The sequence below is a fragment of the Aphelocoma coerulescens genome, unplaced genomic scaffold (assembly GCF_041296385.1).
Source record: "Aphelocoma coerulescens isolate FSJ_1873_10779 unplaced genomic scaffold, UR_Acoe_1.0 HiC_scaffold_113, whole genome shotgun sequence".
Lineage (NCBI taxonomy): Eukaryota > Metazoa > Chordata > Aves > Passeriformes > Corvidae > Aphelocoma > Aphelocoma coerulescens.
The window spans coordinates 698709-770314 of record NW_027183472.1 but is presented as its reverse complement, the minus strand read 5'-3'; positions in this window follow the sequence as shown (position 1 = coordinate 770314).

Genomic DNA, 71606 nt, shown 5'->3' with positions numbered 1-71606 from the left:
TCATTTAATTATTTCACAAACTCTTTTACAGACTTTTTTCTTCATAGTCTAATTGGACAAAGGATCAGCCCCCCCCCTTGGGGTGATTGGCTAAAATCCTAAACCATCCATTGTCAAAATATTTTTCTACTAGACCATAAACCAGACTTTTCAAGGTTGCAGGTGGCTTGGTTGTTTACATACTCTGCTACCTCTTCTGTGAGAGAGAAAAGTCTCTCACAGACTTAGAAAATAGCAAGAAAATCCTCGCTAGCAGCATTTTGGTATCTACAATTCCCCCTTTTTGTTTGATAAGATAACAACTCCACTATTAATCCTAAATAGAAATTTACATCAGTTATTAATTCTAAATATGTCCTTAAGGCTTTAACGATCTGACTCCATAACAAGAAATTTAAAGTTCAGTCTCTGCTTGTGGAAGGACCATCCCAGTCTCTGCTTGTAGAAGGACCATCTGCCTGATGGTCAACATCTTGGTCATCATCAGAAGAGTCTGATGGCTGATGATCTACATTCTGGTGGCCACTTGGATGGTTGGTGTTCTGGTCATCATTTGGAGGTTGCCTGTTCTGCCTCTGGTGCCGTAGGGCAGGGCGAACACATTTTGCAGCTAGCCACCGTACCCCAGTATCTGTAGAAACGCAAGCATAGCCACGACCCCAAACCATAAGTTCCCGCAGGCCTTCCCACTGGTTAGTGAGTAAATTCCACACCCAGACTTTTGCCCAGGGCAGTTGTCTCTTGCCTGCAGATTGCAATGAGAGAAAGTGATTCAGAAGAACAGGATTCTTTGAATTTTGTGGTACCGTAAGGTGATTAATTGTATACGAGCTTTTGCTAGTCGGCTTCAGTAACCAAATTCAAAGGTTCCTGTGAGAATCGTTGAAAAGCCATGATAACAGCCCTTAATTCAACTAACTAAGCAGAGTCTGACTCGGATTGGTGTGTTAATCAACCACTGCAAAGGCAGTGTAGGATACTGTGCACCTTTGCGCACAGTGACCCCTGCTAAAAATTTGTCCCGATCCGTATGCCCCAGGCTGCCAACACATCCCGTCCCCAAAGGTTAAGGGAAGTGGTAGTAACATAAGGCCTAATTGTAGCTGTGTGCCCCTCTGAGTCCTTCACCGTCACAGGCCGTTCGCTTCAATAGCTCTGTGTGGTTCATCCTCATCCTGTGATGGCCGATCCCACTGGGGGTAAAGGCCATGAGGGAGGCCACGCAGAGAAGGAGATGATAGTTACATCAGCACCAGTATCAATCAAACCTTGAAGCTGAGTCCAGGGCGGACGGGCGTTCGGCAGGATCAGGGTACACGTCATCTGTGGCCTTTGGTCAGAGATGTCTGCAGTCCAGAAGGCCTGCAGAAGTCCTGTAGATCCACTGCTGTTATCTTTGTGAGTTTGTTGTTCTATCCTGGGGACACAAGACTTAAAAGGCACTAATTTAGCAAGGCAGGTCTTTTCAGGAATAGTTACAGGGGGTTTTCAAATTCCCTATAAAACTGAGGACAAGGCTCCGAGGAGCGGATTCCCATCAATCCGACCTCATCCTCATCCTATCGCATTAAACCTGTTAGAAGCCAGACCTGAACAGCCCCTCTCTTCCTTTGTCTCTGAGCTAACGTGAGCCGACATCAACGGCTCCTGCCGTGTTTCCCTCTGCAAAGAAGCCAGCTAGCTAGCCCAGCAAGCTCTTTTCCTGATCCCGAAGTCGCTTCAGCGACGCGTGGAGGTAACGCAGCTGGACTGTCTCTGACCAGGGGCACGCCAGAGTCAGTGCCTCGAGCACCAAACGCTGCGTTATTGGACATTGAAGGTTCAGGCTAAGGAGAATCCAAAACGTGGACAGCATCTCCCTTCTGCTGGAAGCCTTGAAGTTCACCACTGCAGTCTGCAGCCTACACAGATCATGTGAGTATTGTAAAAGTTCTCCAAGGAAGAGCAAGAACGAGGCTAATGCATGCACACAAACGCTGATCAAAAGCACTTGATGCTCTTGGACAAAAATAGGGAACCTTCACTTTTGGAAAGACAAGGTGACTATGGTTGTCTCTACAGTACTAGTAGGAAAATATCCCTGAAGTTTTGCAAAACCTCTTTTCAGGGGTTTGTTAACTTCATCTTTGTTAAGAACTGGGGAACACAGGGAGACCTGTCACTTTTTTTGCAGAATGCCATAGAAACTGCTACACTCACTTCAACAACAGTCCAAGTAACCTTCTCTGCAAATACTGACCATTTGCAGTTCTGGTTGATACAAGCCCCCATTACCTAAGAAAGGAACAACTCGGCAAGCAGTTTGCATAGATGAACAACTTAGCACGACTGCGGCTGATGACATGCCCTGACCTTTTTTGCCTTCAGCTATGGGTGCCGTACCCTCCTACCCTCACACATGCCACTCAAAGATCCACCTGTGACAGCAACTGTGCCAAGCCGCCACCCTTCTTCAGCACCATCGCACCTACCACAAGGTAGCTGAATCAGAGGGAAAAGGAGGTCGCCAATGGAGGTGTTATAAACATATATTATATTGGCTTCTCGCAAAGTATAAAGTAGATATTATATAATGTTAGAAATGCTTTTTGCTGTGTGGATGTAGTTTTCTCTCTTTTTAGCAAGAATGTTAACAAGTGTGAGCACGTAAGATAACCTCCAAACGAACAGAGGATGAGGCCCGAAAAGCTGCTAATCAACACTTTGTCTAGGGAGCAAAAGGGCCCAAAGGCTACTCCGCCCGGAGAACAGGCGGCCAGGAGAGTCCAAGAGCCGTTATCACCACTCTGCCCGGAGAGACGAAGAGGCCCAAAGCTGCAATCAGCCCTGTCTGTCTGGAGAATTAAGAAATCCACCCTACCATCGACTCTTGCCTAGCGGGCCCAACCCCAAGAATCAAGAGAAATAAAACCACAAGGCAGAAGACTACGCATGCTCTAAAAAGGCGGAACCAAGGAGTGGCCATGCAGAACAGCTCCAGGAAAAGTTTTAATATGAATAAAGAACAGACAGTAAAAATGGTATAAAAAAGACTCACCTCTGGCATCAGGTGTGCTCTTGGCAGAGCACCAAGGCACCCGGCCATTACCCCGTTGCTTTATTTGATGTGTCTCTTATTGTCTTTATATTAAACCCTTTAAATTCTCACAGGAGAGTGAACCTCGTTTTTCACAATTAAGGGCTCGTCCCGGAGCTACACCTCGCCTCTGAAAAGCGTGGGAGGATTCAAGAAGCAAGGGTAAGGCGCCTCCCGCCCAAGTTGGCAGGACCTTTGCTTAGCATCCTCTGGCGTGATTTGGTGGCAGCAGGGCAACACCCGGAGGACAAGAAAGACACAAAAATAAAGCAAATGAAAGAGAGCGCTCTCGACAAAAATCCCACAGACACTGGAAAAGAAACAGGACTGGGAAGTATTGTCCAAAGAAAAAGGGGGTGGTTACGGGAGATGAGCGTGTGTGAATGAGACGTGGGCTGGTTGCCCCCAGATCTGCGAAGCGAGTGTGGCAGTCTCTGAGTGCTGCCGTTCCGTCTTGTTCACGAGAACAGCGGCCAGCGAGGAGACAAAGCGAGAGATAAGCGGAGTGAAAGAATCTCCGGGGGTGACTGGGACGGGGTCCCAGAGAAGGGGTTGCAAAGTGGGAGCTACCCCCCCATATGCTGGGTTGAGGAAAACTCCAAGAGCACCCAGGGCCTAAAAGTACCCCAAGAGAGGTTGGGGTTTGGATGCTAGCAATGCTGGGTTGAGGGAAATCCAAGAGCACCCAGAATCCTAAGGATTATATCATACCCATGGGTGGATACTAACAAGTGACTTGAAAGAGGTACCTTATTATTCTGTTGTGAGTAGGAATGAGTGAGTGAACAAATATTAAAAAAGAGTGAATGTGTGAATGAAAAACTGTGTAATTCGAAGTTAACTTTGTTTTTGGGGAAGGTGGGCTCTAATAAATTTTTTGGTGTTTTTTGTACTGTGAAAGGGTGGGTAGTATTTTACAGCAGTGAAGATTGGTGTTTTAAAGGAATGAATTAGTATTTCAAAGGGGGGGATAAATTGGTATTTTGAGTAATAGAGAACTCCTGGGAAAATGGGACAACAACCTAGTAAATTAAGTTCAAATTATAAAAGGGTGCCAGAGGATATACCCCGAGACAGTCCCCTCGGGGTCAAACTCGCAAACTGGGAAACTGATCCTTCTACAAAAGGAAAAGAGAAAGTAAAAATGATTCAATTCTGCATGAAAGAGTGGGTAAAAAAGGAAATCAGATCTGATCATGTGTACTGGCCAAAATACGGGTCTGATGAGGCATGGATTTGCCAGGCTCTAAATGTATTTGTAAATTCAAAAGAGCCATCTCACCCTGAGGAGAGAGAATATGCTTCTTGCTGGACAGGAATTACAAAACCTCTGGGAACCAAAGTCTTCAAAATATCAGAAACCGCAGAGGAAAAGCAAACAGAAGAGAAAAAAGGCTGAGACCCTTTAGAAGTATTGCCTCCGCCGCCAGCACCAGAAGCTGCCCTCCTCCCCCTGGCTCCGGGGCTTCCCCCGCCAGCCCCCCCTCCGCCCGCACCGGGGGCCTTTCCCCCGGCAGCCCTCCCGCCCCAATGGAGCTGGGGGGGAGCCCTGCCCCCGCCCATGCCGGGGATCCCACCCTTCCCATATATCTCGGGAATCCCAGCAGCCTCAATTGCATCAAGGGAAAGGTCACACGTCCCGGCTTCAGCCCCTACCTCTCCTGCCTTGAGAAACCCGGCTTTAGCCCCGGTGCCCGCCTCCTGTGCTCCGGAATATCTGGCTTCACTGCCATACCCCACCCCCACCCTCTGCACCACAGAATATTCAGCTTCAGCGCCAGACTTTGAATCTGCCCCTCCTCCCCAGGGGAGTTCGGTGCTTTCTTCCCAAATCAACCCTCTTCTTAACGAAGGAGCACCATACCAGAATACAGGAGGTGCCATTAAGGCTCCGAGGCAGCCCAACAAGCCCTCCATTGCTAAACAAACAGAGGGAAGCCGAGAAATTCATTTCTTTCCGTTAAGAGAAGTACCTACGGGAGGAGGGGGAAGCGGCTTTGTGAGTGCTCCTCTAACCTCTACAGAGGTTAGGAATTTCAAAAAAGAAATTAAAGGATTATTAGAAGACCCCATAGGTACAGCTGAAATGTTGGACCAGTTCTTAGGTCCCAACATTTTCACTTGGGAAGAAATGCAATCAATAATGAAAATAATATTCTCCCAAGAAGAAAGAGAAATGATTAGAATTGCTGGAATAAAAATTTGGGGAAAAGAAAACCAACAAGGTCCACCCGGGGATCAGAAAATGCCCATTACACCTCCTAACTGGAACCAAAATGATGAAGCTGGGAGGGGACATATGAATGATTATTGTAATTTGATAATCAAGGGAATAAAAGAGGGGGCACTCTGAGGACAAAATGTCAGAAAGGCCTTTGAGGGGCAGCAAGGGAAGGAAGAAACCCCGACTGAGTGGCTGGAGAGGCTCCGAAAGAATATGAAACAATATTCTGGGAGAGACCCGGAGTCCCTAGCAGGGCAAGCCCTGCTAAGAGTTAACTTTGTCACTCATGCCTGGCCAGATATTAGAAAAAAATTGGAAAAAATAGAAGATTGGTATGAGAAACCATTACAAGACCTAGTAAGGGAAGCTCAAAAGATATATATGTCCGGAGGGATGAAGAAAAAGCCAAAGTGGGAGCAAAGATCATGATAGCCACTATGCGAGAGAGTACCTTCCAAAAAAAATCTAAAGCCCTCAGGTAACACTCCTAAACATTCCAGATTCAGAAATGGTGGAAAAGAGAAAAATAAAACCTCAGCACAATCAAGATTCCAAGAACAACCCAGGGATGCCTGTTTCTATTGCAAGGAAGAAGGGCATTATCAAAGAGAATGCCCCCACCTGAGGAGGGATCTGAAAAGATTTCAAGAGACACGCACAGAAGAAAAATAGGGAAATCATGGGCTCTATTTTTGGGGGGATAAATACCATCTGGAGCCTTTGATAACTTTAAAAGTAGGCCCCGAAGAGGAAGTATTGGAATTTATAGTTGACACTGGGGCAGAAAAGACTTGTGTGATGAATATTCCAAAAGGGAGTAATGATATGGTAAAAGTAACAGGAGCAAAGGGGGAAGGATTTAAGGTCTCTGTCATTAAAGATGTGGTTATTGAAGGGGAAACAAAAATAGGGATAGGGGATGCTTTGTTAGCTCCTGAGGCTGGCAGCAATTTATTGGGAAGGGATTTACAAATCCAACTGGGGATTGGAGTCATACCAGAAGAAGGGAAAATGACGGCCAAAGTGTTTAAACTTAGCCAAGAAGATGAAAGCAAAATTAACAGAGAGGTTTGGGCTAGGGAAGGGAATAGGGGTGGACTAGATCTTGACCCCATAAGGGTCACAATTGAAAAAGAAGAAGGTCCCATTTGTGTACATCAGTACCCTATATCTTTAGAAGGGAGAAAAGGCTTAAAACCAGTGATAGAAGAATTAATAAAGGATGGGACACTAGAACCTTGTAAATCCCCTCATAATAGCCCTATTCTCCCAGTAAAGAAATCTGATGGAAATTATAAATTAGTGCAAGATTTAAGAGAAGTAAACAAAAGAACACGGGCCTGCTACCCTATGGTTCCTAATCCCTGCACTCTTTTAAGCAAAATTCCACCTCAACATCAGTGGTTTAGTGTGGTAGATCTTAAAAATGCCTTTTGGGCCTGCCCACTGGCAGAGGAAAGCCGAAATATTTTTGCCTTTGAATGGGAAGATCCAAACACAGGGAAAAAGAACCAGTTGAGGTGGACTAAACTGCCACAGGGCTATTGTGAGGCCCCAAATTTATTTGGGCAAGCCTTGGGAGAAATACTACAAACCTTCCCCACTCCCCCAGGAATACAATTTATCCAATATGGAGATGACCTTCTAATATCAGGAGAAGATGAAATGAAAGTTAAAGGAGCTACCATAAAGCTTCTAAATTTTCTTGGGGAAAAGGGACTAAAGGCATCAAAAAGGAAATTACAGTTTGTGGAATCAGAAGTAAAATATCTCGGCCACCTGATAAGCAAAGGTAGCTGACAACTAAGTCCTGAAACAATTACAGGGATTTTATCCCTCCCTCCTCCCTCTTCAAAAAAGGAGGTTAGGAGACTGCTGGGGCTACTGGGATATTGCAGATTATGGATTGAAAGATATACACAAGCAGTAAAATTTTTATATGAAAAATTAACAGGGGGAGACAATATACAATGGACCAAAGATGATGATGATAATAAATTAGAAAAACTGAAGTTGAAACTAGCCTCGGTACCAGCCCTAAGCTTACCCTCACTAGAAAAACCCTTTCATTTATATGTGAATGCAGAAAATGGAGTAGCTCATGGTGTATTAGTCCGGGAATGGGGAGGGGTGAGAAGACCAATAGCTTATTTAGCTAAACTATTGGACCCAGTAAGCCGTGGCTGGCCAGTATGCATTCAAGCCATAGCAGCTACCGCTATTTTGGTGGAGGAGAGCCGTAAGCTCACCTTTGGAAGTAAACTGATTGTATACACACCCCATGCGGTCCGAAATGTGCTAAATCAAAAAGCTGAAAAATGGTTAACAGACTCCAGGCTATTAAAATATGAAGCAATTCTGATTGACAGTAATGATCTAACTATAGAAGCAAGCAAAAGCCTCAATCCGGCCCAATTCCTGTATGGAGAACCAAAAGATGACCTGGCACATGATTGCTTAGAAATTACTCAATACCAAACAAAAGTTCGAGAAGATCTAGCTGAACAAGCCCTCTTAGAAGAGGAAAGAATATATGTGGATGGTTCATCCAGATGCTTGCAAGGAAAAAGAATGTCAAGATATGCCTTAGTCGATGGGATAAATATGCAGGCCATCGAAAAAGGAAAACTACCTTCAAATTGGTCGGCGCAGTCTTGTGAATTATACGCTCTAAAGAGAGCACTGGAGCATTTAGCACACAAAAAGGGGACCGTCTATACTGATTCAAAGTACATACCTTTGGAAAGATCTGGGAAGAAAGGGGTTTACTAAATTCAAAGGGGAAAGAACTGATACATGAAGGCCTGATTTCAGAAGTGTTGGAAGCATTAAAATTGCCTGAAGAAATAGCCGTAGTGCATATCAAAGGACACCAAGAAGGGATGACCCCAGAAATAAGAGGGAATAACCTAGCAGACCAAGAAGCCAAAGATGCAGCAGAAAATGGGACTGAACCAATTCTGTTAATCCTGACCCCAGAAAGGGGAGAATTGGAAATCCCCAAATTTAGTAAAGAAGAAGAAAAAGAATTATTTAAGATAGGGGGAGAACAAGATCAATCTGGAAAACGGAAACTTCCTGATGGGAGACAGTTACTTAATAAGCCACTCACTAAGAGAATATTAGAAGATATGCATCAAAAAACTCATTGGGGTACTCAAGCTAGCTTGTGTGATCATTTTCTAAAAAATTATGGGTGTATTGGAATCTTTGGGGTAGCAAAACAAATAACTGGGAACTGTAGAACTTGCCAAAGAGTGACTAGGAAAATAATGAGAAAAACAACATTAGGAGGCCGTGAGTTAGCTCTGCGACCATTCCAAAGTATCCAAGTAGATTTCACTAAACTTCCTCAAATACAGAGATGGAAGTTCCTATTAGTAATAGCAGACCACCTAACTTGTTGGGTAGAAGCAGTTCCTGCTACTAGAGCTACAGCTAACATAGTATGCAAAACCCTTCTGGAACAAATTATTCCCAGATATGGAATGGTTAATAAAATAAACTCAGATAGAAGAACACATTTTACATCCAAAGTCTTACAACAAATAACTCAAGCCTTGGGAATAAAATGGGAATTACATACCCCCTGGCACCCACAAAGTTCAGGCCAAGTAGAAAGAGTGAACCAGACTTTGAAAAAAACTTTAACAAAATTAATGATTGAAACTCAAATGTCATGGGTAAAATGCTTACCTTTGGCTCTGTTGAGAGGCCGAACACAGCCCAGGTCAGACCTGGGAGTGTCTCCTTATGAGATGATGTTCGGATTACCCTTCCTTACTGCTCAACATGAAACAGCCACTTATGAAGTAGGAGAAGTAAGTGTCAAAAAATATGTCACCGCAATTGCCAGAACACTTGAAAATTTGCGGCTGAAAGGAATGATCCCTCAAACCACAGCTTTGGAGTTCAAAATTCATAATATCCATTCAGGGGAATGGGTACTAGTAAAAACATGGAAAGAACAATCTTTGACTCCACAATGGGAGGGTCCTTTTCAGGTACTGCTGATGACTGAGGCCGCAATCCAGACCAAGGAACGAGGGTAGATCCATGCCAGCAGAATCAAAGGACCTGTAAAAGAACCTGAAGAGTGGACTGTAATATCCAAACCAGGTGATACCAAATTGATTCTTAAACGGAGACCAGGTGGCAATGAGCTAGAACAATCTAAATAATCCAAGGGATATGCAAAGAATCACACCTAACTGAGAAGTAAAAGCCAAATTTATATCAGTGGCCCCTGGACAAATTCTGGGACATCGTGGAGAAGAATATTCTCACTTCAAACAGGAAGGGTTGGGACTGGATCAAACAGGGAACTCTCATGTCCTGATTCTAGCCTGTGATTTGTATTAAGAAGGGGGAGAATCACAACTTCCATCAGTGCCACATCATATACCCTGTTTGAATCATTCTAACACGGGGCATGCCAACCACGTCAAATATAAGTAATTAATCTAGAGGGAAATTGGCATTTCACACCGTCGACACCCTAGTTGTAAAGGGTGTCAAGCACAAAATCAACCCCCTATCCAGACAAAATCATAAGCAACAAAAGCAATAACTTTGCTCTGCAGATGGGAATTACTAGTGCCTGTTGAATGGGAAACACCTAAGATACGATAAGATACTACAGTTAAAAAGGTGCCAAAAGAAATTTGCCTAAAAGCTACAAAGGAAGTGACAAGGAAATAGAGGGCAAGACCGGGTCGGCCACTGTACTCGCCACCGAGAAGATCCAATACACCTGCTATGGGTTGCAACCTCATAGGCAAGGGAGGTGGGAGTATAAGCCATGCCGGACCTCTGTTATTCCTTCTTTTGTCACTTCTCCTGGTCCCTTTTGGGACACCGGCAAGACCATGTTACAAATGCTATCAAAAGCTCTACATGGAAAGACACCGGGGCTTCTTTCTTATTACTCATACCCATACCAACAGTCACTGTTATGACTCATCCAAATTAGGTATTTGCATGCATAAAGGAGAAAAATATTGGATTACAGAAAATTTAGGAACAAGTGGAAACAGACTAAGAAGCAATTGTCCAAAAGGAGAAAAATAGATTTGCTCCACAGCTGCCACCAGGGGAACAGTCCAAGATTTGGTAAAAGAGCAAGTGGTAAGTAAAGATACAAAGCCAGCACAGCAACCTCGCCCTATATTCACCTCACCACGCCAGGACCTGTATGCAAAGCTCAAACAACAAAGAGGAAAAAACCCCAAGGTTAGGAAAAAACCTGTTTGTGGAATTGGGGGAGAGGATAGGTAAAGAACTTAACATAACCAACTGTTGGGTCTGTGGAGGAGCTTTAATGACAGAAGAATGGCCACGGAAAGGTAGCAGCGTAGGCCCGGTAGAACTCCTTAAATGGAACCGGACAAATATAAGAGGGGGGAACCGACCTGAGGGGTGGATTTTAAGTTCAACAGTGATAGGGGAAGAATGCCTCTGGCGAACTGGGATAAACTTTCTTAATGAAGTAGGAAACACTCCCTGTAAAAGCTATAAAGTGAGTAACAAAACTTCAAGGTGGTGGGTCCCAGAAAAACCAACTTGGTATTGAGCCCAGAAAAAAGGAAAAGACTGTGTATATGATCATGAAGTTGGACTCTTTCCGTGTAATGACACGAGGAAAAATCCTTATTTTGGAATCCCAGAAATAGCCAAATTTGGGGAGAATATAAATCAACAAGAAGGTGATTATTGGAAAGCACCAGATGGCTTCTTTTGGATATGTGGGAAAAGGGCATCCCCAAGACTCCCTTCACATTGGAAAGGGAGTTGTACACTAAGAATCATTCAACCAGGGTTTTTCCTTTTCCCAGAACCAGTGGGAGATCAATTAGGTATACCTCTCTATGAAGACTTCAAAAGAAAGAAAAGAGATTTAATTGGAGGATTCCAAAAATGGAAAGATGAGGAATGGCCCCCTGAACGAATATTAGAAACAGATGGGCCAGCTACCTAAGCACAAGATGGAAGTTGGGGATATCAGACCCCAATTTACATGCTGAATCGTATCATCAGACTCCAAGCTCTTGTAGAAATCATAACCAATGAAACAGCTGGGGCTATGGAATTAATAGTCAGCCAGCAACGCCAAACCAGAGCTGCAATACATCAAAATAGGCTGGCTTTAGACTATTTACTGGCCGAAGAAGGCGGTGTGTGCAGGAAGTTCAATACATCGGACTGTTGTTTAAAAATTGATGACAATGGGGATGCCGTTCTAGATATGGCCAACCAAATCAGAAAAATAGCCCATGTACCAGTCCAAAAATGGGAATCAATGATGTCTGCTAACTGGTGGGATGGCATATTGGGGAAAGAATGGTGGAAGAAGCTAGGTTTCTTCCTCTTATGTGCTACAGCTAGTCTAATATTTCTCCCTTGCTTGATCCCCCGCTTTATTCGGCTAATCACCAGCATAGTTCAAGGCATGCAAGTTGTGGCAATGCCTACTGACCCAAAGTTGGCTATGTCTGGAACAGCACAAAAAATTATGGTATTAAAAAGACAAAGTGATACAAAAGACCCTCTTGAAGAAGCCAAATTGATCTGTGAAAAGAACGAACAGACATTAGAAGCCAAGAAAAAAGAATTATTGCTCAAGCCAAATGATTTATAAAATAGAAAAGGGGGGATTGTTATAAACATATATTATATTAGCTTCTCGCAAAGTATAAAGTAGATATTATATAACGTTAGAAATGCTTTCTGCTGTGTGGATGTAGTTTTCTCTCTTTTTAGCAAGAATGTTAGCAAGTGTGAGCACGTAAGATAACCTCCAAACGAACAGAGGATGAGGCCCGAAAAGCTGCTAATCAACACTTTGTCTAGGGAGCAAAAGGGCCCAAAGGCTACTCCGCCCGGAGAACGGGCGGCCAGGAGAGTCCGGGAGATTTTATCACCACTCTGCCCGGAGAGATGAAGAGGCCCAAAGCTGCAATCAGCCCTGACTGTCTGGAGAATTAAGAAATCCACCCTACCATCGACTCTTGCCTAGCGGGCCCAACCCCAAGAATCAAGAGAAATAAAACCACAAGGCAGAAGACTAGGCACGCTCTAAAAAGGCGGAACCAAGGAGTGGCCATGCAGAACAGCTCCAGGAAAAGTTTTAATATGAATAAAGAACAGACAGTTAAAAACGGTATAAAAAGGACTGACCTCTGGCATCAGGTGTGCTCTTGGCAGAGCGCCAAGGCAACTGGCTCTTACCCCGTTGCTTTATTTGATGTGTCTCTTATTGTCTTTATATTAAACCCCTTTAAATTCTCACAGGAGAGTGAACTTCGTTTTTCACAGAGAGAAGTTGTTCCCCCTGACAGCTAAGCTCCAACTACGGTGTCGCTTATGTCCTTCCCAGGACGGGCGGGAAAACGCCTCGGCGCAGCGCAGCGCTGGCCGGGAGCGGCCGGCACGGCACCGAGCGCGCTCCCCACTCCCTCCCGCCCGCGCCGCTGCGGAGACCCCGGGTTCGCCGGAATCGGCCACATGCTGCACGGAGGGCAGCGCGGCAAAGGCGGCCTCCCCTCGTCGCCCGGGGAAGGCCGGCCTCGGATCCCCGCTCTCTCCACCGGCACGGGCAGTGCCAGCAGCCTCTCGCTGTGGTCGCCGCTGGCCGAAAGCCTCGCCGCGCACCGCCCGGCCGGCCCCGCCGCTCCGCGGGGTCACACGGCACCTGCCGTGGGCGGCCGCCGAGCGACAGGAAGCAGAAGCACTCACCGCCGCGCCGCTCGCCGCCCCGCCCGGGCGCTCCTCTCCTCGCGCTACCACGATGGCGCCGGCCCGCCCCGCCTTCCCCGTCGCCTGCGGCGCAACGCGGCTGCTCCGAGCCACGCAGCACGCGTGCGGCCGGGCCCTGCCGAGCTGCCGGCGGAGCCGGGGCACAGCACGGGCGGGAGAGCTTCCGGCAAGGCTGGGCGGGCGGCGAGCGCGGCCGAGCGTGAGCGCGCCAGGCGGGCGGCGGGCGGCGGCGTGATGGAGAGCTAGATGGAGGCGGCAGCACTGCGCGGCATAAAATAGCTGATCGTCCGGCAGCCGCCCGCTCCGCAGCCCCTCGGCTGCTGTCGAGAAGGGCCCCGGCCCTGGCCGCGGGCAGCCCTGGCGGGGCAGGGGAGCACTGCGGGCAGCCCCGGGGCCGCGCAGCCGTCTGCAACGCGCGGTGGGAGCCGCTGGGAACTATTTTACACGTCCCGGGGGGCTGGAGAGGAGCACGGAGACCACGCGGCAGGTCGCTGCCGTTAGGGAAAATTAATCCACGATGCCTGAGGTTTATATCCGAAAAGGAGACAGAGGAGTCCTGCAACATTCTTCGACTACAGGGAGAGTCCATGGGGCTTTTCCCATGGCGTCTGTCAAACGGTTGCGGGATGCAGCCCCCTTTTGATGCCAAGTTCCCGGCCACAGCACCCTCTTCCTTTTCCCCACTGGCTGAGGTATTCGGGAGATACAGACTTCCGGAACTGCCTACTCTATGCGCCCCCCTCTAATATGCACCCCCCTCTTGGCATCGAGAAGAAAGAAAAGAACCCCATTCCTAATGCTCTTAAGTCTTTGTTGCCTTGCTCTAGGTTCAGGAATTTAACACGGCCTTGATTAATCAACAGTCTCTGATGATTAGTAACAGTTCTAGAGAACTCCTAGTTTCTTCTGTTACTTCACTAGCCATAACTTCCTAGCCTTGTCTACAGGCCGATTCACACGGTCTCTTTGTAAAGACTCATCCATCTCATTCCTTTTAATCCCTCCTCTTTTTATTTGCTCTGTATTTGTCTTTACAAACCTTAATTACCATGGATTTAATTTTTTCTTCTGGAGTCTTCTTGGGTTTTGCTATTATTTGCAGTGACATTCTTTTCTGTCCTTTTGTAGTCATTTCTGGATCAGGTAGGCATGGCTGCTAGCAGCATCCCCTTGAGCACCTGCTGAAAGAGCTGCAGCCAGCATGGTGTCACGCATGGTAAAAAGATGAGAATTGCGATAGCATATAAGAGGAGAAATCGTATTCATTTAGCCCAGAGCTGGCCAGTTAACTATGAAAATATGTCCCATTCCCATCCTTTCAACATTTGGACAGGTCCACGAGCTGACGTTATTTCCTTTGTTATTTGTTTGACCACTTTTCCGCTGTCATCTGCTTGCAAACAGCAGCTCGAGTCATTTAATTTCCCACAAACTCCTCCTTCTTCTGCCAACAGATAATCTAATACCATCCAATGTTGAAATACCGCTTTCCTCATTTAAGTGGGTTGCTCAGCAAAAAGGTCAAGCGCTGTGGCTGGCTGGTTGGTAATTATTTCCGAGACAGCTTGTAACCTAATTATCTCCTTCAAATGATAAATGGGTTCCCAGGCATCTGGGATTAATTCCTTAGGTTTCCAAGGGGCTGGTCCATCGTGTTGGGTAACTTGTTCTGTTGGCCGTTCATCATTTCCCCGTTTTGGGGTGCTCCCTCCAGCCAGGGCTGCATCAGCTGACTGCTTTTCTCTAATTAAATCATCACAGATTTTGATTCCTAAGCGATTTCCCAGAACTTGTAGTAGCAAAAAGAACAACAGTCTACTAAATATACCATATCCCTGACCAGTTTGGAGGTAACCTGAGCTAAGCATGTTGGCCACAAATCCAATACTGTCCTTTCAAAGCCCGTGTTCCATTAGCAAAGGAACCTACCCATGGTCATCAATTGGTGGCTCAAAATACAGCAGGATTCCCGGGCCTAACGGTCCTCCAACAAGAGTTGCCCCACCATAAGGGTCCCAGCATTTGCATTTCCAAGCTCCCGCACAGGGTTCCCACCTACATTTACATCTGCAAGCTGCTTGGTTGGATTTGGAGCAGAACTCACTAAAAGGCTTTGAGTTCCAATCCGGTGTGGCCATTCCCACTGATAATCACAAACAACATGTCTTCTACTTGTGGAATTTTTGTGGGGACTGCTCAAAAACAGGTGGTCAAAAAAACCCCTTGTCCCTCCCCATTGCTTTACAGGCTTCCAAATATTTTTGGTAAGTGTGATAAGAACGCCTTACGCAGCTACTGTTAGTGAGCCGAACAGGTATTTGATTGCATTTGCCTTGATATTTGGAACAATTGGAAGGAGGGCAATTGGGGGTCCAAACCCAGTTGTTCAAGCCCAGAGGGAAAGTCAATTGACAATTGCCTTTTCCTACATAGACACGCCCTATCCTATTAGGCAATAAGTGCCTGTTGGAGAAGAATGAAGTGGCCGTGAACTTCCTTCTTTGGCCCCAAATCCCATCCCACTGTGGGCCCTCACATTGACCCACCATTTAGGTTCAGCTGGGCTAGCCAACTATGGCCACTCTTCAGATCCTCCTGGCCTTCCACAGAGCCAGCAATTGCTAAGGTTAAAAACTTTTGCTACTTCTTCTCCTAAGGCTGCAAATTGATTCTCCCACTCCTGGCCTAAACTCAGCTGACCATATCAAAGTAGAATTAGTAAGGAAAATGTTTTAATAGTGTCATCTAATTAGCTAGTCTAATTTTCCCGTTGTCTTCTGCAGCACCTGTGGCAATTGAAGACACAGAAACCACTTAACGTAACAAAATGGCCACAAGTATTAGCCCCCAAGTGAGTGGAGATTCTAGAGGAGGGATGCCTATACAGTCTATTTCAGCAGACGGTCTGAAGGTAGGACTGCGGGGCTTCTTCCGATGTCGAAGCACTGCCTACTGCTCCGGCCCACTCCTGCAGAGTGTCAGTCACGGCCTCCCGGCTTTCTCCTCCAGCTGAGATGTGCAAATCTCTGAGGCTTCAGAGACCTTGACCCGAGAGTGACGGGTTCACCTGTGTTCAGCTTACTTGACGGCTGTTTTCTGTCGTCAGTGACACTTGGAATGGGCCACGCCATTTCACCAGCACTGGCGCTTCTTTCTACTCCTTAATTAGGACTCAATCTCCTGGTTGGATGTTAAAAGCAGCAAAGTCCAAAGGCCGGGCTTGCACCAGCTGAGTTTCCTGTTGAAGGGGTTTCACAAGAAGCAGGATCCTGGCCACAGATGGTTTTAAAAATGCATCACTTGCCTCTACCCCCCCCACTGGGTGGAGACTTACCAGGAGGGCAATTGCAAACAACGATTGAAAGGGAGATAACTGAATCTCTCTTCTGGCTTGGGCCCTCATTCTCACCAAAGCCAATGTCCAAAGCCCTACCCATGGCATCTTGGTTTCTATTACCAGCTTCAAAAGGTGTTTATTTCTCTCTTCATTGTTTTCTACCCGAGCCGAGCTCTGGGGGTGCCAGGGCCTATGGAGGTTCCATTGTGTTCCTAAAGAAGCCAAAACCCCTTGAAGGATCTTTCCTGCAAAATGAGTTCCCCTATCTGAACCTATTGCTTCTACAATGCTGTATCTTGGAATGATTTGTTCCAAAAATGCCTTAAGAACAGATCCTGTCATTACTGAAGTAGTTGGAAATACTTCTGGCCACCTTGCTAGCTGACATACGATTACCAGAAGATATTAAGCCTTGCCACTTGGGGCATCTCCGGAAAATCCACCTGGCATCTTTGGAAGGGCCATGCAGCCCAAGGCCTCCCTCCTCTAGCAAGTTACTTTGTAACTTGGCTGTTGGCTTTAGCACAGATCAAGCAACCTTCAACAGCTCCTTTTGCCAGTCTAAAAAGACTCCCAGCAACATACATCATGAGATAGGCTTCTGCCAATCCTCAGGAAGTGCAAGAACTCTCTTAATGGAGTTGCTTTAATATTGGTAGGGCCAAAGGTTCTGGTATCTCTTGTTTGCCATCCCTTGGAAACCAATTCTTGCCTTTTTTCTCTGCCACACGACTTTTAACTGTATGTCAAACTGCTGTGGTAGAAAAGACAGCTTCCTGGGCAGTGATGGAGTCACGGGGAGCAAAGGGGGCATCTTGGAGAGTTCTGGCAGAAGTGTGGCTTTCTGAGTTTCTTCATCCACCAAAAAGGAGACAGAGGAGTCCTGTAACATTCTTCAACTCCAGGGAGAGGCCATGGGGCTTTTGCCATGGAGTCTCTCAAATGATTGCGGGAAGCAGCCCCCTTCTGATGTTAAGTTCCTGGCAACAGCACCCTCTGAGGTACTCGGGAATTACAGACTTCCGGAACTGCCTACTCTACGCCCCCCTCTAATATGCAGTCCCCTTTTGGAATGGAAAAGGAAGAAAACCAAACTATTCCTAATGCTGGGAAGTCTTTGCTGCCTTGCTCTAGGTTCAGGAATTTAGCAGGGCCTTGGCTGAGCAACAGTCTCTGTTGATTAGTAACAGTTTCTAGAACGAATACTTTCTTCTGTTACTTCCCCCCCTGTAAATTCCTAGCCTTGTCTAAGGAGAGATTCACACGGTCTCTTTGTAAAGACACATCTATCTTACTCCTTTCACTCCCACACCTTCCTTGCGGTGGAACGGCTCTCCCCGGCACAGCACCTGGCACAAAACCCCCGTATACGCACACACACACCTGCACTTACCCTGCACTCCACTGCACACACACACACACACACCTCCCGCATACTAACACCCCCTCCACATCCCCACCATGCTACTTGCAGTGGCCCCGCCCCTGCCATCCCCACCGGCTGGCAGCACCCACTCCTCGCATGCTTCCCCATGCCTTGCATTTCCTTGCTGCCCCCTCTGTAGCCTTCCCTCAACCTGCCTTTTCTCCCCTGCCTTGCACTGACTTGCTCACCCATCCCCCACCTGACTTCCTTTCACATTCGTCTAGGTCTGGCCTCACCTTTCCTTTTCCTTCTAGGACCCTCATTGCCTTGCCTCGCCTCGCAAAGCCACCACTTGCCTTGCCTTGCCCTTGAACCCCTCCCTTGCCTTGCATGACCTTGCTCACCCCTCCCCCACCTGGAATTCAACACCCCTTTTCAATGACATTTCTGGGCCTTGCCCTGCCCTTTCTGCTCCTCCGAGGAATCTCAAAGCTCTCAAGCATCTCCGGTGTTTCAGGATCCCATGAGAGGAAGACCAGGGGAGGACGCATGTTGCCACACTCATCTCTGTGGGCAGCCTTTGTCTGGGAGCAATCCTTGCATGTCTTGAACCTTGGAGGGGCAATTCACATTTTGCCCTTGAGCTCGGGGACCAGAAAGAGAGTTCTTTTGCATACAAGGGAAAGCAGGTAGCTCAAGTCTTTTAGGTACAGAGGAGAGATGACCCACGCGGGATCAAGGCCACACAGAGCACTTGGTCCTGGCCACTTTTGTGTACCAGCAGTCCTTGAATGTACTTCTCACCTGCCTTGCCTGGCCTTGCCTTGGCAACACAACACTTGCCTTGCCTTGCCCTGCTAGCCCTCTGGAGCCTTGCATTCCTTTGCACGGCCATGCCCAGCACATGACCTGCCTACTGTTTTCCTCCAGGGCCTTGGCTTGCTGAGCCCTTCCTGTTTCTGCCTGGCCTTCCCATCAGTGGCCCTTCCTTCCTACAGCCAGCCTTGCCTCTAACTTCTGGACCTTCTCTTGTCTACCACTCCATTTGCTTTCCCCTCACTGCTCTGGCCTTGCCTACCTCTCCCTTGACTTGCCCACAATTGCCTGCACTCGGTTTGCAGCGCCTTGCCTGCATGGAAGGCAAGGGAAAGAGTGGTAGGCCGGGCAAAGCAAAGCCAGCAAGTTGTAGGCAGTGCGAGGCAAGGCAGACGTAGGCAAAGGAAGCAGAGCAAGGGTACCTTAAGAAGAACTAGACAAGGCAAGGCCAAGAGACTCGGAGTGCCTTTCCTTGGGAAGGCAAGGACATAGTGCCAGTGTTGCTGGAGCAGATGTTAAGGTACTGTGGGGAGGAATAGTCCAGCAAGACATTTCTCTTCTGGCCCCTGTGCGTGTGGGGGCAATTGTTGGACATATTCAATACTGGAGGCGGATCAGTCGCTGGATGTGTTGTATTTTGGAGGAGGGGATGCCGTTTCTTTGGAGATGGGCTTGTAGTTGCTCTCTTTGGCAAGGAAGGCAGGTTTGGATGTGCACATCAGGTACTCCTAGGGATTTTAAAGGCTTTTCCCAACAGGCAGAGCTCTCTCTGGGTTCGAGCTGTTGAGCTGTCAGTGGGAATGCAAAGGCCAAGCTCTTAAGCTATTTGTCCTGGTGCCTTCAGTGTGTGAGCAGTCCCTGGTGCCGTTGCCTTTGGATCCTGACTCTGGGAGAGGGAAGGCTTAGGATGGTACCTAGAGCTGAGAAGGAGAGTGCTGAGAACAGCGTGTGTGCTGCTAGTTTGAGGGGTGCAGGTGAAGTTGTAGGCAGCAAGATCTTCCTCAGCTGGCACTGTTTTGAGCCCTGTTTTTGCCAGATGGTTTCAAGTTGGTGGGCGGAATCTGCGAGAGGGAAAAGATTTGTATGGGCCAAAGAGGTGTGGTGTAAAGAAGAGTGTGCTCTTGGAAGGGGAAGATGAGGGCAACCTTTTTGTCCTGACACCGTTGATTTGAGTGCAGGGCCGTTTGCAAGTTGCCTCTGTCTGCCCTTGGGGTGGTTTCGAGCTGGGCCAGGTGCTTGGCCTTCTTTTGCAAGTCTGCAGCGCCGTCGTGTGGTTGTTTCCATGAGCGCTGACAGTGCCCGGCAAAAAGCGCTTGGCTGGCGCGGCCCCAGTCGTGTGGAAGCAGTTGGTGGAAGAGCTCCGCTGTGCATCCTGCCTCTTGGAGACATAAAAGGATGTAACCCTGCGCGTAGCGGGGAAGCAAGACGAATCTTTTCATTGTTGGCTGAGCAGTTTCTAAGCGGCAAAAGTAAAGGCAGTTTCAGCACGGCCTCTTTCTTTCAGAACCTTTTCTGTGCCATCATGAACATGCTCAACATGCCACTCGCACCCGCTGAACTGCATCAAAGGCCCTGGAGATAGGCGCTTTCCTTCAAGCTCTCTGTAGCATCGTACCCTCCACCTCTGGCGGATCCCAAAGCCCTTCCAAACATCCAGCAGCTGCACAGAGAGAACAAGTGCTAGAACAAGGCGTTGGCCTTCCTAGTCCTTTTAAAGTCTGTGAACTAGGCGAAACATTCCAGTGAGCAGCACTTTCCTTCGCAACTATATCTAGAGCATCATCACATTCTCTCCAAGTGGGTAAGTCCACCCTTGCAGCGCAGCGTTTGCAGCCACAGTTCGGACTGAGAGATAGGCCAGGTGAGAAAGCATTTCTTGACTATCCCTCTTCTCTGGAAGACTTGATACTCGCAGCGCAACCACGTCCACACACCTTCAGTGTGGCCAGGTTCAAGCAGCTAGAGCTCCCAGAGATGGGAGAGTCAGGAGAGAAGACGTTCCAAAAGTACCGTGTACTTACAGCAGCATTAAAACTGTGCACAGCAGTCTGCAGCACTGTAGACTGCGGCTTCTCCGACAGACGAGCCATCCCATTGTTGCCTCTCGCAGCCTGCTTGCTAGCTGCTCTCCTGAAGAAAAGAACTAGAAGAAAAAGCCAATGCTGGGCTGCACCTTCCCCTTGCCTTACGTAAAGCCACCTAAACTCCCCGCTGCACTCTCTACTTCCCCTCTCCTTGGAAGCGACCACTGTGTTTGCTGCATCTCGAAGCCTAAAGTTAAGCGCCAGTGGTTTTGGGGATGGTTGGAAGAGGGATAAGTAGTAGCACAAGGAAGTAGTTGTCGTTGAACTTCCTCCTTCTCAATGCTAACGTGAATTGGGCAGGCAGGCGAGTGCTAGCCACGCTCCTTTCTCAGTTTGTACGCTGCGGACACGAGTCCGGTGCTCTGCGCCTTCGTTCGGCCTCTTTAGTACCCATGTCGCTCTTTCATTCAGCCGGAGTCGAAGCGTCGTCTACTTCTCGCCCAGAGAGCACGGTGCCGGCAGCGAAATGCCCCAGCCGACTGCTTCTGCCGGCACACGCCTGGTCTATGCACTTTCCCTCGCAGCGACATACAGCAGCACTTTCGGTCTTTCTTGTCGTCCAAATGGAAAGGGAAAGATTCTCTGCTATGTCCCGCCCAGAGAACAGTTTTAGGTCAACCAGCACGCCCAGAGCTTGCCCTCGACGCGTGGAAACTTGTGTTTGCACCACATTCAAGTGGTAGCCGTCTTTCCTTTACAGGCTGCAGAACGCCGTCAGATCCCGGTGCTCTCTGCACCTGCCTTCTCAGTTCTAAGTACTACCGCGCCTCTTACAGCCTTGCAGGAAGCAAAGACACGGGTAGTCATCTCGCAGAGAAGAACGTGGAAGGACGAAAGGATGATCTTCCTTTCTCCTGCTTCTTGCCTGAATTGTGGTGCTGTATTGAAAGTCTTGGCTAGCGAAAAGCTCATCCAGCAAGTGCCTCATTCCTGACGCATCTCGCTGAGCGAGAGTTTCACGAAGAGTTTAGACTCTGGAAACAGCAAGAAAATGATTGTACGTCGAGCTGAGGAAAATCCGTGCACAGCACACTGTGGATGCGTGCAGTGTTCGCGCTGAAGAGCGCCAAAACGCAAAGCCATCGCTGGGCTTCAGTTTTGTCCAGACCGCAGAAGGCAAAGAACGAAGCAACTGGGCACCGCGTTAACGTACTCAGTGGACCGAATTTCAAATGTCCAGCCAAAAGCTGCTTCATAAGCAGATTCAGCTGAGAATGCTCTGGCTGCTTCACAAAGTAAGGCGCAGCCGTTTCCATTCATCACACTACCTGGCCAGAAGCAGTATCCTACACCTTCAATGCTGCAGCGTCCATGCAGCTGGAGCACACGCAGTAGGACGCGTCCAGATAGACGGCGTTCTTCAAGTACCCCCCTCCTCCAAGCAGCCTTGAAACTGAGCACAACACACTGCGGCTCGGGAGCTTCCTTCTCAGATAGACGTGCCGTCACGTTATTCACTCTCGCAGCTCCGTTGCCCACTAGCAGCAGCTGCTACCAAAGCAAAATGCTCCAGAAGTAAAAAGCACTGCCGGGCTGCACTTTCCCTTGCCTCACGTAAAGCACCATAAACTGTCCGCTGTGCTCTGTATTTCCATTCTCCGCCGCATCTACCACTGTTATCTCTGCATCTCGAAGCATAAAGCTCGGCACAATTCCTCCCAGGGAACGCTGGAAGAGAAATAGGCAGCAGCACAAGTAGCTGCAAGTGGAACTTTCTGTTTTAAAACGCTAACGTGAATCCGGAAACAAGCGAGTGACAGCCAGGCTTCCTCTTGCAGCCTGTGCGATGCACACACCAGCTCGGTGCTCTGCCCTCATTCTTTAATGCTCTTCGTACCATGTCGCGCTTTCATTCTGCCGGAGTCGAAGCGTCGTCTACTTCTCGCCCAGAGAGCACGGTGCCAGCGGAGAAAGGCTCCAGAAAAACGCTCCAGGCTGCTGATTCTTCCCAAACACACCAGGGCTATGCACTTTCCTTCGCAGCGCTAAGTAGCATCACATTCTGTTTGCGTTGGAGCCGGAATGCAAAGGGAAAGATTCTCGGTTACGTCTCACTCAGCGCCCAGTTTTAGGTCACCAAGCTTACCCGGAGCTTACCCGCGACGCGTGGAAATTGGTATTTGCACCATATTCAAGTGGTAGCTTTCTTTCCTTTACAGCCTGCAGAGCGCCGTCAGATCGCGGTGCTCTCTGCACCTGCCTTCTCCCTTCCAAGTACCACCGCGCACCTTACAGCCTTGCAGGAAGCAAAGACGTGGAGAGATGTCTCGCAGAGAAGATCGTGCAAAGACGAAAAGATGTTCTTCTTTGCTTTTCCTCGTCGCCCAGCTTGTGGTGCTCTACTGAAAGCGTGGGCTAACGAATGGCTAATCTAGCATGTGCTTCCCTTCTAATGCATTTCGCTGAGCGAGAGCTGAGGAAAATCCTTGCACTGTACACTATGGATGCGTGCAGTAGACACGCAGAAGAGCGGCACAGCTCATAACCATCGCACACTCCAGCCCAGAGCTCTGGGGCTGCGTTCTTCTCAATTTCCGGCGCTGGACAGAACTGAGACATTGAGCTTTGGCTCTCTTTAGTGTGTGTACTGCACGCATCCAGAGCGCGCTGTGCACAGATTCTCCTCAGCGCTACGTGCAAGCACAGACTTTCTGCTTCGCAGAGCCCAACTGTCCGCCGAAGCTCTCGCTCAGAGAAATGTGTCAGGAGAGAAGCACTTGCTGGATTAGCCTTACACTGGCCAACAGTTCCAAAGAAGCACCATAGTCTTCTTGCGAGAAAGGATAATAAAACACATGTATTGTCCCAGCAAAGTTCTCTGTGCTAGCCGAAGCCGAGAATCTTTCCCTTAAGATTAAGACCACAACGCAGACAGCATTTTGTGCTACTTAACGCTGAGAGGGATAGCCCAGGCGTGTTTCGGCAGAGGCAGAAGCCCGGAGCGTTTCTCTGCCGGCACCGTGCTCTCAGGCGAGAAGTAGACGACGCTTCGACTCCGGCAGAATGAAAAGCGCGACATGGTACGAAGAGCATACGAATGAGGGCGCAGAGCACCGAGCTGGTGTGCGCATCGCACAGGCTGCAAGAAGAAGCGTGGCTGCCGCTCGCTTCTTTGCGGATTCACGTTAGCAGTTGAAAACAAAAGTTCCACTTGCAGCTACTTGTGCTGCTACCTATTTCTCTTCCAGCTTTCCCTGGGAAGAATTGTGCCGAGCTTTATGCTTCGAGATGCAGAGATGACAGTGGTAGATGCAGCGGAGAATGGAAATAAAGAGTGCAGCGGACAGTTTACAGTGCTTTACGTGAGGCAAAGGAAAAGGTTTGCTCAGCAGTGCTTTTTACTTCTGGAGCATTTTGCTTTGGTAGCACCTGCTGCTAGTGGGCAACGGAGCTGCGAGAGTGAATAACGTGACGGCACGTCTATCTGAGAAGGAAGCTCCCGAGCCGCAGTGTGTTGTGCTCAGTTTCAAGGCTGCTTGGAGGAGGGGGGTACTTGAAGAACGCCGTCTATCTGGACGCGTCCTACTGCGTGTGCTCCAGCTGCATGGACTCTGCAGCATTGAAGGTGTAAGAAACTTCTTCTGGCCTGATAGTGTGATAGAGTGCAACGGCTACGCCTTACTTTGTGAACCATCCAGAGCATTCTCAGCTGAATCTGCTTGTGAAGCAGCTCTTGGCTGGACATTTGAAATTCGGTCCACTGAGTACGTTAACGCGGTGCCCAGCTGCTTCGTTCTTCGCCTTCTGCCGTCTGGACAGAACTGAAGCCCAGCGATTGCTTTTAGCTGTGGCTCTCTTCAGCATGTGTACTGCACGCATCCGCAGTGTGCTGTGCAAGGATTTTCCTCAGCTCTCCCTCAGCGAAATGCATCAGGTGAGAAACACTTGCTGGATTAGCCTTTCGCTGGCCATGGCTTTCAGTACAGCACCACAATCTGGGCGACGAGGAGGAGCAAAGAAGAACATCTTTTCGTCTTTGCACGTTCTTCTCTGCGAGACGACTATCCGCGTCATTGCTTCCTGCAAGGCTATATTCTGCGCAGTGGTACTTGAAAGGGAGAAGGCAGGTGCAGAGAGCACCGCGATCTGACGGCGCTCTGCAGGCTGTAAAGGAAAGAGGGCTGCCACTGGAATGTGTGCAAACACAAGTTTCCACGAGTCGCGGGCAAGCTCTGGGCGTGCTTGTTGACCTAAAACTGTTCTCTGTGCCCGACATAGCAGAGAATCTTTCCCTTTACATTTGGACGACAAGAAAAGACCGAAAGTGCTGCTGTATGTCGCTGCGAGAAAAGTGCATAGCCCTGGTGTGTTTCGGAAGGGCAGTCGGCTGGGGCATTTCTCTTCCGGCACCGTGCTCTCCGGGCGAGAAGTAGACGACGCTTCGACTCCGGCAGAATGAAAAGCGCGACATGGTACGAAGAGCATACGAATGAGGGCGCAGAGCACCGAGCTGGTGTGCGCATCGCACAGGCTGCAAGAAGAAGCGTGGCTGCCGCTCGCTTCTTTGCGGATTCACGTTAGCAGTTGAAAACAAAAGTTCCACTTGCAGCTACTTGTGCTGCTACCTATTTCTCTTCCAGCTTTCCCTGGGAAGAATTGTGCCGAGCTTTATGCTTCGAGATGCAGAGATGACAGTGGTAGATGCAGCGGAGAATGGAAATAAAGAGTGCAGCGGACAGTTTACAGTGCTTTACGTGAGGCAAAGGAAAAGGTTTGCTCAGCAGTGCTTTTTACTTCTGGAGCATTTTGCTTTGGTAGCACCTGCTGCTAGTGGGCAACGGAGCTGCGAGAGTGAATAACGTGACGGCACGTCTATCTGAGAAGGAAGCTCCCGAGCCGCAGTGTGTTGTGCTCAGTTTCAAGGCTGCTTGGAGGAGGGGGGTACTTGAAGAACGCCGTCTATCTGGACGCGTCCTACTGCGTGTGCTCCAGCTGCATGGACTCTGCAGCATTGAAGGTGTAAGAAACTTCTTCTGGCCTGATAGTGTGATAGAGTGCAACGGCTACGCCTTACTTTGTGAACCATCCAGAGCATTCTCAGCTGAATCTGCTTGTGAAGCAGCTCTTGGCTGGACATTTGAAATTCGGTCCACTGAGTACGTTAACGCGGTGCCCAGCTGCTTCGTTCTTCGCCTTCTGCCGTCTGGACAGAACTGAAGCCCAGCGATTGCTTTTAGCTGTGGCTCTCTTCAGCATGTGTACTGCACGCATCCGCAGTGTGCTGTGCAAGGATTTTCCTCAGCTCTCCCTCAGCGAAATGCATCAGGTGAGAAACACTTGCTGGATTAGCCTTTCGCTGGCCATGGCTTTCAGTACAGCACCACAATCTGGGCGACGAGGAGGAGCAAAGAAGAACATCTTTTCGTCTTTGCACGTTCTTCTCTGCGAGACGACTATCCGCGTCATTGCTTCCTGCAAGGCTATATTCTGCGCAGTGGTACTTGAAAGGGAGAAGGCAGGTGCAGAGAGCACCGCGATCTGACGGCGCTCTGCAGGCTGTAAAGGAAAGAGGGCTGCCACTGGAATGTGTGCAAACACAAGTTTCCACGAGTCGCGGGCAAGCTCTGGGCGTGCTTGTTGACCTAAAACTGTTCTCTGTGCCCGACATAGCAGAGAATCTTTCCCTTTACATTTGGACGACAAGAAAAGACCGAAAGTGCTGCTGTATGTCGCTGCGAGAAAAGTGCATAGCCCTGGTGTGTTTCGGAAGGGCAGTCGGCTGGGGCATTTCTCTTCCGGCACCGTGCTCTCCGGGCGAGAAGTAGACGACGCTTCGACTCCGGCAGAATGAAAAGCGCGACATGGTACGAAGAGCATACGAATGAGGGCGCAGAGCACCGAGCTGGTGTGCGCATCGCACAGGCTGCAAGAAGAAGCGTGGCTGCCGCTCGCTTCTTTGCGGATTCACGTTAGCAGTTGAAAACAAAAGTTCCACTTGCAGCTACTTGTGCTGCTACCTATTTCTCTTCCAGCTTTCCCTGGGAAGAATTGTGCCGAGCTTTATGCTTCGAGATGCAGAGATGACAGTGGTAGATGCAGCGGAGAATGGAAATAAAGAGTGCAGCGGACAGTTTACAGTGCTTTACGTGAGGCAAAGGAAAAGGTTTGCTCAGCAGTGCTTTTTACTTCTGGAGCATTTTGCTTTGGTAGCACCTGCTGCTAGTGGGCAACGGAGCTGCGAGAGTGAATAACGTGACGGCACGTCTATCTGAGAAGGAAGCTCCCGAGCCGCAGTGTGTTGTGCTCAGTTTCAAGGCTGCTTGGAGGAGGGGGGTACTTGAAGAACGCCGTCTATCTGGACGCGTCCTACTGCGTGTGCTCCAGCTGCATGGACTCTGCAGCATTGAAGGTGTAAGAAACTTCTTCTGGCCTGATAGTGTGATAGAGTGCAACGGCTACGCCTTACTTTGTGAACCATCCAGAGCATTCTCAGCTGAATCTGCTTGTGAAGCAGCTCTTGGCTGGACATTTGAAATTCGGTCCACTGAGTACGTTAACGCGGTGCCCAGCTGCTTCGTTCTTCGCCTTCTGCCGTCTGGACAGAACTGAAGCCCAGCGATTGCTTTTAGCTGTGGCTCTCTTCAGCATGTGTACTGCACGCATCCGCAGTGTGCTGTGCAAGGATTTTCCTCAGCTCTCCCTCAGCGAAATGCATCAGGTGAGAAACACTTGCTGGATTAGCCTTTCGCTGGCCAAGGCTTTTAATACAGCACCACAATATGGGCGACGAGGAGAAAGGAAGAACATCTTTTCGTCCTGGCACGTTCTTCTGAGCGACATGACTATCCGCGTGTTTGCTTCCTGCAAAGCTGTATTGTGCGCGGCGGTATTGGAACTGAGAAGGCAGGTGCAGAGAGCACCGCGATCTGACGGCGTTCTGCAGCCTGTAAAGGAAAGACGGCTACCACTTGAATGTGGTGCAAACACAAGTTTCCACGCGTCGAGGGCAAGCTCTGGGCGTGCTGGTTGACCTAAAACTGTTCTCTGGGCGGGACATAGCAGAGAATCTTTCCCTTTCCATTTGGACGACAAGAAAGACCGAAAGTGCTGCTGTATGTCGCTGCGAGGGAAAGTGCATAGACCAGGCGTGTGTCGGCAGAAGCAGTCGGCTGGGGCATTTCGCTGCCGGCACCGTGCTCTCTGGGCGAGAAGTAGACGACGCTTCGACTCCGGCTGAATGAAAGAGCGACATGGGTACTAAAGAGGCCGAACGAAGGCGCAGAGCACCGGACTCGTGTCCGCAGCGTACAAACTGAGAAAGGAGCGTGGCTAGCACTCGCCTGCCTGCCCAATTCACGTTAGCATTGAGAAGGAGGAAGTTCAACGACAACTACTTCCTTGTGCTACTACTTATCCCTCTTCCAACCATCCCCAAAACCACTGGCGCTTAACTTTAGGCTTCGAGATGCAGCAAACACAGTGGTCGCTTCCAAGGAGAGGGGAAGTAGAGAGTGCAGCGGGGAGTTTAGGTGGCTTTACGTAAGGCAAGGGGAAGGTGCAGCCCAGCATTGGCTTTTTCTTCTAGTTCTTTTCTTCAGGAGAGCAGCTAGCAAGCAGGCTGCGAGAGGCAACAATGGGATGGCTCGTCTGTCGGAGAAGCCGCAGTCTACAGTGCTGCAGACTGCTGTGCACAGTTTTAATGCTGCTGTAAGTACACGGTACTTTTGGAACGTCTTCTCTCCTGACTCTCCCATCTCTGGGAGCTCTAGCTGCTTGAACCTGGCCACACTGAAGGTGTGTGGACGTGGTCGCGCTGCGAGTATCAAGTCTTCCAGAGAAGAGGGATAGTCAAGAAATGCTTTCTCACCTGGCCTATCTCTCAGTCCGAACTGTGGCTGCAAACGCTGCGCTGCAAGGGTGGACTTACCCACTTGGAGAGAATGTGATGATGCTCTAGATATAGTTGCGAAGGAAAGTGCTGCTCACTGGAATGTTTCGCCTAGTTCACAGACTTTAAAAGGACTAGGAAGGCCAACGCCTTGTTCTAGCACTTGTTCTCTGCGTGCAGCTGCTGGATGTTTGGAAGGGCTTTGGGATCCGCCAGAGGTGGAGGGTACGATGCTACAGAGAGCTTGAAGGAAAGTGCCTATCTCCAGAGCCTTTGATGCAGTTCAGCGGGTGCGAGTGGCATGTTGAGCATGTTCATGATGGCACAGAAAAGGTTCTGAAAGAAAGAGGCCGTGCTGAAACTGCCTTTACTTTTGCCGCCTAGAAACTGCTCAGCCAACAATGAAAAGATTCGTCTTGCTTCCCCGCTACGCGCAGGGTTACATCCTTTTATGTCTCCAAGAGGCAGGATGCACAGCAGAGCTCTTCCACCAACTGCTTCCACACGACTGGGGCCGCGCCAGCCAAGCGCTTTTTGCCGGGCACTGTCAGCGCTCATGGAAACAACCACACGACGGCGCTGCAGACTTGCAAAAGAAGGCCAAGCACCTGGCCCAGCTCGAAACCACCCCAAGGGCAGACAGAGGCAACTTGCAAACGGCCCTGCACTCAAATCAACGGTGTCAGGACAAAAAGGTTGCCCTCATCTTCCCCTTCCAAGAGCACACTCTTCTTTACACCACACCTCTTTGGCCCAAACAAATCTTTTCCCTCTCGCAGATTCCGCCCACCAACTTGAAACCATCTGGCAAAAACAGGGCTCAAAACAGTGCCAGCTGAGGAAGATCTTGCTGCCTACAACTTCACCTGCACCCCTCAAACTAGCAGCACACACGCTGTTCTCAGCACTCTCCTTCTCAGCTCTAGGTACCATCCTAAGCCTTCCCTCTCCCAGAGTCAGGATCCAAAGGCAACGGCACCAGGGACTGCTCACACACTGAAGGCACCAGGACAAATAGCTTAAGAGCTTGGCCTTTGCATTCCCACTGACAGCTCAACAGCTCGAACCCAGAGAGAGCTCTGCCTGTTGGGAAAAGCCTTTAAAATCCCTAGGAGTACCTGATGTGCACATCCAAACCTGCCTTCCTTGCCAAAGAGAGCAACTACAAGCCCATCTCCAAAGAAACGGCATCCCCTCCTCCAAAATACAACACATCCAGCGACTGATCCGCCTCCAGTATTGAATATGTCCAACAATTGCCCCTACACGCACAGGGGCCAGAAGAGAAATGTCTTGCTGGACTATTCCTCCCCACAGTACCTTAACATCTGCTCCAGCAACACTGGCACTATGTCCTTGCCTTCCCAAGGAAAGGCACTCCGAGTCTCTTGGCCTTGCCTTGTCTAGTTCTTCTTAAGGTACCCTTGCTCTGCTTCCTTTGCCTACGTCTGCCTTGCCTCGCACTGCCTACAACTTGCTGGCTTTGCTTTGCCCGGCCTACCACTCTTTCCCTTGCCTTCCATGCAGGCAAGGCGCTGCAAACCGAGTGCAGGCAATTGTGGGCAAGTCAAGGGAGAGGTAGGCAAGGCCAGAGCAGTGAGGGGAAAGCAAATGGACTGGTAGGCAAGAGAAGGCCCAGAAGTTAGAGGCAAGGCTGGCTGTAGGAAGGAAGGGCCACTGATGGGAAGGCCAGGCAGAAACAGGAAGGGCTCAGCAAGCCAAGGCCCTGGAGGAAAACAGTAGGCAGGTCATGTGCGGGGCAGGGCCCTGCAAAGGAATGCAAGGCTACAGAGGGCTAGCAGGGCAAGGCAAGGCAAGTGTTGTGTTGCCAAGGCAAGGCCAGGCAAGGCAGGTGAGAAGTACATTCAAGGACTGCTGGTGCACAAAAGTGGCCAGGACCAAGTGCTCTGTGTGGCCTTGATCCCGCGTGGGTCATCTCTCCTCTGTACCTAAAAGACTTGAGCTACCTGCCTTCCCTTGTATGCAAAAGAACTCTCTTTCTGGTCCCCGAGCTCAAGGGCAAAATGTGAATTGCCCCTCCAAGGTTCAAGACATGCAAGGATTGCTCCCAGACAAAGGCTGCCCACAGAGATGAGTGTGGCAACATGCGTCCTCCCCTGGTCTTCCTCTCATGGGATCCTGAAACACCGGAGATGCTTGAGAGCTTTGAGATTCCTCGGAGGAGCAGAAAGGGCAGGGCAAGGCCCAGAAATGTCATTGAAAAGGGGTGTTGAATTCCAGGTGGGGGAGGGGTGAGCAAGGTCATGCAAGGCAAGGGAGGGGTTCAAGGGCAAGGCAAGGCAAGTGGTGGCTTTGCGAGGCGAGGCAAGGCAATGAGGGTCCTAGAAGGAAAAGGAAAGGTGAGGCCAGACCTAGACGAATGTGAAAGGAAGTCAGGTGGGGGATGGGTGAGCAAGTCAGTGCAAGGCAGGGGAGAAAAGGCAGGTTGAGGGAAGGCTACAGAGGGGGCAGCAAGGAAATGCAAGGCATGGGGAAGCATGCGAGGAGTGGGTGCTGCCAGCCGGTGGGGATGGCAGGGGCGGGGCCACTGCAAGTAGCATGGTGGGGATGTGGAGGGGGTGTTAGTGTGCGGGAGGTGTGTGGGTGTGTGTGTGTGTGTGTGTGCAGTGGAGTGCAGGGTAAGTGCAGGTGTGTGTGTGCGTATACGGGGGTTTTGTGCCAGGTGCTGTGCCGGGGAGAGCCGTTCCACCGCAAGGAAGGTGTGGGCGTGAAAGGAGTAAGATAGATGTGTCTTTACAAAGAGACCGTGTGAATCTCTCCTTAGACAAGGCTAGGAATTTACAGGGGGGGAAGTAACAGAAGAAAGTATTCGTTCTAGAAACTGTTACTAATCAACAGAGACTGTTGCTCAGCCAAGGCCCTGCTAAATTCCTGAACCTAGAGCAAGGCAGCAAAGACTTCCTAGCATTAGGAATAGTTTGGTTTTCTTCCTTTTCCATTCCAAAAGGGGAGTGCATATTAGAGGGGGGCATAGAGTAGGCAGTTCCGGAAGTCTGTAATTCCCGAGTACCTCAGAGGGTGCTGTTGCCAGGAACTTAGCATCAGAAGGGAGCTGCATCCCGCAATCATTTGAGAGACTCCATGGCAAAAGCCCCATGGCCTCTCCCTGGAGTTGAAGAATGTTACAGGACTCCTCTGTCTCCTTTTTGGTGGATGAAGAAACTCAGAAAGCCACACTTCTGCCAGAACTCTCCAAGATGCCCCCTTTGCTCCCCGTGACTCCATCACTGCCCAGGAAGCTGTCTTTTCTACCGCAGCAGTTTGACATACAGTTAAAAGTCGTGTGGCAGAGAAAAAAGGCAAGAATTGGTTTCCAAGGGATGGCAAACAAGAGATACCAGAACCTTTGGCCCTACCAATATTAAAGCAACTCCATTAAGAGAGTTCTTGCACTTCCTGAGGATTGGCAGAAGCCTATCTCATGATGTATGTTGCTGGGGGTCTTTTTAGACTGGCAAAAGGAGCTGTTGAAGGTTGCTTGATCTGTGCTAAAGCCAACAGCCAAGTTACAAAGTAACTTGCTAGAGGAGGGAGGCCTTGGGCTGCATGGCCCTTCCAAAGATGCCAGGTGGATTTTCCGGAGATGCCCCAAGTGGCAAGGCTTAATATCTTCTGGTAATCGTATGTCAGCTAGCAAGGTGGCCAGAAGTATTTCCAACTACTTCAGTAATGACAGGATCAGTTCTTAAGGCATTTTTGGAACAAATCATTCCAAGATACAGCATTGTAGAAGCAATAGATTCAGATAGGGGAACTCATTTTGCAGGAAAGATCCTTCAAGGGGTTTTGGCTTCTTTAGGAACACAATGGAACCTCCATAGGCCCTGGCACCCCCAGAGCTCGGCTCGGGTAGAAAACAATGAAGAGAGAAATAAACACCTTTTGAAGCTGGTAATAGAAACCAAGATGCCATGGGTAGGGCTTTGGACATTGGCTTTGGTGAGAATGAGGGCCCAAGCCAGAAGAGAGATTCAGTTATCTCCCTTTCAATCGTTGTTTGCAATTGCCCTGGTAAGTCTCCACCCAGTGGGGGGGGGTAGAGGCAAGTGATGCATTTTTAAAACCATCTGTGGCCAGGATCCTGCTTCTTGTGAAACCCCTTCAACAGGAAACTCAGCTGGTGCAAGCCCGGCCTTTGGACTTTGCTGCTTTTAACATCCAACCAGGAGATTGAGTCCTAATTAAGGAGTAGAAAGAAGCGCCAGTGCTGGTGAAATGGCGTGGCCCATTCCAAGTGTCACTGACGACAGAAAACAGCCGTCAAGTAAGCTGAACACAGGTGAACCCGTCACTCTCGGGTCAAGGTCTCTGAAGCCTCGGAGATTTGCACATCTCAGCTGGAGGAGAAGGCCGGGAGGCCGTGACTGACACTCTGCAGGAGTGGGCCGGAGCAGTAGGCAGTGCTTCGACATCGGAAGAAGCCCCGCAGTCCTACCTTCAGACCGTCTGCTGAAATAGACTGTATAGGCATCTCTCCTCTAGAATCTCCACTCACTTGGGGGCTAATACTTGTGGCCATTTTGTTACGTTAAGTGGTTTCTGTGTCTTCAATTGCCACAGGTGCTGCAGAAGACAACGGGAAAATTAGACTAGCTAATTAGATGACACTATTAAAACATTTTCCTTACTAATTCTACTTTGATATGGTTAGCTGAGTTTAGGCCAGGAGTGGGAGAATCAATTTGCAGCCTTAGGAGAAGAAGTAGCAAAAGTTTTTAACCTTAGCAATTGCTGGCTCTGTGGAGGGCCAGGAGGATCTGAAGAGTGGCCATAGTTGGCTAGCCCAGCTGAACCTAAATGGTGGGTCAATGTGAGGGCCACAGTGGGATGGGATTTGGGGCCAAAGAAGGAAGTTCATGGCCACTTCATTCTTCTCCAACAGGCACTTATTGCCTAAATAGGATAGGGCGTGTCTATGTAGGAAAAGGCAATTGTCAATTGACTTTCCCTCTGGGCTTGAACAACTGGGTTTGGACCCCCAATTGCCCTCCTTCCAATTGTTCCAAATATCAAGGCAAATGCAATCAAATACCTGTTCGGCTCACTAACAGTAGCTGCGTAAGGCGTTCTTATCACACTTACCAAAAATATTTGGAAGCCTGTAAAGCAATGGGGAGGGACAAGGGGTTTTTTTGACCACCTGTTTTTGAGCAGTCCCCACAAAAATTCCACAAGTAGAAGACATGTTGTTTGTGATTATCAGTGGGAATGGCCACACCGGATTGGAACTCAAAGCCTTTTAGTGAGTTCTGCTCCAAATCCAACCAAGCAGCTTGCAGATGTAAATGTAGGTGGGAACCCTGTGCGGGAGCTTGGAAATGCAAATGCTGGGACCCTTATGGTGGGGCAACTCTTGTTGGAGGACCGTTAGGCCCGGGAATCCTGCTGTATTTTGAGCCACCAATTGATGACCATGGGTAGGTTCCTTTGCTAATGGAACACGGGCTTTGAAAGGACAGTATTGGATTTGTGGCCAACATGCTTAGCTCAGGTTACCTCCAAACTGGTCAGGGATATGGTATATTTAGTAGACTGTTGTTCTTTTTGCTACTACAAGTTCTGGGAAATCGCTTAGGAATCAAAATCTGTGATGATTTAATTAGAGAAAAGCAGTCAGCTGATGCAGCCCTGGCTGGAGGGAGCACCCCAAAACGGGGAAATGATGAACGGCCAACAGAACAAGTTACCCAACACGATGGACCAGCCCCTTGGAAACCTAAGGAATTAATCCCAGATGCCTGGGAACCCATTTATCATTTGAAGGAGATAATTAGGTTACAAGCTGTCTCGGAAATAATTACCAACCAGCCAGCCACAGCGCTTGACCTTTTTGCTGAGCAACCCACTTAAATGAGGAAAGCGGTATTTCAACATTGGATGGTATTAGATTATCTGTTGGCAGAAGAAGGAGGAGTTTGTGGGAAATTAAATGACTCGAGCTGCTGTTTGCAAGCAGATGACAGCGGAAAAGTGGTCAAACAAATAACAAAGGAAATAACGTCAGCTCGTGGACCTGTCCAAATGTTGAAAGGATGGGGATGGGACATGTTTTCATGGTTAACTGGCCAGCTCTGGGCTAAATGAATACGATTCCTCCTCTTACATGCTATAGCAACTCTCATCTTTTTACCATGTGTGACACCATGCTGGCGGCAGCTCTTTCAGCAGGTGCTCAAGGGGATGCCGCTAGCAGCCATGCCTACCTGATCCAGAAATGACTACAAAAGGACAGAAAAGGATGTCACTGCAAATAATAGCAAAACCCAAGAAGACTCCAGAAGAAAAAATTAAATCCATGGTAATTAAGGTTTGTAAAGACAAATACAGAGCAAATAAAAAGAGGAGGGATTAAAAGGAATGAGATGGATGAGTCTTTACAAAGAGACCGTGTGAATCGGCCTGTAGACAAGGCTAGGAAGTTATGGCTAGTGAAGTAACAGAAGAAACTAGGAGTTCTCTAGAACTGTTACTAATCATCAGAGACTGTTGATTAATCAAGGCCGTGTTAAATTCCTGAACCTAGAGCAAGGCAACAAAGACTTAAGAGCATTAGGAATGGGGTTCTTTTCTTTCTTCTCGATGCCAAGAGGGGGGTGCATATTAGAGGGGGGCGCATAGAGTAGGCAGTTCCGGAAGTCTGTATCTCCCGAATACCTCAGCCAGTGGGGAAAAGGAAGAGGGTGCTGTGGCCGGGAACTTGGCATCAAAAGGGGGCTGCATCCCGCAACCGTTTGACAGACGCCATGGGAAAAGCCCCATGGACTCTCCCTGTAGTCGAAGAATGTTGCAGGACTCCTCTGTCTCCTTTTCGGATATAAACCTCAGGCATCGTGGATTAATTTTCCCTAACGGCAGCGACCTGCCGCGTGGTCTCCGTGCTCCTCTCCTGCCCCCCGGAACGTGTAAAATAGTTCCCAGCGGCTCCCACCGCGCGTTGCAGACGGCTGCGCGGCCCCGGGGCTGCCCGCAGTGCTCCCCTGCCCCGCCAGGGCTGCCCGCGGGCTGCGGAGCCGCCTCGCCACCGGCGCGGCCAGGGCTGGGGCCCTTCTCGACAGCAGCCGAGGGGCTGCGGAGCGGGCGGCTGCCGGACGATCAGCTATTTTATGCCGCGCGGTGCTGCCGCCTCCATCTAGCTCTCCATCGCGCCGCCGCCCGCCGCCCGCCTGGCGCGCTCACGCTCGGCCGCGCTCGCCGCCCGCCCAGCCTCGCCGGAAGCTCTCCCGCCCGTGCTGTGCCCCGGCTCCGCCGGCAGCTCGGCAGGGCCCGGCCGCACGCGTGCTGCGTGGCTCGGAGCAGCCGCGTTGCGCCGCAGGCGACGGGGAAGGCGGGGCGGGCCGGCGCCATCGTGGTAGCGCGAGGAGAGGAGCGCCCGGGCGGGGCGGCGAGCGGCGCGGCGGTGAGCGCTTCTGCTTCCTGTCGCTCGGCGGCCGCCCACGGCAGGTGCCGTGTGAGCCCGCGGAGCGGCGGGGCCGGCCGGGCGGTGCGCGGCGAGGCTTTCGGCCAGCGGCGGCCACAGCGAGAGGCTGCTGGCACTGCCCGTGCCGGTGGAGAGAGCGGGGATCCGAGGCCGGCCTTCCCCGGGCGACGAGGGGAGGCCGCCTTTGCCGCGCTGCCCTCCGTGCAGCATGTGGCCGATTCCGGCGAACCCGGGGTCTCCGCAGCGGCGCGGGCGGGAGGGAGTGGGGAGCGCGCTCGGTGCCGTGCCGGCCGCTCCCGGCCAGCGCTGCGCTGCGCCGAGGCGTTTTCCCGCCCGTCCTGGGAAGGACATAAGCGACACCGTAGTTGGAGCTTAGCTGTCAGGGGGTACAACTTCCCTCCATTGGCGACCTCCTTTTCCCTCTGATTCAGCTACCTTGTGGTAGGTGCGATGGTGCTGAAGAAGGGTGGCGGCTTGGCACAGTTGCTGTCATAGGTGGTGCGAGAGCTCCACGCAAGGAGCTTTGAGTGGCATGTGTGAGGGTAGGAGGGTACGGCACCCATAGCTGAAGGCAAAAAAGGTCAGGGCATGTCATCAGCCGCAGTCGTGCTAAGTTGTTCATCTTTGCAAACTGCTTGCCGAGTTGTTCCTTTCTTAGGTAATGGGGGCTTGTATCAACCAGAACTGCAAATGGTCAGTATTTGCAGAGAAGGTTACTTGGACTGTTGTTGAAGTGAGTGTAGCAGTTTCTATGGCATTCTGCAAAAAAAGTGACAGGTCTCCCTGTGTTCCCCAGTTCTTAACAAAGATGAAGTTAACAAACCCCTGAAAAGAGGTTTTGCAAAACTTCAGGGATATTTTCCTACTAGTACTGTAGAGACAACCATAGTCACCTTGTCTTTCCAAAAGTGAAGGTTCCCTATTTTTGTCCAAGAGCATCAAGTGCTTTTGATCAGCGTTTGTGTGCATGCATTAGCCTCGTTCTTGCTCTTCCTTGGAGAACTTTTACAATACTCACATGATCTGTGTAGGCTGCAGACTGCAGTGGTGAACTTCAAGGCTTCCAGCAGAAGGGAGATGCTATCCACATTTTGGATTCTCCTTAGTCTGAACCTTCAACGTCCAAGGCTTCACTTTTCAAGCAGTTGGAAGAGCTCCAAATTAAGACATGAACAGGTCTTAATTGACCTTGCCACCGCCTCAGTTAGTCAAGTAATGCTGTGCATTGGATTTGACTAGTGCAACATGTGCTTAAAATATGTAGAGTAACTCCTCGATTACCCTCTCAGAAGGGTTGGAATGGAGAACAAGGAGTTCCCAAGACAAATATTTGGTGTACGAGGAGTAGAATTTAGGAGTTGATTGCAGAGCACTGCATGCACAAATGTCTAAGGAGAATCCATCTTTTGATGTCCCATCTATGCTTGTTCTCATTTGAAATCCTGCACATTCTGCAGGCTGGTTTTGTTAGGCTTGGGGCTGGGGAAGGAGTGATGGTGGGGGAGGAGTGGGTGTTGGTTTTGGGTTATTTTTTTGTTTCCAGAATAGTGTACACAGAACTTGTGCCCAAAACCAGCAGTAGGAAACAATGCAGGTATAAAAGAAGGTCACAGAAATGTCAGATAATACGAATCTGAAAGCGCTTCAGTATTTTACTCAGGAGTTTCACTCTAACAAGGTGATTTTCCTTCACAGAAATGTAGTGGCAGGCTTATGCCATGCTAGAAGTGATGACCTTTCTCTGCCCCAAATTGAGCAGCAAAAGGTTTTGGCTCTTAATTTGAACCCCTGAGCCAGCTGTGTTTCAGGCTGCAGAAGCTGCAGCTGTTGTGGCAGACGCGGGGTGCAGCCCTGCCTGCCAGTTCCGAGCTGGCCTGCGCTGGTGGCAGCCGTCAGCGCCCGGGGTCCCCTGTGCCACCCATGCCAGGGCTCTGCCTGCCTGCCTCGCAGCCCTGGTAGCCTCAGGGAAACATCGCACTACTCCATCTGCTTTAAAAACAAACAAGCAAACAAAAAGCTCCCTGTAAATATATGTAGAAGTCTTGAAACTAATTCTCAGCGCTTGCTCGGAGTTTGTTGATGGAGCAAATGGATTTTGGATAAACTGCTATTGCTAGTACTACTTAGGTTCCTAAACTTCAGAAGGGAGGCTATGGTGGTCACGTACCCCTGAGGAATGTTGGGAACAGTAAGACAGCTCAGTCATTTCAAGGTGGCCAGAAAATGGGTGTGGCAGTGGAGTGGACACTCTGTGAGTAGGTAGCCTTAAGTCATGTAACGACATGCACTTCAGTGGGAATTTTGCATCAACACCAAGAGATTGTGTCATGATGTGTTGCGTAACAACAAATTGGGCCAAAATTCTGCTGATTTTGACCAAGGTGGATGGGCCACCTTCACTTAAGCTGGCAAAGGGACATAAGTCAATGATGTTTGAAAAACAGCCATGAAACATAGCCCCTTTAGTTTGTTGCTCTGTTGCAAGTCTGCAAAGCTCTGTTGACAGGTCATTGGAAGTAGCTGTTGGAATCTAAGTGCAGTTGGACGCTTTGTCAGTCAGCATCAGCAGGAGGCTTAACGGTTTAGGTTGAGAGGTGGTGCATGGTTTTTTTTCAGAGGAATGGCCCAGTGAAGAGCAGTGTTCACTGCCATGACTACCGTTGTAGCCTTCAAGAGCAATGGTTCATTCAGAGAGAACTTCCTTGGTTCTGCTGGTTTGGTTTCGCAGCTGGAGCAAAGGTACAGCACTGGAAGCAATTCCTAGGGCAGAAGCGGGAGATATCCGAAGCTCTGGACTTCGTTGCCTAAGTGAGCGTAGTCTAATTGGAAGAGTGGTGAGCATCAGTGATATCAGATTTTTTACAAGTTCTTAATTCTGTCAAAACAAGAAAGAAGGAGAGTGATGAAGATGAAATCCTTTCCTCTTCAATCTGCCTACGCAACAACTTCAGCTGTAGTTGTAATGTGTATTCACCTATTTTGAATTGCCCAAAACCAGGCCTAGAGATGCTTCAGAGTCAGAGAAGCGGGTATTTGCTTTATTCGGCGCTGGGTGCATGGGGGATCACTCCTCCTAACACACACACACAGAGCACTCCATACAGTCCAGCATTATGTGTAAAATTTATGAACATTCATCACAATTCTTGGGATAGGAGTGGTTCTAGAAATTACTTCTCGGAAGTCATTAATATCATTAGCATACGTGCCATGCATGCGCTGTGTACGCTGATGGGCGCACTGAGGAAGGCTCCTCTTCTTCCTCGAGGGTCTTTCTGATGAAGATCAGTAGTCTTTGTCACAATGCACTTTTTACCTTTCTTTCTGGAGCATGCACAGTTCTTCGGTGGCTGATGCAGCGATCTCTGTGCCGGTTTTCAAAAGATCCTGTTCCTCTTATCTTGACAAGATTAAGGCGAATCCTGCTGCTTAGGTTTTGTGATTAACATTTGGTGTCTCTTAGTAGTTCACTCGTGTTTACATGAGTTAACTATGGATCAACCCCCTTCTCAATTTTAGCACTGAAAGGATATTAGAGTCATTTAAAGAGATGTCTCCTATGGAGTACTATAAAACTGCCATAATGGTAAGACGTTTTCATACAGTAGTTTTAGCACAGAAGTAATATATGTACAATCTTGGATGTTTCATCCTGCTGGCTCAGGAGCCAGTATTGAGCTTTTCTCCTTTAAATCCAGTCTTAGAGCTCTGCAAGGATCACTGCAGCATGACGTTGTGACAAGGGGATGCTGATTCATGCATAAACCTTTGACGCTTTCCTTCTATCTTCAAGCAGCTTTGAAAACCAGTGATTATCTGGCATGTTGCGACTTGAGAGTCATGGTAAAGGTTTCACCAAACACTTTGTAATATCAGGCTACAGCTTTCATTCCTAAGGAAAGAGCATTGAGCAGATTGCTGGCAAAATGCTGAAAGAATGAGCCAAAACCAAAATCCTTTAATGGGAAAGATGGAAAAAATTTAGATGTGTTTATTTGAACTAAAAATAATGTGGACCAAGCCTAAATGTATTTCACACTAAATTCTTAGAACTGATTTTAAGGGAAGAAGTGAGAAAGATGAATTCCCAAGCGGAATTTTCAGCAGCATAATATTGAGCATTTATTAGTAGAACAAAGGCATATCACAGTGCAGGAGCACTTAGCAATATTGCTAGAGGCGTGGCTCCATTCATTTTACTGTGAACTTTAGTACTTCTTTAAACATAGTCCTTAAGCCCAGAAAGTCATTTACACTTCACTCAACTTTCCCCCCTCCGTCTCTGCCCCCTTGCGCCAGCACACGCCAGCACACTGCCACCTCGGTCCTCTGAGTAGCTCCAGAATTGAAGGCAGGCACCCCCCTCCGGTGCCTCCTCAGTCTCCAACCTAATTTGTAGTTGATGGGTTCTTTGGGAGGTGTGAGTTTTGATGAGATAACAGACTTCCTGGGATGCATGCGGTTTATCTTCTTTGTTTCTTGAAGATGTCTTGGTTTCCACCTCTGTAATTTCTCAACTTAAAGGACATTTATTATCATGTGTTTCTTCCTACGTTTCCCAACATGTTACCACTCATTCGAAGTTACAATTTACTCTAGTCTTGTTTTTACTTACCTATATTTTACCTTAACACTATTTCTACATAGTACATTCTCACTTCTAAATGTTAAAGTGATAGATGCGAAAGACAAAATTTATCGTTCACTCATTTATCACAGGAGGAATGTGTTAGCTGCTTGTGTTGCAGTTCACTTGTAATTGTGGTCTATTACCGCAGGCCTGGGCCCTAGGGTGTATCACTGTGTCCCGCAGCCATAGGGAGGAGGAGGAGAGAAGATCCAGCAGGCAGGAATTGTGCACCAAGATTTATTCATTTAATTATTTCACAAACTCTTTTACAGACTTTTTTCTTCATAGTCTAATTGGACAAAGGATCAGCCCCCCCCCTTGGGGTGATTGGCTAAAATCCTAAACCATCCATTGTCAAAATATTTTTCTACTAGACCATAAACCAGACTTTTCAAGGTTGCAGGTGGCTTGGTTGTTTACATACTCTGCTACCTCTTCTGTGAGAGAGAAAAGTCTCTCACAGACTTAGAAAATAGCAAGAAAATCCTCGCTAGCAGCATTTTGGTATCTACAATTCCCCCTTTTTGTTTGATAAGATAACAACTCCACTATTAATCCTAAATAGAAATTTACATCAGTTATTAATTCTAAATATGTCCTTAAGGCTTTAACGATCTGACTCCATAACAAGAAATTTAAAGTTCAGTCTCTGCTTGTGGAAGGACCATCCCAGTCTCTGCTTGTAGAAGGACCATCTGCCTGATGGTCAACATCTTGGTCATCATCAGAAGAGTCTGATGGCTGATGATCTACATTCTGGTGGCCACTTGGATGGTTGGTGTTCTGGTCATCATTTGGAGGTTGCCTGTTCTGCCTCTGGTGCCGTAGGGCAGGGCGAACACATTTTGCAGCTAGCCACCGTACCCCAGTATCTGTAGAAACGCAAGCATAGCCACGACCCCAAACCATAAGTTCCCGCAGGCCTTCCCACTGGTTAGTGAGTAAATTCCACACCCAGACTTTTGCCCAGGGCAGTTGTCTCTTGCCTGCAGATTGCAATGAGAGAAAGTGATTCAGAAGAACAGGATTCTTTGAATTTTGTGGTACCGTAAGGTGATTAATTGTATACGAGCTTTTGCTAGTCGGCTTCAGTAACCAAATTCAAAGGTTCCTGTGAGAATCGTTGAAAAGCCATGATAACAGCCCTTAATTCAACTAACTAAGCAGAGTCTGACTCGGATTGGTGTGTTAATCAACCACTGCAAAGGCAGTGTAGGATACTGTGCACCTTTGCGCACAGTGACCCCTGCTAAAAATTTGTCCCGATCCGTATGCCCCAGGCTGCCAACACATCCCGTCCCCAAAGGTTAAGGGAAGTGGTAGTAACATAAGGCCTAATTGTAGCTGTGTGCCCCTCTGAGTCCTTCACCGTCACAGGCCGTTCGCTTCAATAGCTCTGTGTGGTTCATCCTCATCCTGTGATGGCCGATCCCACTGGGGGTAAAGGCCATGAGGGAGGCCACGCAGAGAAGGAGATGATAGTTACATCAGCACCAGTATCAATCAAACCTTGAAGCTGAGTCCAGGGCGGACGGGCGTTCGGCAGGATCAGGGTACACGTCATCTGTGGCCTTTGGTCAGAGATGTCTGCAGTCCAGAAGGCCTGCAGAAGTCCTGTAGATCCACTGCTGTTATCTTTGTGAGTTTGTTGTTCTATCCTGGGGACACAAGACTTAAAAGGCACTAATTTAGCAAGGCAGGTCTTTTCAGGAATAGTTACAGGGGGTTTTCAAATTCCCTATAAAACTGAGGACAAGGCTCCGAGGAGCGGATTCCCATCAATCCGACCTCATCCTCATCCTATCGCATTAAACCTGTTAGAAGCCAGACCTGAACAGCCCCTCTCTTCCTTTGTCTCTGAGCTAACGTGAGCCGACATCAACGGCTCCTGCCGTGTTTCCCTCTGCAAAGAAGCCAGCTAGCTAGCCCAGCAAGCTCTTTTCCTGATCCCGAAGTCGCTTCAGCGACGCGTGGAGGTAACGCAGCTGGACTGTCTCTGACCAGGGGCACGCCAGAGTCAGTGCCTCGAGCACCAAACGCTGCGTTATTGGACATTGAAGGTTCAGGCTAAGGAGAATCCAAAACGTGGACAGCATCTCCCTTCTGCTGGAAGCCTTGAAGTTCACCACTGCAGTCTGCAGCCTACACAGATCATGTGAGTATTGTAAAAGTTCTCCAAGGAAGAGCAAGAACGAGGCTAATGCATGCACACAAACGCTGATCAAAAGCACTTGATGCTCTTGGACAAAAATAGGGAACCTTCACTTTTGGAAAGACAAGGTGACTATGGTTGTCTCTACAGTACTAGTAGGAAAATATCCCTGAAGTTTTGCAAAACCTCTTTTCAGGGGTTTGTTAACTTCATCTTTGTTAAGAACTGGGGAACACAGGGAGACCTGTCACTTTTTTTGCAGAATGCCATAGAAACTGCTACACTCACTTCAACAACAGTCCAAGTAACCTTCTCTGCAAATACTGACCATTTGCAGTTCTGGTTGATACAAGCCCCCATTACCTAAGAAAGGAACAACTCGGCAAGCAGTTTGCATAGATGAACAACTTAGCACGACTGCGGCTGATGACATGCCCTGACCTTTTTTGCCTTCAGCTATGGGTGCCGTACCCTCCTACCCTCACACATGCCACTCAAAGATCCACCTGTGACAGCAACTGTGCCAAGCCGCCACCCTTCTTCAGCACCATCGCACCTACCACAAGGTAGCTGAATCAGAGGGAAAAGGAGGTCGCCAATGGAGGTGTTATAAACATATATTATATTGGCTTCTCGCAAAGTATAAAGTAGATATTATATAATGTTAGAAATGCTTTTTGCTGTGTGGATGTAGTTTTCTCTCTTTTTAGCAAGAATGTTAACAAGTGTGAGCACGTAAGATAACCTCCAAACGAACAGAGGATGAGGCCCGAAAAGCTGCTAATCAACACTTTGTCTAGGGAGCAAAAGGGCCCAAAGGCTACTCCGCCCGGAGAACAGGCGGCCAGGAGAGTCCAAGAGCCGTTATCACCACTCTGCCCGGAGAGACGAAGAGGCCCAAAGCTGCAATCAGCCCTGTCTGTCTGGAGAATTAAGAAATCCACCCTACCATCGACTCTTGCCTAGCGGGCCCAACCCCAAGAATCAAGAGAAATAAAACCACAAGGCAGAAGACTACGCATGCTCTAAAAAGGCGGAACCAAGGAGTGGCCATGCAGAACAGCTCCAGGAAAAGTTTTAATATGAATAAAGAACAGACAGTAAAAATGGTATAAAAAAGACTCACCTCTGGCATCAGGTGTGCTCTTGGCAGAGCACCAAGGCACCCGGCCATTACCCCGTTGCTTTATTTGATGTGTCTCTTATTGTCTTTATATTAAACCCTTTAAATTCTCACAGGAGAGTGAACCTCGTTTTTCACAATTAAGGGCTCGTCCCGGAGCTACACCTCGCCTCTGAAAAGCGTGGGAGGATTCAAGAAGCAAGGGTAAGGCGCCTCCCGCCCAAGTTGGCAGGACCTTTGCTTAGCATCCTCTGGCGTGATTTGGTGGCAGCAGGGCAACACCCGGAGGACAAGAAAGACACAAAAATAAAGCAAATGAAAGAGAGCGCTCTCGACAAAAATCCCACAGACACTGGAAAAGAAACAGGACTGGGAAGTATTGTCCAAAGAAAAAGGGGGTGGTTACGGGAGATGAGCGTGTGTGAATGAGACGTGGGCTGGTTGCCCCCAGATCTGCGAAGCGAGTGTGGCAGTCTCTGAGTGCTGCCGTTCCGTCTTGTTCACGAGAACAGCGGCCAGCGAGGAGACAAAGCGAGAGATAAGCGGAGTGAAAGAATCTCCGGGGGTGACTGGGACGGGGTCCCAGAGAAGGGGTTGCAAAGTGGGAGCTACCCCCCCATATGCTGGGTTGAGGAAAACTCCAAGAGCACCCAGGGCCTAAAAGTACCCCAAGAGAGGTTGGGGTTTGGATGCTAGCAATGCTGGGTTGAGGGAAATCCAAGAGCACCCAGAATCCTAAGGATTATATCATACCCATGGGTGGATACTAACAAGTGACTTGAAAGAGGTACCTTATTATTCTGTTGTGAGTAGGAATGAGTGAGTGAACAAATATTAAAAAAGAGTGAATGTGTGAATGAAAAACTGTGTAATTCGAAGTTAACTTTGTTTTTGGGGAAGGTGGGCTCTAATAAATTTTTTGGTGTTTTTTGTACTGTGAAAGGGTGGGTAGTATTTTACAGCAGTGAAGATTGGTGTTTTAAAGGAATGAATTAGTATTTCAAAGGGGGGGATAAATTGGTATTTTGAGTAATAGAGAACTCCTGGGAAAATGGGACAACAACCTAGTAAATTAAGTTCAAATTATAAAAGGGTGCCAGAGGATATACCCCGAGACAGTCCCCTCGGGGTCAAACTCGCAAACTGGGAAACTGATCCTTCTACAAAAGGAAAAGAGAAAGTAAAAATGATTCAATTCTGCATGAAAGAGTGGGTAAAAAAGGAAATCAGATCTGATCATGTGTACTGGCCAAAATACGGGTCTGATGAGGCATGGATTTGCCAGGCTCTAAATGTATTTGTAAATTCAAAAGAGCCATCTCACCCTGAGGAGAGAGAATATGCTTCTTGCTGGACAGGAATTACAAAACCTCTGGGAACCAAAGTCTTCAAAATATCAGAAACCGCAGAGGAAAAGCAAACAGAAGAGAAAAAAGGCTGAGACCCTTTAGAAGTATTGCCTCCGCCGCCAGCACCAGAAGCTGCCCTCCTCCCCCTGGCTCCGGGGCTTCCCCCGCCAGCCCCCCCTCCGCCCGCACCGGGGGCCTTTCCCCCGGCAGCCCTCCCGCCCCAATGGAGCTGGGGGGGAGCCCTGCCCCCGCCCATGCCGGGGATCCCACCCTTCCCATATATCTCGGGAATCCCAGCAGCCTCAATTGCATCAAGGGAAAGGTCACACGTCCCGGCTTCAGCCCCTACCTCTCCTGCCTTGAGAAACCCGGCTTTAGCCCCGGTGCCCGCCTCCTGTGCTCCGGAATATCTGGCTTCACTGCCATACCCCACCCCCACCCTCTGCACCACAGAATATTCAGCTTCAGCGCCAGACTTTGAATCTGCCCCTCCTCCCCAGGGGAGTTCGGTGCTTTCTTCCCAAATCAACCCTCTTCTTAACGAAGGAGCACCATACCAGAATACAGGAGGTGCCATTAAGGCTCCGAGGCAGCCCAACAAGCCCTCCATTGCTAAACAAACAGAGGGAAGCCGAGAAATTCATTTCTTTCCGTTAAGAGAAGTACCTACGGGAGGAGGGGGAAGCGGCTTTGTGAGTGCTCCTCTAACCTCTACAGAGGTTAGGAATTTCAAAAAAGAAATTAAAGGATTATTAGAAGACCCCATAGGTACAGCTGAAATGTTGGACCAGTTCTTAGGTCCCAACATTTTCACTTGGGAAGAAATGCAATCAATAATGAAAATAATATTCTCCCAAGAAGAAAGAGAAATGATTAGAATTGCTGGAATAAAAATTTGGGGAAAAGAAAACCAACAAGGTCCACCCGGGGATCAGAAAATGCCCATTACACCTCCTAACTGGAACCAAAATGATGAAGCTGGGAGGGGACATATGAATGATTATTGTAATTTGATAATCAAGGGAATAAAAGAGGGGGCACTCTGAGGACAAAATGTCAGAAAGGCCTTTGAGGGGCAGCAAGGGAAGGAAGAAACCCCGACTGAGTGGCTGGAGAGGCTCCGAAAGAATATGAAACAATATTCTGGGAGAGACCCGGAGTCCCTAGCAGGGCAAGCCCTGCTAAGAGTTAACTTTGTCACTCATGCCTGGCCAGATATTAGAAAAAAATTGGAAAAAATAGAAGATTGGTATGAGAAACCATTACAAGACCTAGTAAGGGAAGCTCAAAAGATATATATGTCCGGAGGGATGAAGAAAAAGCCAAAGTGGGAGCAAAGATCATGATAGCCACTATGCGAGAGAGTACCTTCCAAAAAAAATCTAAAGCCCTCAGGTAACACTCCTAAACATTCCAGATTCAGAAATGGTGGAAAAGAGAAAAATAAAACCTCAGCACAATCAAGATTCCAAGAACAACCCAGGGATGCCTGTTTCTATTGCAAGGAAGAAGGGCATTATCAAAGAGAATGCCCCCACCTGAGGAGGGATCTGAAAAGATTTCAAGAGACACGCACAGAAGAAAAATAGGGAAATCATGGGCTCTATTTTTGGGGGGATAAATACCATCTGGAGCCTTTGATAACTTTAAAAGTAGGCCCCGAAGAGGAAGTATTGGAATTTATAGTTGACACTGGGGCAGAAAAGACTTGTGTGATGAATATTCCAAAAGGGAGTAATGATATGGTAAAAGTAACAGGAGCAAAGGGGGAAGGATTTAAGGTCTCTGTCATTAAAGATGTGGTTATTGAAGGGGAAACAAAAATAGGGATAGGGGATGCTTTGTTAGCTCCTGAGGCTGGCAGCAATTTATTGGGAAGGGATTTACAAATCCAACTGGGGATTGGAGTCATACCAGAAGAAGGGAAAATGACGGCCAAAGTGTTTAAACTTAGCCAAGAAGATGAAAGCAAAATTAACAGAGAGGTTTGGGCTAGGGAAGGGAATAGGGGTGGACTAGATCTTGACCCCATAAGGGTCACAATTGAAAAAGAAGAAGGTCCCATTTGTGTACATCAGTACCCTATATCTTTAGAAGGGAGAAAAGGCTTAAAACCAGTGATAGAAGAATTAATAAAGGATGGGACACTAGAACCTTGTAAATCCCCTCATAATAGCCCTATTCTCCCAGTAAAGAAATCTGATGGAAATTATAAATTAGTGCAAGATTTAAGAGAAGTAAACAAAAGAACACGGGCCTGCTACCCTATGGTTCCTAATCCCTGCACTCTTTTAAGCAAAATTCCACCTCAACATCAGTGGTTTAGTGTGGTAGATCTTAAAAATGCCTTTTGGGCCTGCCCACTGGCAGAGGAAAGCCGAAATATTTTTGCCTTTGAATGGGAAGATCCAAACACAGGGAAAAAGAACCAGTTGAGGTGGACTAAACTGCCACAGGGCTATTGTGAGGCCCCAAATTTATTTGGGCAAGCCTTGGGAGAAATACTACAAACCTTCCCCACTCCCCCAGGAATACAATTTATCCAATATGGAGATGACCTTCTAATATCAGGAGAAGATGAAATGAAAGTTAAAGGAGCTACCATAAAGCTTCTAAATTTTCTTGGGGAAAAGGGACTAAAGGCATCAAAAAGGAAATTACAGTTTGTGGAATCAGAAGTAAAATATCTCGGCCACCTGATAAGCAAAGGTAGCTGACAACTAAGTCCTGAAACAATTACAGGGATTTTATCCCTCCCTCCTCCCTCTTCAAAAAAGGAGGTTAGGAGACTGCTGGGGCTACTGGGATATTGCAGATTATGGATTGAAAGATATACACAAGCAGTAAAATTTTTATATGAAAAATTAACAGGGGGAGACAATATACAATGGACCAAAGATGATGATGATAATAAATTAGAAAAACTGAAGTTGAAACTAGCCTCGGTACCAGCCCTAAGCTTACCCTCACTAGAAAAACCCTTTCATTTATATGTGAATGCAGAAAATGGAGTAGCTCATGGTGTATTAGTCCGGGAATGGGGAGGGGTGAGAAGACCAATAGCTTATTTAGCTAAACTATTGGACCCAGTAAGCCGTGGCTGGCCAGTATGCATTCAAGCCATAGCAGCTACCGCTATTTTGGTGGAGGAGAGCCGTAAGCTCACCTTTGGAAGTAAACTGATTGTATACACACCCCATGCGGTCCGAAATGTGCTAAATCAAAAAGCTGAAAAATGGTTAACAGACTCCAGGCTATTAAAATATGAAGCAATTCTGATTGACAGTAATGATCTAACTATAGAAGCAAGCAAAAGCCTCAATCCGGCCCAATTCCTGTATGGAGAACCAAAAGATGACCTGGCACATGATTGCTTAGAAATTACTCAATACCAAACAAAAGTTCGAGAAGATCTAGCTGAACAAGCCCTCTTAGAAGAGGAAAGAATATATGTGGATGGTTCATCCAGATGCTTGCAAGGAAAAAGAATGTCAAGATATGCCTTAGTCGATGGGATAAATATGCAGGCCATCGAAAAAGGAAAACTACCTTCAAATTGGTCGGCGCAGTCTTGTGAATTATACGCTCTAAAGAGAGCACTGGAGCATTTAGCACACAAAAAGGGGACCGTCTATACTGATTCAAAGTACATACCTTTGGAAAGATCTGGGAAGAAAGGGGTTTACTAAATTCAAAGGGGAAAGAACTGATACATGAAGGCCTGATTTCAGAAGTGTTGGAAGCATTAAAATTGCCTGAAGAAATAGCCGTAGTGCATATCAAAGGACACCAAGAAGGGATGACCCCAGAAATAAGAGGGAATAACCTAGCAGACCAAGAAGCCAAAGATGCAGCAGAAAATGGGACTGAACCAATTCTGTTAATCCTGACCCCAGAAAGGGGAGAATTGGAAATCCCCAAATTTAGTAAAGAAGAAGAAAAAGAATTATTTAAGATAGGGGGAGAACAAGATCAATCTGGAAAACGGAAACTTCCTGATGGGAGACAGTTACTTAATAAGCCACTCACTAAGAGAATATTAGAAGATATGCATCAAAAAACTCATTGGGGTACTCAAGCTAGCTTGTGTGATCATTTTCTAAAAAATTATGGGTGTATTGGAATCTTTGGGGTAGCAAAACAAATAACTGGGAACTGTAGAACTTGCCAAAGAGTGACTAGGAAAATAATGAGAAAAACAACATTAGGAGGCCGTGAGTTAGCTCTGCGACCATTCCAAAGTATCCAAGTAGATTTCACTAAACTTCCTCAAATACAGAGATGGAAGTTCCTATTAGTAATAGCAGACCACCTAACTTGTTGGGTAGAAGCAGTTCCTGCTACTAGAGCTACAGCTAACATAGTATGCAAAACCCTTCTGGAACAAATTATTCCCAGATATGGAATGGTTAATAAAATAAACTCAGATAGAAGAACACATTTTACATCCAAAGTCTTACAACAAATAACTCAAGCCTTGGGAATAAAATGGGAATTACATACCCCCTGGCACCCACAAAGTTCAGGCCAAGTAGAAAGAGTGAACCAGACTTTGAAAAAAACTTTAACAAAATTAATGATTGAAACTCAAATGTCATGGGTAAAATGCTTACCTTTGGCTCTGTTGAGAGGCCGAACACAGCCCAGGTCAGACCTGGGAGTGTCTCCTTATGAGATGATGTTCGGATTACCCTTCCTTACTGCTCAACATGAAACAGCCACTTATGAAGTAGGAGAAGTAAGTGTCAAAAAATATGTCACCGCAATTGCCAGAACACTTGAAAATTTGCGGCTGAAAGGAATGATCCCTCAAACCACAGCTTTGGAGTTCAAAATTCATAATATCCATTCAGGGGAATGGGTACTAGTAAAAACATGGAAAGAACAATCTTTGACTCCACAATGGGAGGGTCCTTTTCAGGTACTGCTGATGACTGAGGCCGCAATCCAGACCAAGGAACGAGGGTAGATCCATGCCAGCAGAATCAAAGGACCTGTAAAAGAACCTGAAGAGTGGACTGTAATATCCAAACCAGGTGATACCAAATTGATTCTTAAACGGAGACCAGGTGGCAATGAGCTAGAACAATCTAAATAATCCAAGGGATATGCAAAGAATCACACCTAACTGAGAAGTAAAAGCCAAATTTATATCAGTGGCCCCTGGACAAATTCTGGGACATCGTGGAGAAGAATATTCTCACTTCAAACAGGAAGGGTTGGGACTGGATCAAACAGGGAACTCTCATGTCCTGATTCTAGCCTGTGATTTGTATTAAGAAGGGGGAGAATCACAACTTCCATCAGTGCCACATCATATACCCTGTTTGAATCATTCTAACACGGGGCATGCCAACCACGTCAAATATAAGTAATTAATCTAGAGGGAAATTGGCATTTCACACCGTCGACACCCTAGTTGTAAAGGGTGTCAAGCACAAAATCAACCCCCTATCCAGACAAAATCATAAGCAACAAAAGCAATAACTTTGCTCTGCAGATGGGAATTACTAGTGCCTGTTGAATGGGAAACACCTAAGATACGATAAGATACTACAGTTAAAAAGGTGCCAAAAGAAATTTGCCTAAAAGCTACAAAGGAAGTGACAAGGAAATAGAGGGCAAGACCGGGTCGGCCACTGTACTCGCCACCGAGAAGATCCAATACACCTGCTATGGGTTGCAACCTCATAGGCAAGGGAGGTGGGAGTATAAGCCATGCCGGACCTCTGTTATTCCTTCTTTTGTCACTTCTCCTGGTCCCTTTTGGGACACCGGCAAGACCATGTTACAAATGCTATCAAAAGCTCTACATGGAAAGACACCGGGGCTTCTTTCTTATTACTCATACCCATACCAACAGTCACTGTTATGACTCATCCAAATTAGGTATTTGCATGCATAAAGGAGAAAAATATTGGATTACAGAAAATTTAGGAACAAGTGGAAACAGACTAAGAAGCAATTGTCCAAAAGGAGAAAAATAGATTTGCTCCACAGCTGCCACCAGGGGAACAGTCCAAGATTTGGTAAAAGAGCAAGTGGTAAGTAAAGATACAAAGCCAGCACAGCAACCTCGCCCTATATTCACCTCACCACGCCAGGACCTGTATGCAAAGCTCAAACAACAAAGAGGAAAAAACCCCAAGGTTAGGAAAAAACCTGTTTGTGGAATTGGGGGAGAGGATAGGTAAAGAACTTAACATAACCAACTGTTGGGTCTGTGGAGGAGCTTTAATGACAGAAGAATGGCCACGGAAAGGTAGCAGCGTAGGCCCGGTAGAACTCCTTAAATGGAACCGGACAAATATAAGAGGGGGGAACCGACCTGAGGGGTGGATTTTAAGTTCAACAGTGATAGGGGAAGAATGCCTCTGGCGAACTGGGATAAACTTTCTTAATGAAGTAGGAAACACTCCCTGTAAAAGCTATAAAGTGAGTAACAAAACTTCAAGGTGGTGGGTCCCAGAAAAACCAACTTGGTATTGAGCCCAGAAAAAAGGAAAAGACTGTGTATATGATCATGAAGTTGGACTCTTTCCGTGTAATGACACGAGGAAAAATCCTTATTTTGGAATCCCAGAAATAGCCAAATTTGGGGAGAATATAAATCAACAAGAAGGTGATTATTGGAAAGCACCAGATGGCTTCTTTTGGATATGTGGGAAAAGGGCATCCCCAAGACTCCCTTCACATTGGAAAGGGAGTTGTACACTAAGAATCATTCAACCAGGGTTTTTCCTTTTCCCAGAACCAGTGGGAGATCAATTAGGTATACCTCTCTATGAAGACTTCAAAAGAAAGAAAAGAGATTTAATTGGAGGATTCCAAAAATGGAAAGATGAGGAATGGCCCCCTGAACGAATATTAGAAACAGATGGGCCAGCTACCTAAGCACAAGATGGAAGTTGGGGATATCAGACCCCAATTTACATGCTGAATCGTATCATCAGACTCCAAGCTCTTGTAGAAATCATAACCAATGAAACAGCTGGGGCTATGGAATTAATAGTCAGCCAGCAACGCCAAACCAGAGCTGCAATACATCAAAATAGGCTGGCTTTAGACTATTTACTGGCCGAAGAAGGCGGTGTGTGCAGGAAGTTCAATACATCGGACTGTTGTTTAAAAATTGATGACAATGGGGATGCCGTTCTAGATATGGCCAACCAAATCAGAAAAATAGCCCATGTACCAGTCCAAAAATGGGAATCAATGATGTCTGCTAACTGGTGGGATGGCATATTGGGGAAAGAATGGTGGAAGAAGCTAGGTTTCTTCCTCTTATGTGCTACAGCTAGTCTAATATTTCTCCCTTGCTTGATCCCCCGCTTTATTCGGCTAATCACCAGCATAGTTCAAGGCATGCAAGTTGTGGCAATGCCTACTGACCCAAAGTTGGCTATGTCTGGAACAGCACAAAAAATTATGGTATTAAAAAGACAAAGTGATACAAAAGACCCTCTTGAAGAAGCCAAATTGATCTGTGAAAAGAACGAACAGACATTAGAAGCCAAGAAAAAAGAATTATTGCTCAAGCCAAATGATTTATAAAATAGAAAAGGGGGGATTGTTATAAACATATATTATATTAGCTTCTCGCAAAGTATAAAGTAGATATTATATAACGTTAGAAATGCTTTCTGCTGTGTGGATGTAGTTTTCTCTCTTTTTAGCAAGAATGTTAGCAAGTGTGAGCACGTAAGATAACCTCCAAACGAACAGAGGATGAGGCCCGAAAAGCTGCTAATCAACACTTTGTCTAGGGAGCAAAAGGGCCCAAAGGCTACTCCGCCCGGAGAACGGGCGGCCAGGAGAGTCCGGGAGATTTTATCACCACTCTGCCCGGAGAGATGAAGAGGCCCAAAGCTGCAATCAGCCCTGACTGTCTGGAGAATTAAGAAATCCACCCTACCATCGACTCTTGCCTAGCGGGCCCAACCCCAAGAATCAAGAGAAATAAAACCACAAGGCAGAAGACTAGGCACGCTCTAAAAAGGCGGAACCAAGGAGTGGCCATGCAGAACAGCTCCAGGAAAAGTTTTAATATGAATAAAGAACAGACAGTTAAAAACGGTATAAAAAGGACTGACCTCTGGCATCAGGTGTGCTCTTGGCAGAGCGCCAAGGCAACTGGCTCTTACCCCGTTGCTTTATTTGATGTGTCTCTTATTGTCTTTATATTAAACCCCTTTAAATTCTCACAGGAGAGTGAACTTCGTTTTTCACAGAGAGAAGTTGTTCCCCCTGACAGCTAAGCTCCAACTACGGTGTCGCTTATGTCCTTCCCAGGACGGGCGGGAAAACGCCTCGGCGCAGCGCAGCGCTGGCCGGGAGCGGCCGGCACGGCACCGAGCGCGCTCCCCACTCCCTCCCGCCCGCGCCGCTGCGGAGACCCCGGGTTCGCCGGAATCGGCCACATGCTGCACGGAGGGCAGCGCGGCAAAGGCGGCCTCCCCTCGTCGCCCGGGGAAGGCCGGCCTCGGATCCCCGCTCTCTCCACCGGCACGGGCAGTGCCAGCAGCCTCTCGCTGTGGTCGCCGCTGGCCGAAAGCCTCGCCGCGCACCGCCCGGCCGGCCCCGCCGCTCCGCGGGGTCACACGGCACCTGCCGTGGGCGGCCGCCGAGCGACAGGAAGCAGAAGCACTCACCGCCGCGCCGCTCGCCGCCCCGCCCGGGCGCTCCTCTCCTCGCGCTACCACGATGGCGCCGGCCCGCCCCGCCTTCCCCGTCGCCTGCGGCGCAACGCGGCTGCTCCGAGCCACGCAGCACGCGTGCGGCCGGGCCCTGCCGAGCTGCCGGCGGAGCCGGGGCACAGCACGGGCGGGAGAGCTTCCGGCAAGGCTGGGCGGGCGGCGAGCGCGGCCGAGCGTGAGCGCGCCAGGCGGGCGGCGGGCGGCGGCGTGATGGAGAGCTAGATGGAGGCGGCAGCACCGCGCGGCATAAAATAGCTGATCGTCCGGCAGCCGCCCGCTCCGCAGCCCCTCGGCTGCTGTCGAGAAGGGCCCCGGCCCTGGCCGCGGGCAGCCCTGGCGGGGCAGGGGAGCACTGCGGGCAGCCCCGGGGCCGCGCAGCCGTCTGCAACGCGCGGTGGGAGCCGCTGGGAACTATTTTACACGTCCCGGGGGGCTGGAGAGGAGCACGGAGACCACGCGGCAGGTCGCTGCCGTTAGGGAAAATTAATCCACGATGCCTGAGGTTTATATCCGAAAAGGAGACAGAGGAGTCCTGCAACATTCTTCGACTACAGGGAGAGTCCATGGGGCTTTTCCCATGGCGTCTGTCAAACGGTTGCGGGATGCAGCCCCCTTTTGATGCCAAGTTCCCGGCCACAGCACCCTCTTCCTTTTCCCCACTGGCTGAGGTATTCGGGAGATACAGACTTCCGGAACTGCCTACTCTATGCGCCCCCCTCTAATATGCACCCCCCTCTTGGCATCGAGAAGAAAGAAAAGAACCCCATTCCTAATGCTCTTAAGTCTTTGTTGCCTTGCTCTAGGTTCAGGAATTTAACACGGCCTTGATTAATCAACAGTCTCTGATGATTAGTAACAGTTCTAGAGAACTCCTAGTTTCTTCTGTTACTTCACTAGCCATAACTTCCTAGCCTTGTCTACAGGCCGATTCACACGGTCTCTTTGTAAAGACTCATCCATCTCATTCCTTTTAATCCCTCCTCTTTTTATTTGCTCTGTATTTGTCTTTACAAACCTTAATTACCATGGATTTAATTTTTTCTTCTGGAGTCTTCTTGGGTTTTGCTATTATTTGCAGTGACATTCTTTTCTGTCCTTTTGTAGTCATTTCTGGATCAGGTAGGCATGGCTGCTAGCGGCATCCCCTTGAGCACCTGCTGAAAGAGCTGCAGCCAGCATGGTGTCACGCATGGTAAAAAGATGAGAATTGCGATAGCATATAAGAGGAGAAATCGTATTCATTTAGCCCATAGCTGGCCAGTTAACTATGAAAATATGTCCCATTCCCATCCTTTCAACATTTGGACAGGTCCACGAGCTGACGTTATTTCCTTTGTTATTTGTTTGACCACTTTTCCGCTGTCATCTGCTTGCAAACAGCAGCTCGAGTCATTTAATTTCCCACAAACTCCTCCTTCTTCTGCCAACAGATAATCTAATACCATCCAATGTTGAAATACCGCTTTCCTCATTTAAGTGGGTTGCTCAGCAAAAAGGTCAAGCGCTGTGGCTGGCTGGTTGGTAATTATTTCCGAGACAGCTTGTAACCTAATTATCTCCTTCAAATGATAAATGGGTTCCCAGGCATCTGGGATTAATTCCTTAGGTTTCCAAGGGGCTGGTCCATCGTGTTGGGTAACTTGTTCTGTTGGCCGTTCATCATTTCCCCGTTTTGGGGTGCTCCCTCCAGCCAGGGCTGCATCAGCTGACTGCTTTTCTCTAATTAAATCATCACAGATTTTGATTCCTAAGCGATTTCCCAGAACTTGTAGTAGCAAAAAGAACAACAGTCTACTAAATATACCATATCCCTGACCAGTTTGGAGGTAACCTGAGCTAAGCATGTTGGCCACAAATCCAATACTGTCCTTTCAAAGCCCGTGTTCCATTAGCAAAGGAACCTACCCATGGTCATCAATTGGTGGCTCAAAATACAGCAGGATTCCCGGGCCTAACGGTCCTCCAACAAGAGTTGCCCCACCATAAGGGTCCCAGCATTTGCATTTCCAAGCTCCCGCACAGGGTTCCCACCTACATTTACATCTGCAAGCTGCTTGGTTGGATTTGGAGCAGAACTCACTAAAAGGCTTTGAGTTCCAATCCGGTGTGGCCATTCCCACTGATAATCACAAACAACATGTCTTCTACTTGTGGAATTTTTGTGGGGACTGCTCAAAAACAGGTGGTCAAAAAAACCCCTTGTCCCTCCCCATTGCTTTACAGGCTTCCAAATATTTTTGGTAAGTGTGATAAGAACGCCTTACGCAGCTACTGTTAGTGAGCCGAACAGGTATTTGATTGCATTTGCCTTGATATTTGGAACAATTGGAAGGAGGGCAATTGGGGGTCCAAACCCAGTTGTTCAAGCCCAGAGGGAAAGTCAATTGACAATTGCCTTTTCCTACATAGACACGCCCTATCCTATTAGGCAATAAGTGCCTGTTGGAGAAGAATGAAGTGGCCGTGAACTTCCTTCTTTGGCCCCAAATCCCATCCCACTGTGGGCCCTCACATTGACCCACCATTTAGGTTCAGCTGGGCTAGCCAACTATGGCCACTCTTCAGATCCTCCTGGCCTTCCACAGAGCCAGCAATTGCTAAGGTTAAAAACTTTTGCTACTTCTTCTCCTAAGGCTGCAAATTGATTCTCCCACTCCTGGCCTAAACTCAGCTGACCATATCAAAGTAGAATTAGTAAGGAAAATGTTTTAATAGTGTCATCTAATTAGCTAGTCTAATTTTCCCGTTGTCTTCTGCAGCACCTGTGGCAATTGAAGACACAGAAACCACTTAACGTAACAAAATGGCCACAAGTATTAGCCCCCAAGTGAGTGGAGATTCTAGAGGAGGGATGCCTATACAGTCTATTTCAGCAGACGGTCTGAAGGTAGGACTGCGGGGCTTCTTCCGATGTCGAAGCACTGCCTACTGCTCCGGCCCACTCCTGCAGAGTGTCAGTCACGGCCTCCCGGCCTTCTCCTCCAGCTGAGATGTGCAAATCTCCGAGGCTTCAGAGACCTTGACCCGAGAGTGACGGGTTCACCTGTGTTCAGCTTACTTGACGGCTGTTTTCTGTCGTCAGTGACACTTGGAATGGGCCACGCCATTTCACCAGCACTGGCGCTTCTTTCTACTCCTTAATTAGGACTCAATCTCCTGGTTGGATGTTAAAAGCAGCAAAGTCCAAAGGCCGGGCTTGCACCAGCTGAGTTTCCTGTTGAAGGGGTTTCACAAGAAGCAGGATCCTGGCCACAGATGGTTTTAAAAATGCATCACTTGCCTCTACCCCCCCCACTGGGTGGAGACTTACCAGGAGGGCAATTGCAAACAACGATTGAAAGGGAGATAACTGAATCTCTCTTCTGGCTTGGGCCCTCATTCTCACCAAAGCCAATGTCCAAAGCCCTACCCATGGCATCTTGGTTTCTATTACCAGCTTCAAAAGGTGTTTATTTCTCTCTTCATTGTTTTCTACCCGAGCCGAGCTCTGGGGGTGCCAGGGCCTATGGAGGTTCCATTGTGTTCCTAAAGAAGCCAAAACCCCTTGAAGGATCTTTCCTGCAAAATGAGTTCCCCTATCTGAATCTATTGCTTCTACAATGCTGTATCTTGGAATGATTTGTTCCAAAAATGCCTTAAGAACAGATCCTGTCATTACTGAAGTAGTTGGAAATACTTCTGGCCACCTTGCTAGCTGACATACGATTACCAGAAGATATTAAGCCTTGCCACTTGGGGCATCTCCGGAAAATCCACCTGGCATCTTTGGAAGGGCCATGCAGCCCAAGGCCTCCCTCCTCTAGCAAGTTACTTTGTAACTTGGCTGTTGGCTTTAGCACAGATCAAGCAACCTTCAACAGCTCCTTTTGCCAGTCTAAAAAGACCCCCAGCAACATACATCATGAGATAGGCTTCTGCCAATCCTCAGGAAGTGCAAGAACTCTCTTAATGGAGTTGCTTTAATATTGGTAGGGCCAAAGGTTCTGGTATCTCGTTTGCCATCCCTTGGAAACCAATTCTTGCCTTTTTTCTCTGCCACACGACTTTTAACTGTATGTCAAACTGCTGTGGTAGAAAAGACAGCTTCCTGGGCAGTGATGGAGTCACGGGGAGCAAAGGGGGCATCTTGGAGAGTTCTGGCAGAAGTGTGGCTTTCTGAGTTTCTTCATCCACCAAAAAGGAGACAGAGGAGTCCTGTAACATTCTTCAACTCCAGGGAGAGGCCATGGGGCTTTTGCCATGGAGTCTCTCAAATGATTGCAGGAAGCAGCCCCCTTCTGATGTTAAGTTCCTGGCAACAGCACCCTCTGAGGTACTCGGGAATTACAGACTTCCGGAACTGCCTACTCTACGCCCCCCTCTAATATGCAGTCCCCTTTTGGAATGGAAAAGGAAGAAAACCAAACTATTCCTAATGCTGGGAAGTCTTTGCTGCCTTGCTCTAGGTTCAGGAATTTAGCAGGGCCTTGGCTGAGCAACAGTCTCTGTTGATTAGTAACAGTTTCTAGAACGAATACTTTCTTCTGTTACTTCCCCCCCTGTAAATTCCTAGCCTTGTCTAAGGAGAGATTCACACGGTCTCTTTGTAAAGACACATCTATCTTACTCCTTTCACTCCCACACCTTCCTTGCGGTGGAACGGCTCTCCCCGGCACAGCACCTGGCACAAAACCCCCGTATACGCACACACACACCTGCACTTACCCTGCACTCCACTGCACACACACACACACACACCTCCCGCATACTAACACCCCCTCCACATCCCCACCATGCTACTTGCAGTGGCCCCGCCCCTGCCATCCCCACCGGCTGGCAGCACCCACTCCTCGCATGCTTCCCCATGCCTTGCATTTCCTTGCTGCCCCCTCTGTAGCCTTCCCTCAACCTGCCTTTTCTCCCCTGCCTTGCACTGACTTGCTCACCCATCCCCCACCTGACTTCCTTTCACATTCGTCTAGGTCTGGCCTCACCTTTCCTTTTCCTTCTAGGACCCTCATTGCCTTGCCTCGCCTCGCAAAGCCACCACTTGCCTTGCCTTGCCCTTGAACCCCTCCCTTGCCTTGCATGACCTTGCTCACCCCTCCCCCACCTGGAATTCAACACCCCTTTTCAATGACATTTCTGGGCCTTGCCCTGCCCTTTCTGCTCCTCCGAGGAATCTCAAAGCTCTCAAGCATCTCCGGTGTTTCAGGATCCCATGAGAGGAAGACCAGGGGAGGACGCATGTTGCCACACTCATCTCTGTGGGCAGCCTTTGTCTGGGAGCAATCCTTGCATGTCTTGAACCTTGGAGGGGCAATTCACATTTTGCCCTTGAGCTCGGGGACCAGAAAGAGAGTTCTTTTGCATACAAGGGAAAGCAGGTAGCTCAAGTCTTTTAGGTACAGAGGAGAGATGACCCACGCGGGATCAAGGCCACACAGAGCACTTGGTCCTGGCCACTTTTGTGTACCAGCAGTCCTTGAATGTACTTCTCACCTGCCTTGCCTGGCCTTGCCTTGGCAACACAACAGTTGCCTTGCCTTGCCCTGCTAGCCCTCTGGAGCCTTGCATTCCTTTGCACGGCCATGCCCAGCACATGACCTGCCTACTGTTTTCCTCCAGGGCCTTGGCTTGCTGAGCCCTTCCTGTTTCTGCCTGGCCTTCCCATCAGTGGCCCTTCCTTCCTACAGCCAGCCTTGCCTCTAACTTCTGGACCTTCTCTTGTCTACCAGTCCATTTGCTTTCCCCTCACTGCTCTGGCCTTGCCTACCTCTCCCTTGACTTGCCCACAATTGCCTGCACTCGGTTTGCAGCGCCTTGCCTGCATGGAAGGCAAGGGAAAGAGTGGTAGGCCGGGCAAAGCAAAGCCAGCAAGTTGTAGGCAGTGCGAGGCAAGGCAGACGTAGGCAAAGGAAGCAGAGCAAGGGTACCTTAAGAAGAACTAGACAAGGCAAGGCCAAGAGACTCGGAGTGCCTTTCCTTGGGAAGGCAAGGACATAGTGCCAGTGTTGCTGGAGCAGATGTTAAGGTACTGTGGGGAGGAATAGTCCAGCAAGACATTTCTCTTCTGGCCCCTGTGCGTGTGGGGGCAATTGTTGGACATATTCAATACTGGAGGCGGATCAGTCGCTGGATGTGTTGTATTTTGGAGGAGGGGATGCCGTTTCTTTGGAGATGGGCTTGTAGTTGCTCTCTTTGGCAAGGAAGGCAGGTTTGGATGTGCACATCAGGTACTCCTAGGGATTTTAAAGGCTTTTCCCAACAGGCAGAGCTCTCTCTGGGTTCGAGCTGTTGAGCTGTCAGTGGGAATGCAAAGGCCAAGCTCTTAAGCTATTTGTCCTGGTGCCTTCAGTGTGTGAGCAGTCCCTGGTGCCGTTGCCTTTGGATCCTGACTCTGGGAGAGGGAAGGCTTAGGATGGTACCTAGAGCTGAGAAGGAGAGTGCTGAGAACAGCGTGTGTGCTGCTAGTTTGAGGGGTGCAGGTGAAGTTGTAGGCAGCAAGATCTTCCTCAGCTGGCACTGTTTTGAGCCCTGTTTTTGCCAGATGGTTTCAAGTTGGTGGGCGGAATCTGCGAGAGGGAAAAGATTTGTATGGGCCAAAGAGGTGTGGTGTAAAGAAGAGTGTGCTCTTGGAAGGGGAAGATGAGGGCAACCTTTTTGTCCTGACACCGTTGATTTGAGTGCAGGGCCGTTTGCAAGTTGCCTCTGTCTGCCCTTGGGGTGGTTTCGAGCTGGGCCAGGTGCTTGGCCTTCTTTTGCAAGTCTGCAGCGCCGTCGTGTGGTTGTTTCCATGAGCGCTGACAGTGCCCGGCAAAAAGCGCTTGGCTGGCGCGGCCCCAGTCGTGTGGAAGCAGTTGGTGGAAGAGCTCTGCTGTGCATCCTGCCTCTTGGAGACATAAAAGGATGTAACCCTGCGCGTAGCGGGGAAGCAAGACGAATCTTTTCATTGTTGGCTGAGCAGTTTCTAAGCGGCAAAAGTAAAGGCAGTTTCAGCACGGCCTCTTTCTTTCAGAACCTTTTCTGTGCCATCATGAACATGCTCAACATGCCACTCGCACCCGCTGAACTGCATCAAAGGCCCTGGAGATAGGCGCTTTCCTTCAAGCTCTCTGTAGCATCGTACCCTCCACCTCTGGCGGATCCCAAAGCCCTTCCAAACATCCAGCAGCTGCACGCAGAGAACAAGTGCTAAAACAAGGCGTTGGCCTTCCTAGTCCTTTTAAAGTCTGTGAACTAGGCGAAACATTCCAGTGAGCAGCACTTTCCTTCGCAACTATATCTAGAGCATCATCACATTCTCTCCAAGTGGGTAAGTCCACCCTTGCAGCGCAGCGTTTGCAGCCACAGTTCGGACTGAGAGATAGGCCAGGTGAGAAAGCATTTCTTGACTATCCCTCTTCTCTGGAAGACTTGATACTCGCAGCGCAACCACGTCCACACACCTTCAGTGTGGCCAGGTTCAAGCAGCTAGAGCTCCCAGAGATGGGAGAGTCAGGAGAGAAGACGTTCCAAAAGTACCGTGTACTTACAGCAGCATTAAAACTGTGCACAGCAGTCTGCAGCACTGTAGACTGCGGCTTCTCCGACAGACGAGCCATCCCATTGTTGCCTCTCGCAGCCTGCTTGCTAGCTGCTCTCCTGAAGAAAAGAACTAGAAGAAAAAGCCAATGCTGGGCTGCACCTTCCCCTTGCCTTACGTAAAGCCACCTAAACTCCCCGCTGCACTCTCTACTTCCCCTCTCCTTGGAAGCGACCACTGTGTTTGCTGCATCTCGAAGCCTAAAGTTAAGCGCCAGTGGTTTTGGGGATGGTTGGAAGAGGGATAAGTAGTAGCACAAGGAAGTAGTTGTCGTTGAACTTCCTCCTTCTCAATGCTAACGTGAATTGGGCAGGCAGGCGAGTGCTAGCCACGCTCCTTTCTCAGTTTGTACGCTGCGGACACGAGTCCGGTGCTCTGCGCCTTCGTTCGGCCTCTTTAGTACCCATGTCGCTCTTTCATTCAGCCGGAGTCGAAGCGTCGTCTACTTCTCGCCCAGAGAGCACGGTGCCGGCAGCGAAATGCCCCAGCCGACTGCTTCTGCCGACACACGCCTGGTCTATGCACTTTCCCTCGCAGCGACATACAGCAGCACTTTCGGTCTTTCTTGTCGTCCAAATGGAAAGGGAAAGATTCTCTGCTATGTCCCGCCCAGAGAACAGTTTTAGGTCAACCAGCACGCCCAGAGCTTGCCCTCGACGCGTGGAAACTTGTGTTTGCACCACATTCAAGTGGTAGCCGTCTTTCCTTTACAGCCTGCAGAGCACCGTCAGACCGCCGTGCTCTCTGCACCTGCCTTCTCAGTTCTAAGTACTACCGCGCCTCTTACAGCCTTGCAGGAAGCAAAGACACGGGTAGTCATCTCGCAGAGAAGAACGTGGAAGGACGAAAGGATGATCTTCCTTTCTCCTGCTTCTTGCCTGAATTGTGGTGCTGTATTGAAAGTCTTGGCTAGCGAAAAGCTCATCCAGCAAGTGCCTCATTCCTGACGCATCTCGCTGAGCGAGAGTTTCACGAAGAGTTTAGACTCTGGAAACAGCAAGAAAATGATTGTACGTCGAGCTGAGGAAAATCCGTGCACAGCACACTGTGGATGCGTGCAGTGTTCGCGCTGAAGAGCGCCAAAACGCAAAGCCATCGCTGGGCTTCAGTTTTGTCCAGACCGCAGAAGGCAAAGAACGAAGCAACTGGGCACCGCGTTAACGTACTCAGTGGACCGAATTTCAAATGTCCAGCCAAAAGCTGCTTCATAAGCAGATTCAGCTGAGAATGCTCTGGCTGCTTCACAAAGTAAGGCGCAGCCGTTTCCATTCATCACACTACCTGGCCAGAAGCAGTATCCTACACCTTCAATGCTGCAGCGTCCATGCAGCTGGAGCACACGCAGTAGGACGCGTCCAGATAGACGGCGTTCTTCAAGTACCCCCCTCCTCCAAGCAGCCTTGAAACTGAGCACAACACACTGCGGCTCGGGAGCTTCCTTCTCAGATAGACGTGCCGTCACGTTATTCACTCTCGCAGCTCCGTTGCCCACTTGCAGCAGCTGCTACCAAAGCAAAATGCTCCAGAAGTAAAAAGCACTGCCGGGCTGCACTTTCCCTTGCCTCACGTAAAGCACCATAAACTGTCCGCTGTGCTCTGTATTTCCATTCTCCGCCGCATCTACCACTGTTATCTCTGCATCTCGAAGCATAAAGCTCGGCACAATTCCTCCCAGGGAACGCTGGAAGAGAAATAGGCAGCAGCACAAGTAGCTGCAAGTGGAACTTTCTGTTTTAAAACGCTAACGTGAATCCGGAAACAAGCGAGTGACAGCCAGGCTTCCTCTTGCAGCCTGTGCGATGCACACACCAGCTCGGTGCTCTGCCCTCATTCTTTAATGCTCTTCGTACCATGTCGCGCTTTCATTCTGCCGGAGTCGAAGCGTCGTCTACTTCTCGCCCAGAGAGCACGGTGCCAGCGGAGAAAGGCTCCAGAAAAACGCTCCAGGCTGCTGATTCTTCCCAAACACACCAGGGCTATGCACTTTCCTTCGCAGCGCTAAGTAGCATCACATTCTGTTTGCGTTGGAGCCGGAATGCAAAGGGAAAGATTCTCGGTTACGTCTCACTCAGCGCCCAGTTTTAGGTCACCAAGCTTACCCGGAGCTTACCCGCGACGCGTGGAAATTGGTATTTGCACCATATTCAAGTGGTAGCTTTCTTTCCTTTACAGCCTGCAGAGCGCCGTCAGATCGCGGTGCTCTCTGCACCTGCCTTCTCCCTTCCAAGTACCACCGCGCACCTTACAGCCTTGCAGGAAGCAAAGACGTGGAGAGATGTCTCGCAGAGAAGATCGTGCAAAGACGAAAAGATGTTCTTCTTTGCTTTTCCTCGTCGCCCAGCTTGTGGTGCTCTACTGAAAGCGCGGGCTAACGAATGGCTAATCTAGCATGTGCTTCCCTTCTAGAGCTGAGGAAAATCCTTGCACTGTACACTATGGATGCGTGCAGTAGACACGCAGAAGAGCGGCACAGCTCATAACCATCGCACACTCCAGCCCAGAGCTCTGGGGCTGCGTTCTTCTCAATTTCCGGCGCTGGACAGAACTGAGACATTGAGCTTTGGCTCTCTTTAGTGTGTGTACTGCACGCATCCAGAGCGCGCTGTGCACAGATTCTCCTCAGCGCTACGTGCAAGCACAGACTTTCTGCTTCGCAGAGCCCAACTGTCCGCCGAAGCTCTCGCTCAGAGAAATGTGTCAGGAGAGAAGCACTTGCTGGATTAGCCTTACACTGGCCAACAGTTCCAAAGAAGCACCATAGTCTTCTTGCGAGAAAGGATAATAAAACACATGTATTGTCCCAGCAAAGTTCTCTGTGCTAGCCGAAGCCGAGAATCTTTCCCTTAAGATTAAGACCACAACGCAGACAGCATTTTGTGCTACTTAACGCTGAGAGGGATAGCCCAGGCGTGTTTCGGCAGAGGCAGAAGCCCGGAGCGTTTCTCTGCCGGCACCGTGCTCTCAGGCGAGAAGTAGACGACGCTTCGACTCCGGCAGAATGAAAAGCGCGACATGGTACGAAGAGCATACGAATGAGGGCGCAGAGCACCGAGCTGGTGTGCGCATCGCACAGGCTGCAAGAAGAAGCGTGGCTGCCGCTCGCTTCTTTGCGGATTCACGTTAGCAGTTGAAAACAAAAGTTCCACTTGCAGCTACTTGTGCTGCTACCTATTTCTCTTCCAGCTTTCCCTGGGAAGAATTGTGCTGCGAGAGTGAATAACGTGACGGCACGTCTATCTGAGAAGGAAGCTCCCGAGCCGCAGTGTGTTGTGCTCAGTTTCAAGGCTGCTTGGAGAAGGGGGTACTTGAAGACCGCCTTCTATCTCGACGCGTCCTACTGCGTGTGCTCCAGCTGCATGGACGCTGCAGCATTGAAGGTGTAGGATACTGCTTCTGGCCAGGTAGTGTGATGAATGGAAACGGCTGCGCCTTACTTTGTGAAGCAGCCAGAGCATTCTCAGCTGAATCTGCTTATGAAGCAGCTTTTGGCTGGACATTTGAAATTCGGTCCACTGAGTACGTTAACGCGGTGCCCAGCTGCTTCGTTCTTCGCCTTCTGCCGTCTGGACAGAACTGAAGCCCAGCGATGGCTTTGAGTTTTGCCGCTCTTCAGCATGTGTACTGCACGCATCCGCAGTGTGCTGTGCAAGGATTTTCCTCAGCTCTCCCTCAGCGAAATGCATCAGGTGAGAAACACTTGCTGGATTAGCCTTTCGCTGGCCATGGCTTTCAGTACAGCACCACAATCTGGGCGACGAGGAGGAGCAAAGAAGAACATCTTTTCGTCTTTGCACGTTCTTCTCTGCGAGACGACTATCCGCGTCATTGCTTCCTGCAAGGCTATATTCTGCGCAGTGGTACTTGAAAGGGAGAAGGCAGGTGCAGAGAGCACCGCGATCTGACGGCGCTCTGCAGGCTGTAAAGGAAAGAGGGCTGCCACTGGAATGTGTGCAAACACAAGTTTCCACGAGTCGCGGGCAAGCTCTGGGCGTGCTTGTTGACCTAAAACTGTTCTCTGTGCCCGACATAGCAGAGAATCTTTCCCTTTACATTTGGACGACAAGAAAAGACCGAAAGTGCTGCTGTATGTCGCTGCGAGAAAAGTGCATAGCCCTGGTGTGTTTCGGAAGGGCAGTCGGCTGGGGCATTTCTCTTCCGGCACCGTGCTCTCCGGGCGAGAAGTAGACGACGCTTCGACTCCGGCTGAATGAAAAGCGCGACATGGTACGAAGAGCATACGAATGAGGGCGCAGAGCACCGAGCTGGTGTGCGCATCGCACAGGCTGCAAGAAGAAGCGTGGCTGCCGCTCGCTTCTTTGCGGATTCACGTTAGCAGTTGAAAACAAAAGTTCCACTTGCAGCTACTTGTGCTGCTACCTATTTCTCTTCCAGCTTTCCCTGGGAAGAATTGTGCCGAGCTTTATGCTTCGAGATGCAGAGATGACAGTGGTAGATGCAGCGGAGAATGGAAATAAAGAGTGCAGCGGACAGTTTACAGTGCTTTACGTGAGGCAAAGGAAAAGGTTTGCTCAGCAGTGCTTTTTACTTCTGGAGCATTTTGCTTTGGTAGCACCTGCTGCAAGTGGGCAACGGAGCTGCGAGAGTGAATAACGTGACGGCACGTCTATCTGAGAAGGAAGCTCCCGAGCCGCAGTGTGTTGTGCTCAGTTTCAAGGCTGCTTGGAGGAGGGGGGTACTTGAAGAACGCCGTCTATCTGGACGCGTCCTACTGCGTGTGCTCCAGCTGCATGGACTCTGCAGCATTGAAGGTGTAAGAAACTTCTTCTGGCCTGATAGTGTGATAGAGTGCAACGGCTACGCCTTACTTTGTGAACCATCCAGAGCATTCTCAGCTGAATCTGCTTGTGAAGCAGCTCTTGGCTGGACATTTGAAATTCGGTCCACTGAGTACGTTAACGCGGTGCCCAGCTGCTTCGTTCTTCGCCTTCTGCCGTCTGGACAGAACTGAAGCCCAGCGATGGCTTTTAGCTGTGGCTCTCTTCAGCATGTGTACTGCACGCATCCGCAGTGTGCTGTGCAAGGATTTTCCTCAGCTCTCCCTCAGCGAGATGCGTCAGGTGAGAAACACTTGCTGGATTAGCCTTTCGCTGGCCAAGGCTTTTAATACAGCACCACAATATGGGCGACGAGGAGAAAGGAAGAACATCTTTTCGTCCTGGCACGTTCTTCTGAGCGACATGACTATCCGCGTGTTTGCTTCCTGCAAAGCTGTATTGTGCGCGGCGGTATTGGAACTGAGAAGGCAGGTGTAGAGAGCACCGGGATCTGACGGCGTTCTGCAGCCTGTAAAGGAAAGACGGCTACCACTTGAATGTGGTGCAAACACAAGTTTCCACGCGTCGAGGGCAAGCTCTGGGCGTGCTGGTTGACCTAAAACTGTTCTCTGGGCGGGACATAGCAGAGAATCTTTCCCTTTACATTTGGACGACAAGAAAGACCGAAAGTGCTGCTGTATGTCGCTGCGAGGGAAAGTGCATAGACCAGGCGTGTGTCGGCAGAAGCAGTCGGCTGGGGCATTTCACTGCCGGCACCGTGCTCTCTGGGCGAGAAGTAGACGACGCTTCGACTCCGGCTGAATGAAAGAGCGACATGGGTACTAAAGAGGCCGAACGAAGGCGCAGAGCACCGGACTCGTGTCCGCAGCGTACAAACTGAGAAAGGAGCGTGGCTAGCACTCGCCTGCCTGCCCAATTCACGTTAGCATTGAGAAGGAGGAAGTTCAACGACAACTACTTCCTTGTGCTACTACTTATCCCTCTTCCAACCATCCCCAAAACCACTGGCGCTTAACTTTAGGCTTCGAGATGCAGCAAACACAGTGGTCGCTTCCAAGGAGAGGGGAAGTAGAGAGTGCAGCGGGGAGTTTAGGTGGCTTTACGTAAGGCAAGGGGAAGGTGCAGCCCAGCATTGGCTTTTTCTTCTAGTTCTTTTCTTCAGGAGAGCAGCTAGCAAGCAGGCTGCGAGAGGCAACAATGGGATGGCTCGTCTGTCGGAGAAGCCGCAGTCTACAGTGCTGCAGACTGCTGTGCACAGTTTTAATGCTGCTGTAAGTACACGGTACTTTTGGAACGTCTTCTCTCCTGACTCTCCCATCTCTGGGAGCTCTAGCTGCTTGAACCTGGCCACACTGAAGGTGTGTGGACGTGGTCGCGCTGCGAGTATCAAGTCTTCCAGAGAAGAGGGATAGTCAAGAAATGCTTTCTCACCTGGCCTATCTCTCAGTCCGAACTGTGGCTTCAAACGCTGCGCTGCAAGGGTGGACTTACCCACTTGGAGAGAATGTGATGATGCTCTAGATATAGTTGCGAAGGAAAGTGCTGCTCACTGGAATGTTTCGCCTAGTTCACAGACTTTAAAAGGACTAGGAAGGCCAACGCCTTGTTTTAGCACTTGTTCTCTGCGTGCAGCTGCTGGATGTTTGGAAGGGCTTTGGGATCCGCCAGAGGTGGAGGGTAGGATGCTACAGAGAGCTTGAAGGAAAGTGCCTATCTCCAGGGCCTTTGATGCAGTTCAGCGGGTGCGAGTGGCATGTTGAGCATGTTCATGATGGCACAGAAAAGGTTCTGAAAGAAAGAGGCCGTGCTGAAACTGCCTTTACTTTTGCCGCGTAGAAACTGCTCAGCCAACAATGAAAAGATTCGTCTTGCTTCCCCCCTACGCGCAGGGTTACATCCTTTTATGTCTCCAAGAGGCAGGATGCACAGCGGAGCTCTTCCACCAACTGCTTCCACACGACTGGGGCCGCGCCAGCCAAGCGCTTTTTGCCGGGCACTGTCAGCGCTCATGGAAACAACCACACGACGGCGCTGCAGACTTGCAAAAGAAGGCCAAGCACCTGGCCCAGCTCGAAACCACCCCAAGGGCAGACAGAGGCAACTTGCAAACGGCCCTGCACTCAAATCAACGGTGTCAGGACAAAAAGGTTGCCCTCATCTTCCCCTTCCAAGAGCACACTCTTCTTTACACCACACCTCTTTGGCCCAAACAAATCTTTTCCCTCTCGCAGATTCCGCCCACCAGCTTGAAACCATCTGGCAAAAACAGGGCTCAAAACAGTGCCAGCTGAGGAAGATCTTGCTGCCTACAACTTCACCTGCACCCCTCAAACTAGCAGCACACACGCTGTTCTCAGCACTCTCCTTCTCAGCTCTAGGTACCATCCTAAGCCTTCCCTCTCCCAGAGTCAGGATCCAAAGGCAACGGCACCAGGGACTGCTCACACACTGAAGGCACCAGGACAAATAGCTTAAGAGCTTGGCCTTTGCATTCCCACTGACAGCTCAACAGCTCGAACCCAGAGAGAGCTCTGCCTGTTGGGAAAAGCCTTTAAAATCCCTAGGAGTACCTGATGTGCACATCCAAACCTGCCTTCCTTGCCAAAGAGAGCAACTACAAGCCCATCTCCAAAGAAACGGCATCCCCTCCTCCAAAATACAACACATCCAGCGACTGATCCGCCTCCAGTATTGAATATGTCCAACAATTGCCCCTACACGCACAGGGGCCAGAAGAGAAATGTCTTGCTGGACTATTCCTCCCCACAGTACCTTAACATCTGCTCCAGCAACACTGGCACTATGTCCTTGCCTTCCCAAGGAAAGGCACTCCGAGTCTCTTGGCCTTGCCTTGTCTAGTTCTTCTTAAGGTACCCTTGCTCTGCTTCCTTTGCCTGCGTCTGCCTTGCCTCGCACTGCCTACAACTTGCTGGCTTTGCTTTGCCCGGCCTACCACTCTTTCCCTTGCCTTCCATGCAGGCAAGGCGCTGCAAACCGAGTGCAGGCAATTGTGGGCAAGTCAAGGGAGAGGTAGGCAAGGCCAGAGCAGTGAGGGGAAAGCAAATGGACTGGTAGGCAAGAGAAGGCCCAGAAGTTAGAGGCAAGGCTGGCTGTAGGAAGGAAGGGCCACTGATGGGAAGGCCAGGCAGAAACAGGAAGGGCTCAGCAAGCCAAGGCCCTGGAGGAAAACAGTAGGCAGGTCATGTGCGGGGCAGGGCCCTGCAAAGGAATGCAAGGCTACAGAGGGCTAGCAGGGCAAGGCAAGGCAAGTGTTGTGTTGCCAAGGCAAGGCCAGGCAAGGCAGGTGAGAAGTACATTCAAGGACTGCTGGTGCACAAAAGTGGCCAGGACCAAGTGCTCTGTGTGGCCTTGATCCCGCGTGGGTCATCTCTCCTCTGTACCTAAAAGACTTGAGCTACCTGCCTTCCCTTGTATGCAAAAGAACTCTCTTTCTGGTCCCCGAGCTCAAGGGCAAAATGTGAATTGCCCCTCCAAGGTTCAAGACATGCAAGGATTGCTCCCAGACAAAGGCTGCCCACAGAGATGAGTGTGGCAACATGAGTCCTCCCCTGGTCTTCCTCTCATGGGATCCTGAAACACCGGAGATGCTTGAGAGCTTTGAGATTCCTCGGAGGAGCAGAAAGGGCAGGGCAAGGCCCAGAAATGTCATTGAAAAGGGGTGTTGAATTCCAGGTGGGGGAGGGGTGAGCAAGGTCATGCAAGGCAAGGGAGGGGTTCAAGGGCAAGGCAAGGCAAGTGGTGGCTTTGCGAGGCGAGGCAAGGCAATGAGGGTCCTAGAAGGAAAAGGAAAGGTGAGGCCAGACCTAGACGAATGTGAAAGGAAGTCAGGTGGGGGATGGGTGAGCAAGTCAGTGCAAGGCAGGGGAGAAAAGGCAGGTTGAGGGAAGGCTACAGAGGGGGCAGCAAGGAAATGCAAGGCATGGGGAAGCATGCGAGGAGTGGGTGCTGCCAGCCGGTGGGGATGGCAGGGGCGGGGCCACTGCAAGTAGCATGGTGGGGATGTGGAGGGGGTGTTAGTGTGCGGGAGGTGTGTGTGTGTGTGTGTGTGCAGTGGAGTGCAGGGTAAGTGCAGGTGTGTGTGTGCGTATACGGGGGTTTTGTGCCAGGTGCTGTGCCGGGGAGAGCCGTTCCACCGCAAGGAAGGTGTGGGCGTGAAAGGAGTAAGATAGATGTGTCTTTACAAAGAGACCGTGTGAATCTCTCCTTAGACAAGGCTAGGAATTTACAGGGGGGGAAGTAACAGAAGAAAGTATTCGTTCTAGAAACTGTTACTAATCAACAGAGACTGTTGCTCAGCCAAGGCCCTGCTAAATTCCTGAACCTAGAGCAAGGCAGCAAAGACTTCCTAGCATTAGGAATAGTTTGGTTTTCTTCCTTTTCCATTCCAAAAGGGGAGTGCATATTAGAGGGGGGCATAGAGTAGGCAGTTCCGGAAGTCTGTAATTCCCGAGTACCTCAGAGGGTGCTGTTGCCAGGAACTTAGCATCAGAAGGGAGCTGCATCCCGCAATCATTTGAGAGACTCCATGGCAAAAGCCCCATGGCCTCTCCCTGGAGTTGAAGAATGTTACAGGACTCCTCTGTCTCCTTTTTGGTGGATGAAGAAACTCAGAAAGCCACACTTCTGCCAGAACTCTCCAAGATGCCCCCTTTGCTCCCCGTGACTCCATCACTGCCCAGGAAGCTGTCTTTTCTACCACAGCAGTTTGACATACAGTTAAAAGTCGTGTGGCAGAGAAAAAAGGCAAGAATTGGTTTCCAAGGGATGGCAAACAAGAGATACCAGAACCTTTGGCCCTACCAATATTAAAGCAACTCCATTAAGAGAGTTCTTGCACTTCCTGAGGATTGGCAGAAGCCTATCTCATGATGTATGTTGCTGGGGGTCTTTTTAGACTGGCAAAAGGAGCTGTTGAAGGTTGCTTGATCTGTGCTAAAGCCAACAGCCAAGTTACAAAGTAACTTGCTAGAGGAGGGAGGCCTTGGGCTGCATGGCCCTTCCAAAGATGCCAGGTGGATTTTCCGGAGATGCCCCAAGTGGCAAGGCTTAATATCTTCTGGTAATCGTATGTCAGCTAGCAAGGTGGCCAGAAGTATTTCCAACTACTTCAGTAATGACAGGATCAGTTCTTAAGGCATTTTTGGAACAAATCATTCCAAGATACAGCATTGTAGAAGCAATAGATTCAGATAGGGGAACTCATTTTGCAGGAAAGATCCTTCAAGGGGTTTTGGCTTCTTTAGGAACACAATGGAACCTCCATAGGCCCTGGCACCCCCAGAGCTCGGCTCGGGTAGAAAACAATGAAGAGAGAAATAAACACCTTTTGAAGCTGGTAATAGAAACCAAGA